General features: G+C 38.1%; 1 protein-coding gene across 2 annotated transcripts; it reads left to right on the top strand.

The window, feature by feature from the left end:
• The first annotated feature begins 19,669 nt into the window (after positions 1-19,669).
• On the top strand, positions 19,670-45,865 carry LOC107788517 (aldehyde oxidase 4-like). Of its 2 annotated transcripts, none has more exons than XM_016610195.2 (10): positions 19,670-19,931; positions 36,943-38,625; positions 40,713-40,978; positions 41,111-41,320; positions 41,458-41,676; positions 42,303-43,268; positions 43,538-43,633; positions 43,843-43,941; positions 44,862-45,051; positions 45,431-45,865. In XM_016610195.2, exons 1-10 carry the CDS (start codon positions 19,781-19,783, stop codon positions 45,652-45,654), a joined length of 4,104 nt encoding a protein of 1,367 aa, XP_016465681.2. In that variant the 5' UTR covers positions 19,670-19,780; the 3' UTR covers positions 45,655-45,865. The 2 variants fall into 2 exon arrangements, with proteins under 2 accessions (XP_016465681.2, XP_075093251.1); XM_075237150.1 differs by lacking the exon at positions 19,670-19,931 and adding an exon at positions 35,546-35,829.
• Positions 45,866-72,089: the final 26,224 nt, after the last annotated feature.

Genomic DNA, 72,089 nt, shown 5'->3' on the forward strand with positions numbered 1-72,089 from the left:
ATTTTACTATTTGATCGAAACAAAGGAGTTGTATTGAGGGTAGCCTCGTAATGGATCAGACCCGAGCTCGAAGATGAGGAATCGAGTCCAAATATCAAAATGTCCATCGAGACTGAGACCAGCAGCAATTGAGACTAAGTATGACAGACTTCAAGTGAAATGCAATAACAGAAAGGCGAGATATCCGTAGTCGGTCGGAGATCACGACGGATATCTTAGAGCAGATCAAATCAAGGGCGGTTATTTGTTTCAATCATGGAATTTACTTTCATAATTAGAATTGTACCGCAATTAGGATTCCTCTAGTATATAAAGAGGGGTCCCCATCATTTGTAAACACCTTACATTCATACAGAAAAGCAATACACTATATCTCTATTGTTCATCAATTTATTATTCTTTGACTATTCTTACTTTACTACTCTCGAGGATTCATCAACTCGAGGACACTATCCAGATATCGGTTTGTTTTATATTCTTGTCAATTTTATCACTTATCTCTAAATTAATAAATTAGTATTAAGTGAAATCACTTATCCTTAAAACTACATTACAAGTTTAATTGATACTCGATTTTTAGGGTAAATAGTTTGGCGCCCACCGTGGGCTAAGGACAATATTTGTTGCTTAATATTTTAACCTTCATAACACACACTATGTTTACGCTTGTTCTTGTGAGTATTTTTTATTTCAGGAATCAACATGTCAAACTCTCAAGTAGTACCCACTCACACTGATACCGGCCTTGGTCTTCATGGTGAAAATGAGCACATAGTCGCCTCGGGAAACGGAATACCTCCAATCAATCCCGATACACCACAGGCCATGAATCTGGTTGATGTAAATTCTCATGTCGTGGAGATTTAGGCGCTTATCCTAAAAATAGCATCCGTAGAGACGCCCGAGCAGCCGATCAGAACACAAAAATGGTGAAGAAGGCGGAATTAACCTTCGAATGATATTTGACATGCTACAAACTCAGCAGGTCGCGATAGCGCAACTTCAAAATCAGAATCGAGCCCCAAGCATAATCAAACTCGATACATCACAGGAAGTTGCTCATAGGGTCGAACCCATGCAGGAAAAATTGAACGATAATGGATCAGGAACTGATCCCGCCATCATGAAAATGGTCGAGGAGCTCACCAAACGGATAAAATCAGGTGAAAGAAAATTGAGGCTAATGACAAAAAGATAGAAACGTACAACTAACGAGTTGACCAAATACTGGGGCACCCCCAATCCTAAAGGGTTTGGATTCAAAAAAGTTCGTGCAGAATCCTTTTCCTCAAAGTGCGGTTCCAAAGACCATTCCTAAGAAGTTTCGTATGCCAAACATCCCCAAGTACAATGGTACCACCGATCCTAATGAACACATCACTTCGTACACATGCGGAATAAAGGGAAATGACTTAGAAGCTGATGAGATTGAATCTGTTTTGTTGAAAAAATTTGGAGAAACTTTATCAAAAGGGGAAATGAAATGGTACCACAATTTGCCGCCCAATTCCATCAATTCTTTCGTCATGCTCACTAATTCATTCGTAAAGGCGCACGCCGGAGCAATAAAGGCCGCAACTAGGAAGTCGGACCTCTTCAAAGTGAGACAAAAGGACAACGGAATGCTAAGGGAGTTCATAACTCAATTTCAGATGCAACGCATGGACTTACCCCCGATTACAGATGATTGGGCTGTCCAAGCCTTTACTCAGGATTTGAACGAGCGAAATTTGATAACATCACGTCAAGTAAAGCAGAATTTGATTGAATATCCAGTAGTGACCTGGGTCGATGTGGATAATTGGTACCAATCGAAGATTAGGGTCGAGGATGATTAGTTGGGAGCTCCATCCGGTTCTGTTTACCCAAACATGTCCAAAGGCAGGATTCAAAGGGACATCGACAGAGAGCCCCTATAGAACAGAGATCGATACCAACCATATAGCACAAATCGAAGGGATAACGGACTGAGACGTAATCTAGTTCGAAATGATTGAAGGAATGATCGAGGTCAAAATTCTAGAGGGATTATGAGTAAGAATGGTTTTGATAAACACGTTGAGCCTAAGGATGCACCGCGATTATCAGAATATAACTTCAACATCGATGCTTCAGGTATTATGTCAGCCATTGGACGGATCAAGGATACTAGATGGCCCAGACCCTTGCAAACTGACCCAGCTCAAAGGAATCCGAATAAATGTGCAAGTACTATGGAACCCATGGTCACAGAACCGAGGACTGCAGATAATTAAGGGAGGAGGTAGCTCGTTTATTCTACGAAGGTCATCTCCGAGAGTTCTTGAGTGTTTGAGCAAAGAATCACTTCAGCGACAGGGATGCAAATAGGAAAAATGAACAGGAGGAACCATAGCACGTGATTCATATGATCGTCGGTGGGGTTGATATCCCTTAGGGTCCAACATTTAAATGCACCAAAGTCACAATCACAAGGGAGAAGCATACCCAGGACTACTTACCAGAAGATACCTTATCCTTCAATGATGAGAATATAGAAGGGATCGAACAACCTCACAACGACGCACGATTAATATCTATCCTTAAGAATAAAATTCAAGTTAAACGTGTGTTGGTTAATCCAGGTAGCTCGACGAGCATTGTTCGATCCAGGGTCGTGGAGCAACTCGGCCTTCAGATCAAATTGTGCCTGCATCTCGAGTGCTCAATGCTTTTGGCATGGCGAGTGAAACCACTAAAGGGGAAATCATATTGCCAGTGAACGTGGCCAGAACTATCCAGGAAATGAAGTTCCACGTGATCGGAGGAAATATAAGGTACAATGCGCTGCTCGAAAGACCTTGGATCTATAATATGAGGGCAGTACCTTCAACGCTTCATCAAGTTTTGAAATTCCCAACACTGGAGGGAGTCAAAATGGTTTATGGAGAACAACCAGCAGCTAAAGAGATGTTTGGAATCGATGAGGTGATACCAGTGTCGGCTCTCACATCAACAAAGGGACCAGAATCAAAGGAAAAGTAGAAGGTCAAATAGCAACCATAGTCACCGGCTTCGACCAGATCAGAACTGCAGGAAATGATCGAGGACTATGACTGCATGATACCTCGAACCTTCTTAACCCCCGATGACTCTGATGCAACGAAATTAACGATCGAAGAGCTGGAACACGCCATACTGGTCGAGCACCTGCCCGATCGAAAGGTATACCTAGGCACGGGGTTAACCCCCGAGCTTAGGGAAAAACTCATTAAATTACTTATTAAAAATATGGATTGTTTTGCTTGGTTCCACCTTGACATGACAGGGATCCCACCGGAGATCACTACTCACCGATTGAGCTTGGACCCAAAGTTCAAACCAGTAAAGCAAAGGAGGAGGCCACTGTTCAAGGCAAAGCATGTATTTATCAAGGACCAGGTAACCAAACTTCTCAAAATAGGATCCATCCCGGAAGTAAAATATCCCGAATGGTTAGCAAACATAGTTGTAGTCCCCAAGAAGGGGAATAAACTTAGAATGTGTGTAGATTACAAAGACTTAAACAAAGCATGCCCTAAGGACTCTTTTCCACTACCGAATATCGATCACATGATCGTTGCCATGACCGGCCACGAGATCCTCAGCTTTCTCAATGCCTACTCTAGGTACAACCAAATACAAATGAACCCGGAGGATTAGGAAAAGACCTCATTTATCACTAAGTACGATACTTATTGCTATAATGTAATGTCGTTTGGGCTAAAAATGCCGGTGCTACTTATCAATGCCTAGTAAACCGTATGTTCAAAGAACAAATAAGTAAATCAATGGAGGTCTATATTGATGACATGCTAGATAAGTCTCTGCGCGCAGAGGACCATTTGACACATTTTCAGGAAATTTTTGACATATTGAGAGTTTGAGACAGTACAACATGAAGCTCAACCCCGAGAAATGTGCATTCGGGGTTGGTTCAGGCAAGTTCTTTGGCTTTATGTTATCAAATCTGGGAATTGAGATCAACCCTAATAAAATCAAGGCAATCAAAGACATCACAATTGTGGATAGCGTTAAGGTCGTACAAAGGCTAACATGATGGATAGCTTCTTTAGGTCGCTTCATCTCTAGATCTTCTGATCGAAGCCACAAGTTCTTCTCACTTCTCAAAAAGAAGAACAATTTTACTTGGACCTCGAAATGCCAACAGGCATTGGAAGAATTAAAGTGGTACCTTTCGAGCCCACAATTACTTCATACCTCGAAAGCGGGTGAGCAACTCTACTTATATTTGGCAGTCTCGGAGGTCATGGTAAGTGGTGTCTTCATTCGAGAAGAACAAGGTACTCAATTTCCTATTTACTGTGTTAGTCGAACTTTAGGTGAAGCAGAGACCCGGTACCCATACTTGGAAAAATTAGCGCTTGCTCTAATAAGCACCTCTAAGAAATTAAAACCATATTTTCAATGTCACCCAATCTTGTGTTGTAACCACTTATCCCCTTCGTAACATTTTGCACAAGCTCGAGCTCTTGGGCTGACTGGCCAAATGGGCCGTCGAAATCAGCAAGTACGATATCGAGTATCAACCCCAAACGGCCATCAAGTCTCAAATCTTAGCAGACTTCGTGGCCGACTTCATACTAGACCTCGTGCCCGAGGTCGAAAAGGAGCTATTGCTAAAATCGAGCACATCCTCGGTGGTGTAGACCGTTTTCACAAATGGTGCTTCGAATGTGAAGGGGCTTGGGCTAGGCGTCGTTTTGAAGCCACCCAAAGGCAATACAATTAGACAATCTATCAAAACCCCTAAGTTGACTAACAATGAGGCCGAGTATGAGGCCATGATTGTAGGTCTCGAGCTGGATAAAAGTTTGGGAGTTGAGGTCATCGAGGCCAAGTGTGATTCCTAGCTTATGGTTAACCAGGTCAATAAAACCTTCAAAGTCCGAGAAGATCGAATGCAAATGTACTTGGATAAATTGCAGGTGACCTTACACCGGTTCATAGAATGGACCCTACAACATGTACCTCGATAACAGAATGGTGAGGCTGACGCCCTTGCAAACTTAGGGTCATCAGTCGAAGATGATGAAATTAGCTTGAGGACTGTAGTATAGCTTTCAAAATTGGTGGTCGAAGAAGGCCACGCCAAAATAAACTCCACAAGACTAACGTAGGATTGGAGAAACAAATATATCGATTATCTGAAGAACAGGAAACTTCCCTCGGACTCTAAGGAATCGAGGACTCTTCGAACGAAAGTTGCACGATATACATTGGCCGAAGATGGAACATTATACAGAAGGATGTTCAATGGGCCGTTGGCAATATGCTTGGGTCCGGGAGACACCAACTACGTCCTACGAGAAATTCACAAGGGCACTTGTGGGAACTATTCCAACGCCGAATCATTGGTTCACAAAGTCATCAGAGCAAGATATTATTGGGATAGTATGGAAAAAGATACTAAGGAGTTCGTTCAAAAATGTGACAAATTCCAAAGGCATGCACCGATGATCCACCAACCCCAAAAGCAACTTCATTCAGTCTTATCCCCATGGACATTCATAAAATGGGGGATGGACATCATTGGTCCTCTACTATTGGCCCCAGGTAAAGCTAAGTTCATTTTATTTATGACTGACTATTTCTCTAAATGGGTTGAAGTATAGGCTTTCGAGAAAGTCAGAGAGAAAGAAGTTATAGACTTCATCTAGGATCACATCGTCTGCCGATTCGGGATACCCACTGAGATAGTGTGAAATAATGAAAATAATTTATCGGCAGCAAAGTAACAAAGTTCCTCGAAGATCACAAAATAAAAAGGATATTATCGACGTTGTGTCATCCTAGTTGGAACGGACAGGCCGAATCAACGAACAAGACCATCATCAAAACTTAAAGAAAAGGTTGAACGATGCTAAGGGGAAATGGGGATAAATTTTGCTCGAAGTCCTTTGGGCATACCGGACAACGACAAAATCCAGTACGGGGGCAACGCCATTCTCCTTTGTATATGGCACCAAAGCTTCGATCCTGGTCGAAGTCGGGGAACCAAGCGTCAGGTTTTGATACACAACGGAAGAATCAAATTACGATGGTATGAGAATAAGCCTCGAATTGTTAGACAAAAAATGGGAAGCCGCTCTCATTCGAATGGCCGCCCAGAAATAGCGAATCGAAAGATATTATAATCAAAGGGCCAATCTTCAACACTTCAAAATAAGGGACTTAGTTCTAAGGAAAGTCACCCTCAATACTCGAGACCCAAACGAAGGGAAACTCGGCCCAAATTAGGAAGGGCCATATCAGGTCCTAGGAAAGGATCTTACAAACTTGGCATAATGGAGGGCGAACAATTGCCAAACAATTGGAACATACCACTCCTCAAACGATATTATTGCTGAGGTATGATAACAACTAGGTCGGGAATCCAAATTAGAGTAAGAATTTGAGAAGTAAATGCGGAAGCAATAACAACAAGGAATTGAACAAATAGAATTAAAGAGACGAAAATAAAGGATATGAGACGAATTCAAGGAAAGAATTCCAAGAACTTCCAAGAACGTAAGTTCTATAGCCTTGACAAGATCAAAGTAACAACGTCTTGATTTATGAAAGAAATCAAACGCCTTTACTTAAAAAGCAAATCAAAACAATAGATTCGGATCTTGACCACTTTACGAGTAACTTGAGACAACAATTAATAACTAGTATTAATCGCCTTCTAAGAATACCACAAAGGAATCAAAGATATCATAAAAGAGAAGTAATCATACTACCTTAAACTAAGAACTAGTAAAGTTTGAAAGATAAATCTCAAAGCACAAGTAACAAAGGTTCAAAAGAACTCTCAAAGTATGATATACTTAATCAATAAATGTTGTGTCTTATGAATGAGAAGAACTCCTTATTTATAGGAGTTAAAAGCACTAAAAATAATGTAGGGGGTTGCTAAAAAGTCATCTAAATTAGGTAGGGGGCTGCTAGGGGTCACAATAGCCATCAAACTTAGGTAGGTGGCTCCTAAGGGGTAACAAAAGCCATCAAAATTAAGTGGGGGCGGCCAAATCCTTTTGGGGCAGATTTGGGCCTTAAAACTTTTAGTTTGGGCCATTGGTTTGGACTCCAATTGGGCTCCTTTTGAAACACCCCCTTTTGGACCTCTTTTAAGGTCATTTTGAGCCTTGTTGGTGGACTTCAAGGGCTGATTTGGTAACCCAATCTTCCTCCTCTTGGACTTCAATTTGGACTACCAAATAATTGTAAAACTTGGACAATTCATCTCCTTTGAGCTTGAGCTCTTCCTCTACAATTAAAAGCTTCTTTATTTGCCATTGAAGTCTAGCAACCTTAGCTTGCAACTCTTTAGCTTGAGATCTTGTAAATGGCCTTGGAGCTTCCAAAACTCTATCATCTCTATCATTGTCCTTAACTATATCCTTGTTCTTGATGCTATCATTCCCCCCTTCTTGAAAAGAATTCGTCCTCGAATTCGATCCTACATCAAACAAAGATAAGTCAGCAACATTAAATGTGGCACTTACTTGGAACTCACCAGGAAGGTCCAACTTGTAAGCATTGTCTCCAATCCTTTCAAGGACTTGAAATGGGCCATCTCCTCTAGGATGCAACTTTGACTTCCTTTTGGAAGGAAATCTCTCCTTTCTAAAGTGAACCCAAACTAAATCTCCAGGTTCAAAAATAACTTGCTTTCGTCCCTTATTCTTTCTCAAGGTAGTTTGCTCATTTTTCTTCTCAATTGCAAGCCTTGTTTGTTCATGAATTTTTTTCATCATCTCAGCCTTTGTCCTACCATCAAGATTAGCAATATCATTAGTTTGTAATGGTAATAAATCAAGGGGAGTGAAGGGATTAAAACCATAAACAACCTCAAAAGGAGACATACCTGTAGAAGAATGAATTGTTCTATTGTAAGCAAATTCAATCATAGGTAAGTGATCTTCCCATGAAGTTAATTTACCTTTCAAAACAGCCCTCAACATGTTTCCTAAGGTTCTATTAACTACTTCAGTTTGTCCATCAGTTTATGGGTGACAAGAAGTAGAAAACAACAATTTAGTACCTAACTTCCCCCAAAACACACGCCAAAAGTGGCTCAAAAACTTAGCATCCCTATCACTAACAATAGTTCTAGGTATACCATGAAATTTGACAACCTCTTTTACAAAAAGATCAGCAACATGTGAGGCATCATTAGTCTTTAAACAAGGAATAAAATGAGCCATTTTGGAGAACCTATCTACCACAACAAATATACTATCCTTACCATATCTTGTTCTAGGCAAACCTAACACAAAATCCATGGAAATATCAATCCAAGGCGAAGTAGGAACAGGTAATGGCGTGTAAAGACCATGTGGTAACACTTTAGATTTAGCTTGTTTACATTCCAAACACTGTGCGCACATTCTTTCAACATCTTTTCTCATTCCAGGCCAAAAGAAATTTTCGGTCAGTATGTCTAGTGTCTTTGGGACTCCAAAGTGTCCCATAAGCCCTCCACAATGTGCTTCCCTTACAAATACTTCACGTAAAGAGCAATTAGGAATACACAACTTATTTTCCTTAAAGAGAAAGCCATCTTGGAGGTTAAACCTCTCAAAAGGACTCAACTTACAATCTGCAAAAATTTTGCCAAAATCAACATCATTAGCATAAAGTCCCTTGATTTGATCAAAACCCATTAATTTAGAAGTCAGGGTAGAAACTAAGACATACCTCCTTGAAAGTGCATCAGCAACAACATTTTCTTTCCCTTGTTTGTAAGAAATTACATAAGGAAACGTTTCAATGAATTCAACCCACTTAGCATGCCTTCTACTAAGCTTACCTTGACTCTTCAAGTATTTCAAGGATTCATGATCAGTTTTAATGACAAACTCTCTTGGCCACAAGTAATGTTGCCATGTGGCTAAAGCCCTTACCAAAGCATATAACTCTTTGTCATAAGTGGAATAGTTCAATGTGGCTCCACTTAACTTTTCACTAAAGTAGGCAATAGGTTTAGAATCTTGCATCAAAACAGCACCTATTCCTTTGCCCGAAGCATCACATTCAATTTCAAAAGATTTAGAAAAATCAGGCAATTGTAACAATGGAGCAGAACATAACTTTTCTTTCAACAAGTGAAAAGCATCATCTTGTTCTTTTCCCCATTTAAAAATCTTATCCTTTTTAATAATTTCAGTTAAAGGAGAAGCAATGGTACTAAAGTCTCTCACAAACCTCCTATAAAAACTAGCAAGTCCATGAAAACTCCTAACTTCAGTTACACTCTTAGGTTTAGGCCATTCTTTTATTGCTTTGATTTTCTCTTCATCAACCTCAACTCCTTTAGAACTAACTACAAAACCAAAGAAAATCACACGATCCACATAAAAAGTACACTTTTTAAGATTAGCAAATAAACATTATTTTCTAAGAACTTCAAAAACTTGTTTTAGGTGTCCTACATGCTCTTCTAAAGTGTTAGAAAAGACCAAGATATCATCGAAGTACACCACAACAAATTTTCCATGAAAATCCTTAAAAACATGATTCATTAATCTCATGAAAGTACTAGGTGCATTAGTCAAGCCGAAAGGCATAACTAACCACTCATAAAGCCCATATTTGGTCTTAAAAGCAGTTTTCCATTCATCTCCAGGATTCATTCGAATCTGATGGTAACCACTTTTTAGATCACTTTTAGAAAAGATTTTGGATCCATGTAATTGATCCAACATGTCATCAAGACGAGGAATAGGGTGGCGTTACTTTACCGTAATCTTGTTGATTGCTCTACAATCCACGCACATCCTCTAAGTTCCATCCTTTTTTGGTACCAATAGGACGGGAACCGAGCAAGGACTCATGCTCTCTCTCACAAAACCTTTCTCAAGCAACTCCTCAACTTGCCTTTGAAGTTCTTTTGTCTCTTCTGGATTACTCCTATAGGCTGGCCTATTTGGGATTTGTGATCCAGGTACAAAATCAATTTGATGCTCAATGCCACGTAAAGGTGGCAATCCATTAGGAATATCTTCTGGAAAGACATCTTCAAAATCCTGCAAAAGAGAAGAAATACTACTTGGCAAAGAAGAAGTTAGCAACTCAGAATTAATCAAAGTCTCTTTGTAAGTAAGTAGTATTATGGGCAGCCCCTCTTTTCTTGCATTTAAACACTCTTTGGTTTTTATATAAAAACTCTCTTTTTTTCTTTCCTTAACCTCTTTCCTCTCACCAAGACTGTCTATTTTTTCATTCAAACCTGTTTTTATCTCTTCTCTCAAATTGCTGCCCTCTCTCTCTTTCTCTCGGCCATCTCTCTTTTTTTCTAATTCTTGGCCTTCTTTCTTTTCTTTTTCCTCAAGCTCACTTTTTATCTCTCCCCTTGGTTTTCCCATTGTTTCTCTTAATCTCTTTTGATCTTCAAACACTTGAGAAGGAGATAAAGGTGCAAGAGTAAATTTCCTGCCATTTAGTTCAAGAGAATATCTATTCTTTCTTCCATCATGAAAAACATTCCTGTCATACTGCCAAGGACGACCCAGTAAGATATGACAAGCTTGCATAGGTATTATGTCACAAAGAATATCATCCTTATATCTACCAACATTAAATGAAATCATGCACTGTTTGTTTACCTTTAGTTCACCACTATCATTTAACCATTGGAGTCTATATGGAGTAGGGTGTTTCATGCATGCAAGTCCCAATTTTTCCACAAAGTATGAACTCACCACATTAGCACAACTACCACTATCAATGATCATAGAGCAAGTTTTTCCCTTTATCCCACACCTAGTATGGAATATATTCTCCCTTTGTTCTTCACTATTGCTTGCCAAATTGATAGTCATAATCCTTCTAACTACCCCAATCATGCCCTCATTAGGTAGTTCTACATCATCTTCATCACTCACATCTCCCTCTTCTTCTCCCTCACCTTTTTCACTCTCATATCCTCCATCTTCTCTAAGAATGATGTTTCTTCTACTTGGACATTCATGCATCATATGTCCCCTTCCTTTACATTTATGACATTGAATAGAACTAGAAGGTGTAAAAGGTTTAGGGTTAAAGGTTTTACCTCCCTCTTTGTTCTCAAATTTACCTTTACCCTTGTCTTCTTGAGGTCTAGAAGAACTCTTCATTTCATTATATGGCCATGGCTTCTTGGAGATGGTGCTTGTCCGACCTTTCCACGAGCTAGTCTGCTTTCTTTTATTTTGATTTTCTATCTTTACAGACAAATCAACTAACTCATCTATTGTTACATATTGCTGTAATTCTACTACATCAGCTATTTCCTTATTTAAACCATTTAAAAACCTAGCCATTGTAGCCTCTTCTTCCTCTGTACAATTAGCTTGGATCATAGCCATATCCATAGCCTTAAAGTACTCATCCACAGACATAGACCCTTGCTTCAATGTTTGAAGACGTTGTTGTAGCTCTCTTTGAAAGTGTGATGGCACGAATCTCTTCCTCATCACCCTCTTCATCTCAGCCCAAGTAGCAACTGGTGCTTGTCCTTCTTGCAATCTGTCCCTAGCAAGCTTTTTCCACCAAATAGCAGCATAGTCAGAAAACTCAACAACAGCAAGTTTAACTTTCTTACCCTCAGAGTAGTTATGACAATCAAAGATGGCTTCAACCTTTCTCTCCCAATCAAGGTACAAGTCTGGGTCCCTTGCTCCCTTGAATGATGGCATCTTCATCTTTATACTACTTATATTATCATCTTCTACTCTACCTCTTTGTCCCCTCCTATCTCTTCCCACCCTATCAAAATCAATATCATTAAAATCATCTATAGGGTTTTCTTGATTTACAATGGGAGCATGGGGTACATTTCTCCTAGCTTGGGGTCTAACATTATTTTCCCTCCTAAGTTCAACTATTGTATCATTTTGATCAGCAATGGTATCCCTCATCTCTTGGAGTTGCAAATTCAACCTTTCAAATTGTTGATGCATAGCTTGCAAGGTAAAATCATTTCTTGCTTTGATTTCAGCTTCTTGGAGAACCCTTCGTTCATCATCACTACCTGTACGCGACATCTTTAAAAAAAGTGTAAATTGTATCACAAAACTTAGCTCTCTTTTTTTTTTCTCGGAATAACCTTTGAACAAAATACTTTATAGATTTATAATTAAACCCAACTCGTATGAAATTCTTAGTAGTAAAATTCAGATTTTTGGGGAACTAATGAAAGAAAAACCAAATCCTAGAACTATTAGGCTCGGTTGAAACATGACGCGAACAAAAAGGAAAGGATTATATGTTTAGATTAGAAAGAGTAAGAAAATCTAGGATCCCCTCTTCTTGTTTCCTTTGTTAATTTTTGGTAACAAATTAGATACAAAAGAAATATCCCGGAGAGCACGCAATTCTATTTTTTGTTCTAAAAACTGATTTTCGTTTTTTTTAATTTTTCTTTTCTTTTCTTTTCTTTGCTCTTGGTATTCAAGAAATTCTAAGACTTACCAAGAACGAAATCTTGATAAAAACCGCTCTGATACCACTTGATACCAACTAGGTCGGGAATCCAAATTAGAGTAAGAATTTGAGAAGTAAATGCGGAAGCAATAACAACAAGGAATTGAACAAATAGAATTAAAGAGACGAAAATAAAGGATATGGGACGAATTCAAGGAAAGAATTCCAAGAACTTCCAAGAACGTAAGTTCTATAACCTTGACAAGATCAAAGTAACAACGTCTTGATTTATGGAAGAAATCAAACGCCTTTACTTAAAAAGCAAATCAAAACAATAGATTCGGATCTTGACCACTTTACGAGTAACTTGAGACAACAATTAATAACTAGTATTAATCGCCTTCTAAGAATACCACAAAGGAATCAAAGATATCATAAAAGAGAAGTAATCTTACTACCTTGAACTAAGAACTAGTAAAGGTTGAAAGATAAATCTCAAAGCACAAGTAACAAAGGTTCAAAAGAACTCTCAAAGTATGATATACTTAATCAATAAATGTTGTGTCTTATGAATGAGAAGAACTCCTTATTTATAGGAGTTAAAAGCACTTAAAATAATGTAGGGGGTTGCTAAAAAGTCATCTAAATTAGGTAGGGGGCTGCTAGGGGTCACAATAGCCATCAAACTTAGGTAGGTGGCTCCTAAGTGGTAACAAAAGCCATCAAAATTAAGTGGGGGCGGCCAAATCCTTTTGGGGCAGATTTGGGCCTTAAAACTATTAGTTTGGGCCATTGGTTTGGACTCCAATTGGGCTCCTTTTGAAACACCCCCTTTTGGACCTCTTTTAAGGTCATTTTGAGCCTTGTTGGTGGACTTCAAGGGCTGATTTGGTAACCCAATCTTCCTCCTCTTGGACTTCAATTTGGACTACCAAATAATTGTAAAACTTGGACAATTCATCTCCTTTGAGCTTGAGCTCTTCCTCTACAATTAAAAGCTTCTTTATTTGCCATTGAAGTCTAGCAACCTTAGCTTGCAACTCTTTAGCTTGAGATCTTGTAAATGGCCTTGGAGCTTCCAAAACTCTATCATCTCTAACATTGTCCTTAACTATATCCTTGTTCTTGATGCTATCAAGGTATGACTTTCTCCCTTTTCATTTGTATTTGATACTAGCTTATTGCATATGTTCGATCGAAGACGTCGAGAAGCTCTTCAACACGAAGACCTTAGTTTTTAAAGCACGTGTTGCACTCTTTTTCCCTTAGATCAGTTTTTATCCCAAATGGGCTTTTTCGACGAGGTTTTTAACGAGGCAACAATTATATGTGCTACCTGGGGACAATTTAATAGTATCCAAGGATTCTTTACAATCAGCCTCGAATACTAGGGGCATCACCCTCGAATGTTATGTCTTTAAGGAAGATGCTTCGTGTCAACAAGGTCTCGATAGAAATTTTTTGTAAAGGACCAAACAGTCAAACGAACTGTTCCATGTAGATTGCCCCATCCCTAATGACAAAATATGTACGCATGAATTATCTATTGAAAGAACTACTTTTTCCTTATCAGATGTTCCATGCCTTAGTGAAATTTGTACTTTAAAATTTTGTACTTACGATATTTTACAGAAACCGGCTTAAGAGACAATCACAACTAAAGCTCGAGCAATTAACTACGTACTCGGGGACTGTTGTCCGGAAATTGACACGTTCAAATTATTAAACTTCAAAATCTTAAGACCCTAAAAAGGCAATCCTCGACTTTATGGACCATAGCCATCCCACATGGGGACTAATACTTCGAACAAGTTTGAAGTATAATCGATAAACAAGCCCAATAGGTAAATATAAAGTTAAAGGATATGGCCAAACTAACACCGTTCGGAGACGTCCAAATTCCGTAATCAAATAGGCCTTCAAATATTTTCATAAAACCGGTTTAAAAAAGGGCTACCCTTGGCAAATTTACATAGGGTTTCGATCAAGTCGACCCTCGAAAACCTTAATAGGTACCAAATTGAACAAACTTTTGCTAAGGCATAATAAAGTTTCTTGACAACACTAAATCCTAATGGGTACAGATTTATCTCATGCTAAGGCATAACAAATTAAACTTTTAAGCCGAAAAAGGGAAAAAGACACTATTTCGAGGCCATATCGGCTCGATTAAAGAGCCTAAGGGCCATTACATTATTAAGCTCGAGGACTCGCTCTCGCTTAACCACTTAACCAAAACCCAAGGGTTTTTACCATTCCGAGTTCGAGCAAAGTGCCCACTCGATTATAGAAATTATAGCAATCTGATTTCAACAAAATTTTCACGGGGCAACGAAGTGAGTTAAATTCCTCACAAGGCCTAAAGTATATCGGAATTATCATAAGGAGAAAGCAAAATAAAGTTTTCACAAAGCACAAATCAGAGACAAATCGGAAAGAAAAAGGATCTTTCATATATACGAAAGTATTTACAAAGATCACTTAGGGTCTTACACAAAAATCCAAAAAGAAGAAAAAAGTTCTAAGTGCCTAATATTCCCCGGGAGCTTCATCTTTATCTTCTCCACTCTCGGACCTGCTCGCACTCCCGAAATCATCATCATTAGAGAGCAAAGCTTCGGCTTCAGTTTCTAGCAATTTCGCATTCACGATATTAGCCGTGAGGTCAAAGCCACGAGCATGAATCTCCTCGAGAGTCAATCTCCAAGATTGGCGATTAGCATGATCGGCAACGCAGGATAATCGAACCTCAGCAGCATCGAAAATTCCGGCTTCAGCATCTGCTCGGTACACGGCCATGACCGCCTCTGCCTCGGCCTTCATTTTTTCCACCTCACATGTGGCTTTTGCAAGCTCAACAGTCAACTGAGCCTCGAGCTCTTCAATTTTCTTGGCTCGGGCCAAGCTCTTCTCCTTCACACTTTGGAGTTGACGTTCAACCGAAAATAGCTGAGCTCGATCCATATCATTCTCCGAGGCGAGGCGGTCCATGTTTTTCTTCCACCCTAAAGTCTCTGCCTCTTTTATCTATGCCTCCTCATGAAGCATCTCAATATTTTTGGCCTTTTAGCGAACCTGTAGGATCTAAGTGTTATTCGCCAATATCAAATTGATATGTCAAGCTCCCAAAAATTTACATTACCTACTCGATGAGATCGGTCTGATCTTTATGAGCTCTTGCCAATTCAGCTCGGAGGTCCCTGATCTCCTCTTCTTTTTGCACATAGAGGAGTTTGAGGGCATTTCTCTCTTTTGTAAGCCTTTTGAGATCGGCCTTACATCGGTTCAACTCAGCTTGAGATTTGGAAAACGCTTCCCGATGAAGCGTCACAACATATGGAGAAAGGAAGGAAATTAGACAAAAGGAAATAAAAACAAATATAAACCTAATAACCGGAGCTGAAATTTACCTGGTTCAGGAGTCTCTAAGCTTCATCGAAAATGATCAATGCATCCAGATCGGAAACATCATCGACCCCCATGCACTCCCAAAAAATATCACTTCCTTCATGGGTTGTTCCCACATCGGGGGTCTCCATATCCCGGGCCTCCCGAATTTACCCCGTAGAAAACAAAGGGAGGGGAGGCAAATCATCAATATTGATTACCCCAAGCATGACATTTGGGGCGCTCTCTCTTTCCCGAAGGGCCTTGGAACCGAACCCTTCAGGCACACCCGCCGATTATTCATCATAGCGGACAGGCACGCTCGCCGATTATTCATCATGGCGGGAGACATCTTCAGCTTCTGATGATTCGGGGACTGCGCTTGGGGCATCTTCCAAACCCTCCTCATCCTGATGCTGAATGTCTTCGATTATAGCCAGCTTAGCGGCTTTTAGGACCTCGGCGCTCTTCTTTCGAGCCACTAGTTTGAAGGTGCCATCCTTTTCTCCCTCCCCTTCATCTCATAGTTTTTGGGCTACGGTAACAGACAGAAGGGTAGAGTCATTCTTTGACTTGCGAGCCTTGCTCTTCTTAGACTTCGGAGTATCTAAAGGCGAGGCCATTCTCCTCTTCTTATCCTTAACCGATTCGGAGACTCCTCTTCCCCAAGCGGGGCCAACCTCATTTCAGCAACATCCCCGAGACCTGCATAAGAGGGAATCAAGTATAAATAAAAATAAATGTTTCGGAAAAAAGCATTAGAAGCGTATAGGATAAGCTTACCATGATTCTTGGCCTCCCATCGGCCCCTTGCTAAATCGCGCCACGAGCGCTCAGCATATGCGAAAGTCGAAGCCAACTTCTGAACCCAACTTTTGAGGTACGAAATTGCATTGGGAAACCAGGGAACTGCTACATCATAAGAAAAGACATTGGTGAGAAAAGATGTGGGTGAAGGAAGATAAAAGAAACAAAGCAACCAACATAAGATGTTGATGGGTTTGCTTACGCTTCATGTTCCATTCCTCGGGGAATGGCATTTTCTCGGCTGGGATTATATCGGAGGTCATCACTCGGACAAACCGACCCATCCATCCCCGTTCCTTTCCTCGTATGTACTCGAGAACAACACCTTTGTGGCTCGGCGATGGAGACTTATTAATTTGCCCCGATAAAGATGGGGCTACACAGTCTCATGAGGCGGTCGAGGGTAAATGGCATCCTTTCGACCTTGCTCACGAAGAATCGAAGCAAGATAACAATGCGCTAAAATGAGGGGTGTATTTGGCCAAGAGTTATTTGTTATTGGCAGTAGAAGTTGATAATAATGAGATCAACGGGACCCTGTATGAAAGGTAAGTGTAAACACTTAAAAACTCTTCCATGTAAGTAGTAATATCCTCCTCGGGGGTAGGAATCACCACCTATGTATTTTCCCAATGGCAGTCCTTTTTCACCTGCTCGAGATCGCCTTCGGTTATCGAGCATATATACCTCGACATGGACTCACATCGGCCAGGACCGAAGAGGGTTTTTTAATTTTGAAATCAAAAGTAAGGTCGCATGACCCGGGAATGCACTCTTCGATGCGTGGCTCCACAGGCATTTTATCACTGGTTGACCGCGATAAAAAGGCTTTTTCCTTTTGGGGAACGATTTTAGATGTTTTCGTCATTTCTATGTGGGTTCAGAGAAAAGAAGAAGATGAAGTTTGTTGTTTTAAGAGAGGATTGGCAAACATGATGTAAATAATTTGCAGAATTAAGGAACTTGAAGGAAGTAGGAGTGCTTTGAAGATTAGAAGAGATTTTGGAAGTAGAGTTTGGCAAAATTGTGAAGATGGTCTATTTATAATGTTTGCCATGACGGTTCAAGGCACTAGTGGCCGACCATCAACTGACACTAATTAATGATCTTGAGAACAGTGCAAACGCGATGCTTCAATCACCTTCGTCGCTTACATCACAAGGGTGACATCATAATTGATCGAGGTGCTAAATCGAAGGCTCAGTTCGTTTCTTCTCATTACATTCTAAGAAACGAGGGGACTATTTATATACGGTCAAAATCAGGCGCTATTTGATCGAAACAAAGGAGCTGTATCGGGGGTAACCTCGTAATGGATCAGACCCGAGCTCGAAGACGAGGCATCGAGTCCAAAGATCGAAGTGTCCGTCGAGACCGAGGCCAGCAACAATCGAGACTAAGTATGACCGACTTCGAGTGAAATACAATAATAGAAAGGCGAGATATTCATAATCGGTCGGAGATCAAGGCGGAAATCTCGGAGCAGATCAAACCAAGGGCGGTTATTTGTATCAACCATGGGATTTACTTCCGTAATTAGAATTGTACCACAATTAGGATTCCTCTAGTATATAAAGAGGGGTCCCCATGATTTGTAAACACCTTACATTCATACAGAAAAGCAATACAATATATCTCTATTGTTCATCAATTTATTGTTATTTGATTGTTCTTACTTTACTCTTCTTGAGGGTTCATCAGCTCGAGGACACTGTTCCGATATTGGTTTGTTTTATATTCTTGTCAATTTCAGCACTTATCTCTAAATTAATTAATTTGTATTAAGTGAAATCACGTATCCTTAAAATCACATTACAAGTTTAATTGTTACTCGATTTTTAGGGTAAACAGTAAGAATACATATAAATTAACAATAGTTAGGAGATAAATGAATATATGAAACACAGGTCTTGGAATCATTGATTTTATGTATATACTTGGTGCAAATAAATTTTTACCGTAGCACAATACCTAAATTTGAGGAGGTTGTTATAATTTAACCCACTCTAGTTATTTATTTATTTATTTATTTATTTATTTATTTATTTATTTATGTATTTCTATTTTCATTTAATGGAAAAGGTAAGATATAGGTTAAGATAAACTTATGATAGCAAATTTAAGCTAAAGATTTTCCTCATCTCTCTCTCTAGCTGAAAATTAAAGGAAAAGGATGTGTTTAAATTATTGAACTAGTTTTTCAACTCAATAATACTTTTAAAACATTTTTTCACTATCGGATATTGGTGGTAAGTAAGCACAATACGACTTCAGTTTGACAACCATTTTCAACTTGATACTCCATCACTTTTCTACTCCATCACTTTTCGGGCTTAATCTTGTGTATTTTTCAAGCTAATAGAAAAGAATGTAAGCTATCATAATTTTCAAGTATTGGTAAAATGTATTTCAAACTACTTTAGTTATGTCTTTAGACCTCACAACTTGTTTGCATATTTTTGAATCACATTTAGCTCTAAATATTTTTTTTATCCATCTATTAGAAACATATTGTCTCGACTAATCCATATGTGGGCGCAAGGCTTGTTTAGGGGAAAAATCACTCCTAGTAGGAATTTCACCATACAAAAAATATATATTTTGTCGGTTATTATCTTTGAAAACGGCTATATATATATTTCTAAAAAATTATTGGGTAACACCCTATGCTTGATGCTAACGTTTTACCCTATGCTTCTCCATAACTTTTCTTTTTTTATACAATTAGGGTGATTAATATATAACACTTCCGCTTTTTAAGTTTTACTTTTTCGATAGTTACAATCTTACCGAAAAAGAGTTTCTAAATTAAGAAAAATAAAGTAGACAATTACTCCTTTGTTTAGGAATTTCAAATTAGTAAGCCAAAAACTCTTTCTGTTGTCAAACTTCCAATAACTTAGTAAAGAAAGCCGTGTTTAACTTGTACAAGAAAGAGAGAAATAGAAAGGTATAGATAAACAAACTTATGGAAAAAAGATTACCTAATACGAGGCTCTTACAAGAATTTCATAGCTTTCCTCTTGCGGAAACTAATTAAAGTCTCATCACACTTTATAAATTATCTGAAGATTGTGCATGCATTTTTGAAAGAAAATTGAATATCCAATTTAAATTTATAGGATTGGTGTTTCTGCTTAGGAACAAAGTGAAGCATAATAGTAATAACTTTATATTAATGGAGGGGTCATCAGAGAGAAATGGGAACTTGGTTTTTGCAGTTAATGGGGAGAGGATTGAGTTAACTTCTGTTGATCCTTCTACTACTTTGCTTCAGTATTTGCGCTATCATGCTTGTTTCAAGAGTCCAAAGCTTGGCTGTGGCGAAGGTAATTTTCCTTCCCTTACCTCTGTCTATTAGTAAAAGGAAAGTCTTGGAGCAACGATAAAGTTGTTTCCATGTGACCTATATGTCATGGGGTTCGAGCACGCATGAGATCAACTACTGATACTTGTATTAGGGTAGATCATTTACATCATACATATAAGTGCGGTATTTCCTCGGACCCGCGGGATACTTCGTGCATTGGGCTCCCACATTTGTGTATTAGTAATAAAGTTCAAGTAATATACATTGTCGCACCATCAGGTAAATTATTTACAGTGACATTTTTATACTAGTATTTTGTTGTTTTCCCATATTTTCGGATAGTCCATAAAACTTGTTTAAACTATTATTTATGTACTAATAGTTTTCGGGGTTCAAAAAATGAAGGTAACGTTTTTCTACTGATACAGTGTACCGGCTTGTATATATTATACATAAGTCTTATCTAAAATTGACTTTTGAGTGATCTGATTATATATATACCGTCGATGAGTAAATTTAAATTTTAAAAAATATTTTATCCTCTCAAGTTTAAGGCTTCGTGCAGATCAATTTATCACGTGAGAGATAAATTGCTGAAGCAAATGCATTCTGTTTGTGTTTAATGGTCATGGATATTGGATTGGCAGATTTGGAGTGTATTTCTTTTGCGCTTTGGTCAATTGCTCATACAATCCAAACTGATTAAAGTGCAATTTTGTATTTTTTCTGCTTGAATTATATTACTAATTTTGGCTCTAACTTTTCCACATTTATATAGTCTTTTGTCAACTTGCTCTAATTGAGCACACATTCACTCGATTCACACATGCACAACAAACTTCAATCTGTGGTATAGAATTCCAGAAGAAACAAGAAGAGAGAGGAGAAAAGCTAATCTTCATTTTCTGTTATCTACAGTAGTGTAGATAACCGACTTAGTCTCTTTTATAGACTAAGTTGGTTATCCTTCTTTGTTGCACCTCTAAGTTCTTCTATTTACACTTTAGTCCTACTAACTAATTAACAACTAGTTTTTTATTTCCACATTCACCCTCAAGCTGGAGGGTGAAAAATATTGAACACTCCCAGCTTGGATATCAAGATTTTGTGCTGCTCAGCTCCCAGTCTTTTTGTCATCACATCTGCGAGCTGTTCTTTAGTGGAAATATATTGAGGTGTGATCAATCCATCCTTAATTTTTTCTCTCACAAAATTATGGCAGTCAATCTCTATATGCTTCGTTCTCTCATGATAAACTAGATTAGCTGCTATTTGCATAGGTGCTTTGCTGTCACAATGTAGTATTACTGGTTCCTTCACAGTTAAGCCCAACTACGTTAGTAATCCTACCCACCACACCAATTCTGAAGTTATTGATGCCATGCTTCTATATTCTGCCTCAATAGAACTCCTGCTCATAGTTGGCTGCTTCTTGGATTTCCATAAGATCAGTGAGTCTCGTAGTTTTATCACATATCTAGTTACAAACCTCCTTGTGTTTGGGTAAGCTGCCTAATTTGCATCACAATAGGCTGTAATATCTTCCAATGATCCTCTCTTCAATAATATCCACATTCCTGGTGAACCTTTAATGTACCTCACAACTCGTACTGCATCATCTAAATGTGATTGCTTTGGATGCTGCATGAATTGACTTAGAACTTGAACTGTAAACATATGTCTGGTCTAGTAATAGTGAGGTAAATGAGTTTCCCTATTAGTTTCTGATAGCTTACAATGTCTTGCAACTCTTCATCTCCTTTAGTTACTGCATGTTTATCATATTCAACAGTTGTTAACTTTAGGTTTTGTTCCAATGGTGAGCTAACTGGTTTTGCCCCACTTAGCCCAACTTCTAAAATTAGCTGAAGAGAATACTTCCTTTGATTAAGTATGACTCATGTTGCTGACCTCATGAGCTCAATTCCCAGGAAATATCTAAGTTCACCTAGATCCTTCAACTGGAAATGTTTGTGTAGGGTTTATTTTGCTTCTTCCACCAATGTATTGTTGCTGCCAATAATTAACAGATCATCTCCATACACAAGGATGATCACCAGTTCTGCATTTGTCTTCTTTGCGAATAGGGAATGATCATAGGCACTTTGAGAATATCCTGCACCTATCAGTGCATCAGGCAATTTTATGTTCCACTATTTTGATGCATGTTTGAGACCATAAAGAGACTTAAGTATTTTGCAAACCTTATACTCCCCCTGCCTATGGAATCCCTAAGGCAAGTCTATGTAAACCTCCTCATACAAATCACCTTGTAAGAAGGCATTGTTTACATCCATTTGAGATAGAACCCATCCTATAGAGACTGTTAGGTTTATCTTAGTTCTAACTGTTACCATCTGGGCAACAGGTGAAAAAGTTTCATGATAGTCTAACCCCTCCTGTTGTGTATATCCTTTTACAACAATCCAGTCTTTGAATCTATCTACTTCAGCATTGGCTTTGTATTTGATCTTGTATACCTACTTTGAGCCAATAGTTTGCATTCCTGGAGGCAAATCCATTATTTCCCAAGTCTTGTTTTCTTCAAGTGCCAAAATCTCTTGCTTCATTATTTCTATCCACATGTCATCTTGAGAAGCTTCCTGAAAAGACTTTGGTTCCATCTGAGCTGAGAATGACCCTAGATATAGGTGATCATAACTCACATAATTTGAAACTGAATAGAGGCTAGTTCCTTTTGGTTTGCATAAAGTCACATAATCTTTGTGTCATACTACTGGTTTTGTTTGTTCTTGTTGACTTTCTGCTCCCTGTAGGCTGTTGCACAACTAATCGTATTTGTTCAAGTGTGGCCTCTTCATGTTCTTGTTGTTGTGGTGTATCTTGTTCACTCTTGTTCACTGGTTCACTTGTTCCATGTTCCTCTATGTCATTTACGGTCTCATCTAGTGGCATATCTGGTGCTACAGAGAGGCTGGAATCAACTGCTTTAGTGTTGTGGATCTGATCATTTGGATTCTGAGAGGCTATCCCCAAATCGTCATCTGCTTCTGCTGCTGAAGTAGTCTAATTCCTTGCAGTTGTTGGGCAATCAGTGTCAGAAGTGAATAGATTCTCGGGTTAATTGGGAAGTGCCTTGAAAGGAAAGATATCATCCCTAAAGATCACATCCCTACTTACAAGAAATCTATTGGATTCCAGATCATATAGCCTATATCCCTTCTGTAACTCTGAATATCCAATGAATACTGATTTTATTGCCCTTGCTGCAAATTTGTCTTCTTTTGGCAGTGTGTTGGCATAACAACGACACCTAAATACTCTAAGATGATCTATTTTAGGTTGTTTGCCATAGATCTTTTCATATGGGGACTTTCCAATCAACATTGTTATGGGAAACTTATTGATTAAATAAACTGCAGTTTTGACACATTCTCCCCAAAATTTGGTAGGTATGTAGCTTTGATATTTCAATGCTCTTGCCACCTCCAATATGTGTCTATGTTTCCTTTCTATTACTCTATTTTGCTATGGAGTATGAGGGCACTAGTTTGGTGTACTACACCCAAGGATGATAGCAACTCATTGCAATTTTTATTGAAAAATTCTTTACCATTATCATTCTTAGCACTTTAATAGTAGCATTAAACTGATTCTTCACAAGAGAAAAGAAATCCTTCAACACTACTATTACTTCACATTTAGATTGAAGCAAACATATCCAAATATACCTACTATAGTCATCTACTATGGTTACAAAGTAATGATTCTTGTCATAAGTAGCTACTTTGTATTGTCACCACACATTTATGTGTACAAGTTGAAAAATGCAATCATATTGATGGTACTAGTAGGAAACTTCAGTCTGCTCTGCTTGACTAATGGACAAATCTCACAGTTTTTCTACACATCTTGATTCACTTTATTCTTTAAATCTGGCAAGCATTGTAATGAACCTGTGGATGCATGTCCCATCCTTTGGTGCCACAATGCTGCATTTATTTCTTCCTTCCTGATTGATCCAGCTACTATTTCATACTATTCACTTCTAATTATATATAACCCTTCATATTCTCTACTAATCCCTAGTACCTTGCCATTGTAAAGTCCCTGAAACACACAAAAACTAGGGTAGAAACAAGCTGAACAACATAAATCTCTAGTCAGCTTGGATACTAAAATGAGATTGAACTTAAAGTCATGCACATATAAAACATTCCTAATCTTCTGCCCTCCTAGTATTGTTGCATATCCTGTGTACTATTTATGACCTTCCTCCTATAGGTATTTGAACTCCACTACTGTTTCCTTTATTGAATCTTCTTAATTTTTCTAAAACTTCCTTGCTAAAGGTGATATGGTGTGATGCTCCTCAATCTGCTATCCAATCATATGATCGTGCATTAGATAATAGTGACTTTATGCTTGCCATGTTTGCTGAGCCTGTTGTATTGTTGGAACTTCCTTCCATAGATGACTTTGTCAACAGACTTACCAATGCTTGTACTGATCCTCAGTCATATAATTCCCTTGTGGTTGATTGTTCACTGACTCTTCCTTTTCTCCATTGACATTGTTAGCATAAGATTTGGCAGGAAGTTGACCTTTCTTCTTGCTTTTGAAGTTTGTTGGATACCCTATGATCTTGTAGCAATTTTCTTTCAAATGCCCTTTGTACCCACAGTGTTCACAGACAAGTCTTGGCTTCTTCCCTTTTAGAAATTGATTTTCTTTTCCTGCTAACATAGTCATTGGCTCCCTATTTGTGTCAACTACTCCTAATTCCCTTTGACTCTCCTCTTGCACTACAACTACATAGGCTTGGTTCACAGTAAGGACTGGCGTCTTTAGTAACACTGCACTTTTTACATGGCTATAACTCTCATTCAGCCCCATCAAGAATTATAAAAGCCTTTGCCTCACTAAATGATCTACATATGTGCGTGATTCTTCACATTCACATGAGGGAAATGATGCTAGGATGTCTAATTCATTCCATAAGTCTTTCAATTTTTAAAAGTAAGAGGTCACAAATTTTGTACCTTCCTTTAGGGTTGCAATGTCAGCAGAAATTTGATAAATTCTGGTCAGGTCATCTTTGTCAAACCTTTCCTTGAACTCGTCCCAAATTTTTCTCGCACTTGATGCGTACACGATGCTTGGCACCAACTCTGCCGCTACAGTGCTACTAAGCTATAAGACGATCACTGCATTACACCTTTCCCATTGAGCCGCTAATTCACCTCTGTATGAAGTTTTGAGACAGATTCCATCCACAAAACCTAACTTGTTCTTCACTAGGAGAGCTACTCTCATAGATCTACTCCACATGGCATAATTTTCTGACCCTGTGAGTTTGAGAGCTATCAACGCTGTTCCCGGTGAATCTGAATCCTTAAGGTATAATGGATGATTGTGAGGAAGCTGTCCAATTTCATCGACCGTCATTGTTATACCTCTGCAAGCTTCGGGCTTAGCTAAGTTCTTAAATTTAAGACGAATAACAACACAAATCAATCGATTTCTACTCTGATACCATGTCAACTTGTTCTAATTGAGCACGCACTCACTCGATTCACATATGCACAACAAACTTCAATCTGTGGTATAGAATTTCAAAAGAAAGAAGAAAAGAGATGAGAAGAGCTAATCTTCATTTTTTGTTATCTACAGTGATAACCGACTTAGTCTCTTTTACATACTAAGTTGGTTATCATTCTTTGTTGAACCTCTAAGTTCTTATATTTACACTTTAGTCCTACACATTAATTAACAACTGACTTCTTATTTCCACATCTTTTGACCCTTATTTTGCTTTACTTTAGCTTCTCATGGAACTAGAGGTGCAGTTACTGTACTTCCAGTTCATCTATGTAATAATCTAACCTAGCTTTTACAATTCAATAATATTTCCTTTCATTAGGAAAAAAAAAATTGCTAACTTTGAGTTAGAAAGCGATATCATATGAGAGTTGGAATACTTCGGGATCCCACTAATTAAACTTGAAACGTTTCATTTAATAAAGGAGAATACTTTGGGATCACTTAGTCTTAATTACCCCTATGCAGGAGCAGCTCAACAATGTCTGAGGCCTAAACCAAAGTCTTAATAAGAGGCCTTAACGTATATACTTTTTTTTTGAAAAATTAGACAAGTGAGGATGTGAAATGAAAAAAAATGAGAACTTGGTTTTATAAAGTACAAAAATTGAATATTGATTGCTTCACAACTGAATGGGAGAACACAGAAAACATACTTCTTCTATCCCAACTTATGTGACTCCTTTTTTTTAGTCAGCCCCTTTTTATATTTGGTAGCAATTCAACTTTAGGTTTTCCTTTTTACCTTTAATGAGATGATTTCTAGCCCACAAATTTTTATGATTTATTTTAGATTACAAGTTTCAGAATTCTTCCTTTATTTCATAAACTCCATGTACCCAGCCAAACACTTTCATATAAATTGGGACAAAGAGAGAATAATTTATATAAGAAAAATAAATAATAAGTTAGATTATTAGATATAGTTATGTGATTAACTAATGAATAGAAATATAATTAAGTAAAAACATAAAATAAGATTGATAGAAAAGTATTTTGGTTATATTAATTAGAAGAAGAAATTGAGTTTTTAAAAATTATATCGACAAAAGAAATAAAGTTATCAATACTAAGAAATAATTATATAAATAATACACTTTGGGGCCCTTAAAGTTTTGGGGCCTCACTTGCTTTAAGGTCTGGCCGCCCCCTATGAATTTGGTATTTTGATATCCTCAATCCTCCTAACCGATCTAACCTGATGGGGATGAAACATATGTGTCGTTGTGTGGTATTTTTTTATAGTAAAATATTTTTATTACCTTTTTAATTTGTCAACTTTTTTATCATTTTTTCCTAGCCTAATTTTTAAACAACTTAGCTGGATCTCCATTATTTGAACTGAATTTTTTATTTGGCAAAAAATAATGGTATTTCAGCCAATTTTCTTCTTTACAAATTTTGCTCAAATAGGAAGAAACACACAGTTTTTTTGGTGCAAAAAAACTATTTTATAGCATATTAAGGTGGAACATTACAAGTAGCAGGAGGCAGCAAACACAACATTTCAGGGGGACGACCTCGGGATGGATCGTGACAAAAATGGGGTGCTAGGGGTAAGCTAGTAGTTGTAGAAGCCGTTCCTAAAGGATAACAAAAAACCCCGACAGGGGTGCTAGTCGGACAGTTCAGTGGTAGATTCCTAACAAAAGAGGTTCCCATGCAGTCGTCTTCAAGCATCTTCTGTACAAAGTGCGGTGGTTGAGCAAAAACAGTGATGTTTGGGGAAGTCTCCATCTGCAATCCATGTTTAGCTAAAGAGTCTGCTACCTGGTTTTGTTCTCTGTACGTGTGTAGGATAATGGGGTCGTGCAACTGGGCGATCAAGGACCTGCAATCAAAGATAATGTTAGCATAAAGTGGATGGGAAGTATTAAGTAGAGGAATAATAGCCTTGGCATCTAACTTAACTTCAACGGGTGCATATCCGTGAGTGAAGGCCAATCTGAGGCCATGGTATAGTGCTAGTAGCTCAGCTTCCAAGCTTCCATGGATGAGTCGATGACCCGCGAAACCTCGAAGCCATTTTCCCGTGGGGTCACGAATGACTCCACCAATTCCCCCATGCATAGAGTGGTGGAAGGCGGATCCATCTATATTAAGTTTATAGTAACCTGGTCTATGAGGGTGCCACTTGACCTGCATAGGGATACGTGTAGACGTGCGAGAAGGGGGAAACGATATAGTAGAATTCCGCAGCCATACGAAGAATAAGTGATGCGGAGGGGGTTAAGGGTGGGAGAGAAACAGTTTCCCATTACGGGCCAGCCAAATATGCCATAGGGCGAAAGGGATAAGAATGTCGTTGGGGATATGTAGGCAATTCGGCGTAGTAGTATGCAAAAGGAAATGTTTAAGCCATATGAGCGGGGTGTCAACAGTGGTGTGGAGGGCCATAATGGCTGGTAGCATGGATAAAGCTGACCAAAGGTGGACTGCAACTAGGCAGTGGAGGAATAAATGAGTGATTGTTTCAGGGCGTGGGTGTGGCAGAGGGCGCAAGTGTCATTAGCTAGAAAGCCTAGGTAGTGGTAATGGCTAGCAGTAGGGAGACATTTGTGGCTAAGCAACCAGAGAAAATGTTTGATTTTTGGCGGGAGTTGGAGTTTTCAAAGACAAGTAAAAGACGGTCCGGAGTAGTTAGGTAGTAAGCGTTGATAGAGGAATTTTGTGGTGAAAGGAAGAAAACACACAGTTGAAACAAATTCATTTCATCTAAAGGAGAAAATTAAAAATATATATATATATATTTGAAGCTCCATTATTTTGGATAAAACCTTTTTATTTAGCTAATCTAAAATTATTTTAGAGCAAACTTGCTACTAATTAATACTAGTCAATTCATAATCTAGAAAATTAAGATTTATGACATTTGATGGACTTTACTTCTATCCAGCTTTTTTCTCTTAGTCAAGTAACTCTCATCACCTCGGCCTTCAGTCGCTTTCCAGTAACCTTGAGTATTTTCTTATTATTAAGTACAATATTCAATGCTTAATTTTTTCATAAAAAGATCTTCAATATTATACTACTGCGGAAGATGTATCTTAACTTTTTAGTACATTAGTGCCATTTTCTACAAGTTTAATTTCCTAGGTTGTTAATAATTAACCTAGGAAATACCTCTTGCAGAAATGCAGGGTAAAGCTACATACAATAAACTCTTGTGGTCCGATTCTTCTTTGAACCTCGCGTATAACGGGGGCTTCGTGCACTGGGCTGCCTTTTTTCTATTGTTATAATTAACTATGAATGATAAGCACGTGTTTAATACGCCATATATCATGGTTAACGATTACTTACTCTCCCATTTATTAACAATTGACAAGTATCACAAGTTTCGTGCATAGAACACTATTTGATTGATTTGAAAAGTAAAATAAAAATAAAAATAAGAAGAGCTAAAACTCCATTAGAATCCATTAAAGCTTGCTAATGCTTGAGCTCAAAAATTCGGGTTTTCAAAATTGGATTTATTTCGAGTAGATATTTTTGGAATAATTGTGTACATTTTAATGAGTTTGAATCTCAATTTTGGGATGATTTGGTGGAGTTTTGAGGTGGTCTTAATTTAAAATTCGAAGCGGAAGATGAAATGTGTATCTCGTGTATCATTTGTATATCACATATGTATCAAATATGTATGCATTCCTTGTATATCCATGTATACTTGTGTGTGAGATACATTTTAGATACACTCTAAACCAGTTTAAATATCCTTCAATCTTCCTCAAAGTTTAATTGCCTCATTTATGTGTTTTTGACAACTCCAACTATACTCATTAAGAAAAATCTTTTTTCTTTGTCTAGGTTTTTTTAAAATATTATTATAGTTGATAACGAATTTTGATCCAAATTAATTTAAATCACCTCCAATCTCCCTCAAATTTTGTATATTGCATATTTGTGTATTTTCAATAAATTTCAATCATACCCGTTGGAGAAAACAATGCCTAATTTTTTTAAATGTTGTATAGTATTAGTAGCCTTTTATGCCTTTTTGATGGCATGACTTAAATGCATAATGACAGAAAAATAGCACGGGTTAGCCAGTTTTCGGATCGGTCATTCAAAAAAGCTAGCGTTTGCAAAGTCATTAAAAAATAGCCACTATTTTGCTGCAACAGGGATCGGTCCAGCATAATATACTTGTTTACCTCGAAATATGAGTAACAATTAAATTTGATTTGTGGTTTTAAAGATATGTGATTTAGTTCAATACCAACTAATAATCAAGAAAATGAAGTAGAAATGAAAGAGACAAGTGAATCAAACCAATGTTACTCAGCAGTGGTGACCTCGAACTTAGTGACCTCGAGGTAGGCTTAGAACAATAAGAACAATTAAGTAAGAAAAATAAAGTACGAACAGTAGAGCCAAAAGATGATTTTGATGAACGGTAGGCAAAAAGTAGAGAGTATATTCTTTCTTCAATGATTAGATGATGTTACAAAATGATTGGGGTCCCCTTTATATAATAGGGGAACCCTAAATAAGATATATTTCTATTTACAGTAAGGAATATTCTTGATATATTTGTCTAACTGGCTAGTATGGAATCGTACAATCATATTCCGGGATTTGCGCCATGATCTTGGGCACGTGGTAGTAATCTAGCTTATTCTATTACAAATCTATAACAATACTATTCCGGGGTCGAGCATATTTGGCTTCGGTATGCCTCGTACTCCTATCTCCGGGCATTGCATTCTGTCTTCGAGCTCGAGTCTGGTCCATCGGGCTCGAACTCGACCTCGCCCTCGAGCCCACAGAATTGGGTAGCCCCGATTTCTACCGTATACAGATAGTCCCCGCATTTCTTAGAGTATAACGATAAGAAACGAATTGAGTCCTTGATCTTTATCTCAATTTGCCACGACATCATCATCGTGTCGTAAGCGACTGAGGAAATAAGAGCTTGGAAGTTGGCCTTTCTCGAGAAAAACTTCGAGAACTTTTAGCGAGTCCGGCGGCGGGAAAGGTTATGAGGGCGAAGACACTTTTATCGATAAGGACCGTGTCGTTTGGGTTTCGTGCTCTTAGTAATTTTTTGCTTTTGAGACTGATCGACCCTTGCGAGGAACTCTTGATCATGACCTATAGCTCTTGTAAAAAGGTTTATACAAAGCCTTTTTCCATCCATGGCTTCTGAATCTGCTACCCTTTTGTGCGGGTCAAAGCGCCTTATCATAAAATTCCTTTTGAATGTTCAAAGTTTGAGATGGTAATGACCGATAATAAGTTCTTCCCTCGAACGTTTCTGATCAATGGTCCCCGAATGACCATTCGAACTTGAGTATGAGTAGCTCTTAGGATCAACAGTCGATAAGGTAAGGTAGCCCTTGGGCTTGGTAGTTGAGTAAGTGCACGCTCGAACTTGAAATGTAAAATATCCCTTAGGCCTTATGGCCAAGTGAGGACATGCTCGAACTTGAGATGGGGTGGCCCTTGGGCTCAAAATATAGTCCCCGAGTGAGAATTTTCTCAAACTCGGGTAGCCCTTGGGCTTAGTAGTCAAGTGAGTACTTGCTCGAACTCGAAATGAAGTTAGCCCATAGGGTTTATGGATAGTCCCCGAGTGAGAGTTTGCTCGAACTCGGGTTAAGATAGCCCTTGGGCTTTTATGATCGAGTGAGGACTTGCTCAAACTCGAAATAGAGTTAGCCCTTAGGCTTCATATATAGTCCCCAAGTGAGAATTTTCTCGAACTCGGGTAGCCCTTGGGCTTAGTAGTCGAGTGAATACTTGCTCGAACTCAAAATGAAAATAGCCCTTAGGCTTTATAGTCGAGTGAGGATTTGCTCGAACTCGGGCTCTTTTAGATCTGCCCTTAGGCTCTTTTAGATCGACCCTTAGGCTCTTTAAGTTGGGCCAATTCGGCCACTAAGACGACCATAATTTTTCCCTTTTTTCGGTTAAAAGACTTTAGTGAAAATTTCTTTATGACTTAGCATGTATTTTTTGTACCCGCTAGGTTTTTTGAGGGTTCAATCGATCAGAACCCATTCGTATTAATGCCTCTTGAGGCTTTATCAAAGGTTGATGTTATCGAAACCTTTAAATTATTCGAGGGCTGATTTTATCAAAGCCCTTTTTGCTTTTGCCGAGGGTAGCCGAGTTTAATCGGTTTTTCAAAGTATTTGAAGGCCTTTAATTTATGTCGGACGTCTCCGAGCCGTATTATTTTGGCCGTAGCCTTTTACATGACTGTAGTCTTTAATATGGTCGTAGCCTTTTAATATGGTCGTAGCCTTCAGGTATGTCTCTTGGACTTGTTTCCTGATAGCCTTTCGAACTTGCCCGAAAGGTTAGTCTCTGAGTATGATAGCCTTGTCCTGTATATCGGGGGATGCCTCTTTGAGGTCTTATGATTTCGAACTTGGATAGCTCGAGTAGGTAATCCCCGAGTGTTTGAGGTATGCTCGCACTAGGCTTAAGATAGCCCTTGGGCTTTTATGATCGAGTGAGGATTTGCTCGAACTCGAAGTAAAGCTAGCCCTTAGGCTTCGTAGATAGTCCCGGAATAAAAGTTTTCTCGAACTCGGGTTAAGATAGCCCTTGGGCTTTTGTATTTGTTACGAATTTCGAACACCCCGTTCCGCATTAATTTGGCCTTAGACTTTTTAGTTTAGAACTTGCCCTTTGGGCTTATCTTCCTTTTTACTTCGAGCTTGACCGAAGAATCAGTCCCCGAGTGGGGTGGCCGTGGCCAGTAAAATCGAGGATTGCCTTTAAGGTCTTATGGTCCCGAAATGTTAGTAGTTTGAACCTCCGTTGTGATCGGACCTTAAGCCTATTTACATAATAAAGCAAGAGTACAAAATAGAAATTTTTTCTAGAAGCATGAGATATCGACAAGGAAATATACTTCTCTCAATAGGCGATTATACATACACGCATGTTTGATGTTAGGGCTCGAGTAACCTATATGGGCATAGCTCTTCTGACCGTTTGACCCTTACAACATTTTCCTATCGAGGCCCCATTGTCATGAAATAATTTCCTTGCAACAAAGCAGACATTCGAGGGTAATGCCTCCCACATCTCGAGGCTTATCTCAGGGAACCTCGGATACCGTTGAACTACCCTAAGTCAGTACGAACAATAATTGCCTCGTTAAAACCCTTGTCGAAAAAACCCATTTGGGATAAAAACCGGTCTAAGTGAAAAAGGGTGCAATGCATACTTTAAGATTCAAAGCTTCGTGCCGATCCTTGTTGATAGCCTACAAGTGTTAGTTGGAAAAATAGAGAGAATCGGGATAGGATCGTACCTTTATTAGAATTTTGGATATTTAATGTGATCTTCCTCGGCATCTGGCCCTCATGAGTTTTGACCTCGACCATTTCTCCTCTCATTTTGTGTGAAGCTTCGCCCAGACCCGCTGCCTCTATAGTCTCCGTTGTACGGTTGATATCGATCTCTATTCGACCTCGACTCTCGGTCGACGTCCCCTTTGATCCTACCCATGGGCCTGCTAGGATAAATGGACCGTTAAGGAGTCCCCAATTGATCATCTTCGGCTCTAATCTTCGACTGGTACCGATTATGTACGTCGGCCCAAGTGACAGCCCGGTACTCGAGCAAACTTTGCTTCAACTGATGTGAAGCTATAGAACTCCGAGTGTTGAGACCTTGAGTGAAAGTTTGAACGGCCCAGTCATCGGTGACCAAAGGCAAATCCATTCTCTTTGCTTGGAACCGAGATACGAATTCCCTAAGCATCTCATTTTCTTTCTGCCTTACCTTGAAAAGGTGTGACTTCCTCGTTGCAATTCTAATGGCTCCGGTGTGTGCTTTCATAAAAGGATCTGCAAGCATAGAAAACGAATCAATAGAATTAGGGGGTAAGTTATGATGCCTTATCAAGGCACCCTTGGATAGCGTCTCCCCGAACTTCTTCAGCAGTACGAATTCGATTTCGTCATCTTCCAAGTCGTTTCCTTTGATGGAGCACGTATATGAGGTGACGTATTCATTCAGATCGGTCGTCCCGTTATACTTGGGAATCTCGGGGATATGGAACTTCTTGGGAATTGGCTTTGGAGACGCACTAGGGGGAAGGGTCTTTGCACGAACTATTTAGAATCTAGTCCTTCTAAGATCGGGGGTACCCCCGGTATTTGATCAACACGGGAGTTATAAGTCTTCATTTTTTTGTTATTATCCTCGATCTTCTTCTCCCCGGACTCAATTCTCTTGGTGAGTTCCTCGAGCATTCTTATAATTGTGGGGTCAGTTCCCGAGCCATTACCGTTTGATCCATCTGGCACCGGCTCAGTACATCGAGTGTTCCTTGGTTCGACCACACTTGGAGTTTTATTCTGACTTTGAAGTTGAACGATGACAATCTGTTGAGCTTGTAGTATCTCGAATATTACTTGGAGGTTGATTCCCCTGTCTTCTATACCCTGTGTTCCCTGGCCACCATATCTGACTTCACTACGTACACTTCCCCCGGGGTCTACGCCTAAATCTACATTTAAAGCAATGTCTGAACTAACATCGATTAGTTCTACATTTGGCACTTCTCCATGGTTAATCGGTGGTACACCGGCTCCCAGAGCAGCTACATTTTTGTTTTTCCCATGAAATCCAAGACCGTCATCGCCGTGCACGAGAGCGTTTTGTGAGTTTGACATGTTTTAACCTGAAAACAAAGAATCTTTGACAAGAACAAGTGTAAAAATAACGTGTGTTATCAGAATCAGTACTGAAATAACCACTATCATCTTTGCCCCACGGTGGGCGCCAAACTGTTTAGCTCGAAAATACGAGTAACAATTAAATTTGATTTGTGATTTTAAAGATATATGATTTAGTTCAATACCAACTAATAATCAAGAAATATAAAGTAGAAATGAAAGAGACAAGTGAATCAAACCAATGTTACTTAGCAGTGGTGACCTCGAGCTTAGTGACCTCGAGGTGGGCTTAGAACAGTAAGAAAAGTAAAGTATGAACAGTAGAGCCAAAGGATGATTCTGATGAACGGTAGGCAAAAAGTAGAGATAGTCCCGATCGGGCTCTAACTCGCCCTCGCCCTCGAGCCCACAGAATTGGGTAGCCCCGATTTCTACCGTATACAGATAGTCCCCGTGTTTCTTAGAGTATAACGACATGAAACGAATTGAGTCATTGATCTTTATCCCGATTTGCCACGATATCATCATCGTGACGTAAGCGACTAAGAAAACGAGATCTTGGAAGTTGGCCTTTCTCGAGGAAAACTCCGAGAACTTTTAGTGAGTCCGACGGCGGGAAACGTTCTGAGGGCGAAGACACTTCTGGCGATAAGGTCCGTGTCGTTTGGGTTTCGTGCCCTTAGTAATTTTTTGCTTTTGAGACTTATCGGCCCTTGCGAGGAACTCTTGATCGTGACCTATAGCTCTTGTAAAAAAGGTTTATACAAAGCCTTTTTCCGTCCATGGCTTCTGAATGTGTTACCCTTTTGTGCGGGTCAAAGCGCCTTATCATAAAATTCCTTTTGAATGTCCAAACTTTGAGATGGTAATGTCCGATAATAAGTTCTGCCCTCGAACGTTTCTGGTCAATGGTCCCCGAATGATCATTCGAATTTGAGTATGGGTAGCTCTTAGTCTCAATAGTCGATGTGGTAAGATAGCCCTTGGGCTTGATAGTTGAGTGAGTGCACGCTCGAACTTGAAATGAAAAATAGCCCTTAGGCCTTATGGCCAAGTGAGGACATGCTCGAACTTGAGATGAGGTGGCCCTTGGGCTCGAAAGATAGTCCCCGAGTGAGAATTTTCTCGAACTCGGGTAGCCCTTGGGCTCGAAAGATAGCCAGTATATTATGCCGGAGTATTTCCCGGATTTTGAAGAGTGTTTTTATTCAAATTTATTTTTACATGAAAATGGCTAAATTTCGATTACTTTTGAAACTATGACTATTTTTGAATGACTATTTGTAAATCTGGCTATTTTTGAATTTCTCCCATAATTATTGGCAAGTCGTGTCTATTTGTGCCTATTCCTGTAATTTTCTCTTATTTGTTTGTGTTGTTGGTCCTCTCTCTTCCGTTTAGTCTTGAGGCATATTTGATAAAAAAATATAGCGGCATGGTCAGTCCCCTTTCCCTGTTTGTTCAAGGGAAAAAGTCTAAATCGATGGACTCGAACTATTAACTATTGTTTACTTTTGCCCTTCGTCATTGGCAACAAAAATGCACAATCACTCTTGCCATTTCAATTTCTGCTGCTTCTATAAACTTTTTCGACCAATGCGGACATATAGAAAGTTCCCCCATTATCAATTTATCGGAGGTGGCGGGGGAAAGGGACGCCTGGGATTTGAAGTTCCTTGAACAGGAAACAAAGACCGGGATTAAAAACAGGTGAGTTTGAGTTAATGAGTTTGAAATCTGTTTAAATGTGGGGTTGCTAGGTTTTGTCTTTTTCTCTTTCTATTCATTTACAGTAATTGAGTGTTCAAACACCGTCCTAACTTAGATTTTAATGTTTATTCGAGTCTTGGAAGAAAATACTAACCTAATAATTAAATGACTTATTTGATAAAGAAAAGCCCACATTTTGATTAGTTAAATTAATTTAAACTTTTCAAAATTTATGAAAAGTTGTATGGACTCCTAAAATGAATAGCAGAGGTGAAGTGAAGAAAATATCATTTAATAGTTAGTGCGACATTAAGAACTTGTTAGTCGCTCTTATTCAATTTGCATCAATTCAGTAAATGCATGACCTTTTGCCTTTGTATTAATTGTTGTCACTTAATCATGATGAATTAATGTGTTTTCCTACATCAAATTATAACTTAACCATAGTAAATCAATGTGGTTTGATACAAACAGGTGCAGGTAAGTTTTTTCCATGTTGCCATTTTGACAGCTAGATCAAAGTTCAGTTCGCTAAAAGATAGGCTTCATAATCATACATCAAAGTATTTAAAGAAATCTGGAATAAAAGTACTGATAGTTATAATTATTATTATTAGTTCTTTTTTAAAGTTAGAGCTTGAAGTAGTCGCACTAAAGAAAAGCTCATGGAATCACATTTAACTAAAGGTAACAGAAGGAGGATAATACTTATAATTGCTTTTTAGCTTTCTAAATGGGTTCATAATGTTCTTGGAATGTAGAGAGGAGGAAAATACTTACCTACTAGAGGAGTATATTTTGTTTGGTTTCTTTCCTACTCCTTATGATTTATGGGAATGAAAAGGATATAGTGAATGAAGTTTTCCATTATATGGATTATTGACACATTTGGTTAACTAATTAAATGTTTGTATCACAAATTGTGATTTTTATATTTAATTTTATTTTGTATAATATTGGATTGCAATGATCTTAAATGGAGTGACATGGTCATAGAGGATTAGTATAGCCGGCCCTAACTTTCTTGAAATTGAAGAGTAGTTGTTTTTGTGACAAATTGAGATTTCGGTCAGGATAAGGCTCAACAAGGTTCATAATTTTTTGTGATTGCAGGTGGTTGTGGAGCTTGTGTTGTTCTAGTCTCAAGGTATGATCCCAAGCTAAACAGAGTTGACGATTTTAGTGTGAGTTCATGCCTTACACTTCTTTGTAGTTTAAATGGTTGTGCAATTACTACAAGTGATGGCCTTGGTAACACCAAAGATGGGTTTCACCCAATTCACCAAAGATTTGCTGGTTTCCATGCTTCTCAATGTGGCTTTTGCACTCCTGGAATGTGCATGTCATTATTCTCAGCTCTTGTCAATGCTGATAAAGGGAACCATCAAGATTCTCCACAAGGATTTTCCAACCTAACTTCATTTGAAGCTGAAAAATCCATACAAGGGAACCTTTGTCGCTGCACTGGATACCGGCCCATTGCTGATGTCTGCAAGAGTTTTGCTTCTGATGTTGATATAGAGGATTTGGGACTCAATACCTTTTGGCAAAATGGAGATACCAGGGAAACAAAAGTAAGTAAATTGCCTCCCTATGATCCAAGTAAGAATCTTGTTACATATCCTGAATTCTTGGAAGGTGAATCCATCACACGTTTGGACCCCACAAGGTATTCTTGGTTCAGTCCTGTTTCTATAGAGGAGCTACAGAGCTTGTTGAAATTCAGCGTGGCTGAAAATGTTGGGAGCGTTAAAATAGTTGTTGGCAATACCGGCACTGGTTATTACAAGGAAACACAGCGATATGACCAATACATCGATCTGAGGTATATTCCTGAACTTTCGATCCTCAATAGGGATCGCAAAGGAATTGAGATTGGAGCAACTGTGACCATCTCTAAACTTATTTCATTCCTGAATGAGGGAACCAAAGCCAACTTGGGTTCATATGGAAAGATGGTGTCCCAAAAGTTGGCTCAACACTTGGAAAAGGTTGCTAACCCGTTTGTTAGAAACACTGCTAGTGTTGGGGGAAATTTGGTTATGGCACAGAAATATGGATTTCCTTCTGATATCTCTACATTATTTCTAGGAATGGATGCGACAGTTAGTATATTGACCATTCGTGGACAAGAAAAACTTAAATGGGAGGAGCTGTTATCGAGGCCAGCGCTAGACTCAAGGACTGTGCTTCTATGTGTATGGATCCCATTTAAAAGGAATGGGAATTTTCTTCAAAATTTTTCAAAGTATTTGTTTGTAACATATAGAGCTGCACCACGACCTCTTGGAAGTGCATTGGCATATGTAAATGCTGCTTTCTTAGCTGATGTTTCTCCACGCAGGAACGGGGTTGTGATACATTCTCTCAGGTTGGCTTTTGGCGCTTTTGGCACAAGACATGCAATAAGGGCCAAAACAGCAGAGAAATATTTAACTGGGAAAATATTGAACATCAAAATTCTGTATGAAGCAATTAAATTTGTCAAACTAGATGTTGTCCCTGAACCTGGGATTTCATACCCTGAGTATAGGTCAAGCTTGGCTGTCAGTTTCCTATTCAAGTTTTTTAATCCCTTGACGGATGTAGATTCCGTATTTTCTAGCGGTTTATTCGAGGGAATTGGTGAAACCTTTGTAGAGGAGGGTTCCAAAAGTACTAATGATGATGGTGATACTAGCCAAGGAAAAATACAGACAATACTATCATCCGCTGAGCAGGTTGTGGAATCAAGTACCGAGTATTATCCAGTGGGTGAACCAATGCAAAAGTATGGAGCTGCCATGCAAGCCTCTGGTTTGTTCTCTCTCTCTCTGTATGTGTATAGTTCATCTTGTGCATTTTAAGCCCAATTATCAATTACTGTATTATCCTCTGTTCCTACTTCCCTGGCTTTGACAATGTTTAAGTTTGGAGATGTAGTGGTTATGACAAAGGCCTAGAGTATTAGAATCGTTACATTTTCTCATGCACTAGAAATAGTTGAATACTTTTCTTATTCTCTATATTTGAGATGTTTGGGACTGAGGCATAGTAGTAGTTGTTGTATATTCTAGGCAAAATACATACTTAACCCATCAACCTTGTAGCGAAATTCCTGTTACACATCTCTCATTCACGAGAAATCTTTTACACACTCAACCTTTCAAAAGTGTGTCTAAGACACACTACTTTTGACCAGGTAGCACTCACGTGTTTACGCACAAAAAACACGCGTGAAGCCCATAAAAATCCCATATTTTGTCTCCCCTCCCCACAGGAACCCCTCCGCTGGTCTTCTTCCTCAGACCACTCTCCCCCTCATCTTCTTTCCCACGTAAATTTTTTGAAAGAACATAAAATTTTCAGATCTAAAAATTGAGTGCTTTTTGTTAGTGTATTATCCAAATATTGTGAAAATTATTTATTTGTGATAGATTTAAAAGCTTTAACAATAGTATTGAAGGTTTGGTAAAAAAAATCTAGAATTCATCATTGTTGGGGTATTGAAAAAGCTTGAAAATTTAATTGGGTCTTGTTGATTATTTGGGGGTTGAACTCAATTTGTTGCTCGGTTTTTTTCGGTTAGTTGTTTAGATTGTATGGTTAAATTTTGGTGATGTTGGAAAATTTCTCACAAACAACCATGGTGGCGGCAACAATGGTGCTTAAGATAGAAAATGGGAAGATGGGGTTTAATTGTAATTTCTAATGTTTCTTTTTCCTTTCTAAAGTCAATGACATACGTCACGATTCTATTAGGGCGTGACTTTCTCGTTATCTGAAAAATTGGTCAAGCACAAAAGTGGTGTGTCTTAGACACACTTTTGAAAGGTTGAGTGGGTAAAAAGTTTCCCGTGAACGAGAAATGTGTAGCAGAGATTTCGCTGCAAGATAGATGGGTAAACTATGTATTTTGCCTATATTCTACAATACAAATCAATAGAAATCTGTATTTTGAGATGGTGCCAAGTCTCTGATAATAACACGACGTTAATGACCAATGTCTATGGATAGATGGCTTTAAGTTTCTCCAATAAATGAAAATGTTGCTGGCACGTCCTTGACACGTACAAACTAAAAAAAAGGGAAGCTTCCTGTCTCTTTGTTTCTTCATAAATGTCCATTGTATTCCATTCTACAATCATTGAGCATATTGTTCTCAAATTTGAAAACTAACGCTAAATGACTATCTCCAATATTCCGGATGGAATCTAGAAGAACTTGTTCAAAGTAAATCTTCAAAAGGATAAAGGAAATATGTTATTATGTCTCTGGTATTTGCATAAAACTACTGTTAGTTAATGTTAGTGTTCGTTGGCCTTAGGTACAACTATAACGCTGCATGGAGACATTCTTTGGTACTAATACATATTCATCAGAACTTGTTTCTGGTTATTAATGTCATCATTTCTCTGTCCTTTATTTACTTTCATATTTGAAACACGGCTTAAACTGCTATGTTTCGAGATGACTGTTATTTTCTTGATCAGCAGTTGTTCTCATTGTTTCTCTTTTTTCTAGTGCCCCATCTGCGTTGTTGTCCTTTTACATTCTTTTGTTAATATACGGCTTGGTTTTTTGTAAAATTTAGAGACTTAGTTGTTATTACACCTACTTAGGTCTAATGTTTGCCACGTGTCTTTTAGTCAGATTAGAGACTTGTAGGTCAGTGCAGGGATACATGTGAAATCTAGAGATGATCTTTGGAGGAAAACTTATCTAGTATTGGAATGACGTTACCCCGAAGAGAGTAGTAATGAATATAGAGGATTTATATATCTGAACCCAACAAGTTCAGACTTGACGTATAGCCGATGATTGATATGTGTTTTGCATATTTTTCAGTTGAATTTTGTCTTAGATATAACTTTAATTTTGTTGGCTAACATTGTTCTTTTCAGGTGAAGCTGTTTATGTAGATGACATTCCATCACCACCAAACTGCCTACATGGAGCATTTATCTATAGTACAAAACCATTAGCAAGGGTAAAGAGCATTAGTCTCCAGCTTGAGTCTAATTCATTAGCAGATAGAGTTATTGCCATTTTTACATTTAAAGATATCCCAAGTGAAGGGGAAAATATAGGAGTTCTGAGCCAGTTTGGTCCTGAAACTCTATTTGCAGAGGATCATGTCCAATATGCTGGCGACCGAATTGCTCTTGTGGTAAGCCATCATTTCAATGTTCTATCTGCAGGATTGGTTTTATGCAGATGCAGTGTTAATTATTCATATACTTGGTACAGAAAACTTTGAACTAGTTTATTAAGCATGTTCAGTTTTGTGATGGAATGACAGATTGCTAACAGCCAGAGGTCTGCTGATGTGGCTGCTAGAAAAGCCATTGTTGAATATGATCCAGAAAATGTAGGTTCCCCGATATTAACTGTTGAGGAGGCTGTCGAGAACTCAAGTTATCTTCAAGGGCCCGTGTTTCTGAACACAAAGCCGGTTGGTGATTTCTCGAAAGGAATGTCTGAAGCTGACCACAAGATTCTCTCTGCTGAGGTACTTTGATTAATTATCCACTTCTACATTTTTTCTTCCTGAATATTGGTCCATGCCTTTTTGAATATAGTATATTCAATTTGTAAATGCATGCTAACTGTTCAAAAGTTTAATTATTTGGTAATAATCAATCACAGTTGAGACTTCCATCAGAATACTATTTTTATATGGAGCCACAGACTAGCTTAGCAGTTCCGGATGAGGACAATACCATGGTTGTTTATGCTTCTACTCAGTTCCCCGAGTATACGCATAGTTTGATTGCTCGTTGTCTTGGTGTTCCTGAGCATAACATCAGCGTGAAAACAAGAAGGGCAGGAGGTGGCTTCGGCGGCAAGGCAATAAGATCAATGCCAGTGAGTATCTATTATTAAACGAAAAAGAACCGAAGCTTGGTTTTAATTAAATAAGTCTTGAAACATTATCAGTGGTTTTTCCTGAAGTAGTATTGTGTTCCTTAATTCTTTGCTAAAAGGAAAAAGAGAAAGTTCTATAGGGAAAAGACTATTTTTAATTGCAGGCAACGACAAGTTTTTTTATAAAAAATTGTTTGATATTATTTCTACAGATATGTTATTCTTTTGAATAGAATGTCATAAAATGTAGCAGTGATTTGCAGAACGAATTAGGAAGTAATTTCCTCAGAACCAGAGACCCATTTTGCCAGGCATTACTAAAAGGGGACATGACTCCATTGTTCTAAAAGTTCACTCCCAATTTGCTTTTTCATTATTCTGTTTCCACCTTTCATAAAATAGCTTGACCAAAGTAGTTCATCTTCCTTTTTTGACTATTTCCTTTTTACTTTTCTTAATGCCGATTATAATTATTAATTTTTAATATGTTTTACCGTCACACATGTTTAATGAAATGACATTGATTAGCCTTAGAATTGTAATAGCAGATTGAAAGAGTGCCCTTTTTGCTTTTTCTTGCTACTACAATGCTCTGATTATATTTTGCATTTTGTGTGATACTTTAGGTTTCCGCAGCCTGTGCACTTGCAGCATACAAGTTACGACGCCCTGTCAAGATATACGTCAACAGAAATACCGACATGGTAATAACAGGAGGAAGACACCCCCTGAAAGTGACATACAGTGTTGGATTCAAGTCAAATGGGAAGATCACAGCCTTACATGCTGATATCTTGGTAAATGGAGGGATATCAGAAGATATAACCCCTATCATAGCATCACATATAATTGCAGCACTCAAGAAATACAATTGGGGTGCCTTTTCATTTGACATAAAGAATTGCAAGACAAACCTTACCAGCAAATCATCTATGCGGGCACTTGGTGATGTCCAAGGATCTTATATTGCAGATGCTATAATGGAACATGTAGCAAGTGTACTGGAAATGGAGGTGGACTCTGTCATTAGCAAAAATATTCACACTTATGAAAGCCTTAAATTATTCTATGAGGATAGTGCAGGCGAATCAGGAGAATATACTTTGCCTAGTATCATGGATCAAGTGGCCACATCCTCGAGATTTGTCGATAGAAGAAAGATGATAGATGAATTTAACCAGAAAAACACGTGGAAGAAAAGAGGTATTTCTCGATTGCCAATTGTGCATGAAGTTAGGCAACATGCAACCCCTGCAAAAGTAAGCATTCTGCGGGATGGATCAATAGTTTGTGAAGTTGGAGGAGTTGAAATCGGCCAAGGGCTATGGACAAAGGTTAAACAGGTGATTGCCTATGCTCTTGGTTCAATTGAAAGTAGTTGGAGTGAAGAACTTGTGGAGAAGGTACGAATCATAGAAATAAACACCTTAAGGTTAGTGCAAACAGGGTTTACTGCTGAAAGCACTAAATCTGAATCAAGCTGTGAAGCGGCTAGACTTTGCTGTAATATCCTGGTGGAAAGACTGACTCCTCTGAAGAAAAAACTGCAAGAACAAAATGGTTCTGTTGATTGGACCACACTGATTGGCCAGGTTTTTCTTCTCTTTCTAATTAAAGTTCCAGCTTCCAAAGATGATGAAAACTTTAAACAGTAATAATTTCTGGAATAGACCAGCTCAATTCTGGTCCTGTCTATCACTCTTGGAATATTTGTCTGTTGTATGCTACTTTTGAAAATCATGATGAATTGGTTAAAGAGAATTACTCAATGAGTAGCTTGGGAACTATTTGTTATACATCGTCTTGCAAATGTCGAATATTTTAATGGTTCAAATTCTTAAAACGGCCTCCTTCTTTGCAGGCAGAAGCTCAATCAATAAATCTACAGGCAAATGAATATTTTGTTCCAGGATCAAGTTCTGGGCAGTATTTAAACTATGGTGCTGCTGTTAGCGAGGTAAAGCTTGTTTCTTTACTTATTTTTCTGATCAATGTGTTTGCATGATTCACTGCTTCAGATCTCTTCAAGGATTACATTTGTTCTCAATATTCATGAGTTTAAAAGAATGGCAGGACATTTCACCTCTTGGAGCTTTTAGCAACCAAGTAACCAGCTGTAACACTTACTTATGGCAAACTAACGATAAAGATGCTGATTTCTTGCAGGTTGAGATAGATGTTTTGACTGGACAACATAGAATATTGCAGTCAGATATTATATATGACTGTGGTCAGAGCTTGAATCCAGCTATTGACTTGGGACAGGTTCATCTTTTACAAGATTATTCTACCTTTTCTCTAGATATTAGCATTTATAATGAAAAAAGTGTGTCCATAACAAAGTTGTTATATGCTTTTAAGCTGCTTTTCTCTAGATTTCATATTCTTAGGACAATATGTGGTTTAGGAGTGTCAAATGGGCGGGTTGGCCTGATTTTGGGCGGGTCAAAATGGGCTGAGTCAATAAATGAGCGGGCCAATGACCCGCCCAAAAGTTGCTTCGGCTGAGATGGGCAGGACCAAAATGGGCTAAATTTTGGGTCATAGCCTAACCCACCCAACTTTTATCAAGCTTAATGTGTGCTGTTTTCATATGAGTTGTTTAATTACCAAAATAATACTATTTTTCTTTTGTTGTGGTCATATATAACATATCAAACAAAAAAGAATTATTTTAAAGATATTTTAGCAAACTTGCGCATGGATCAATTTGGGCTAAAAATCAGTCTAACTTTAGATGGGCTAGGTCAAGATTGGCTGAGTTCAGCAATGGGCGGGTCAATGAGGGGCCCAACCTTGGGTGGGTTGAATGAGTTTGGGCTTAAATTGCCACCCCTAATTTGGTTTAAGTTGAAAAAAAATAATACTAGTATTTTTGAGTGTTGCAGTTGCAAAAGAGTACTTCGAAAGTTGTGTTTGGGCATGAATGTCACGTGGGAAAAAAGTTAATGTTTTGTGAGTGAAATCATTAACTTCACTTGAAATATTTCTCAAACAAAATTTTCAATGTTCACCAGTACTGATGGCCAAACCGTTTTGCAAATACTGAACTTAAGTATTTGCTAATAATGAAATAATATGTATGGTCTTATTCCTTCTTGCCAGACTATGTGCTTAGAATTAACATTCTAATGCATCGCCAATACTACTTTCTTCTGTCTCTTATTTTATTTTTATTTTTGCAGATTGAAGGGGCTTTTGTAAAAGGAATTGGATATTTTATGCTTGAAGAATATCTTACAAATGAAGATGGATTAATGGTTTCAAATAGCACTTGGACATACCATATCCCGACAATTGACACCATACCAGAAAGGCTCAACATTCGTGTGCTAAACAGTGGAGATCACAAAAACCGTATTCTCTCATCTAAAGGTACAATTCTTTCTTCATTTCATCTTCTTTGCTTATTATACTGACTGCATCAGTGACTTATGAGGGATTTCTTCAACTCATTCTCCACTTGGTATAGCAGAGAAAGTTATCAACTATTTTGTGGATTATGGTCCGAATCAGCATTGCAACAGCCAACGTATAATTTCTGAATATTAGGTGAAAGAATATGTAAATGCTGATGATTAGAGTTGGAGAAAATTTCATAAGGACTTAAGACACTCGAAAACAAAAAGAACAAAATTTCCTGGATTTTGAGAAACTTAATCAACTTGAAGAATTTCTTGATAGCGCTTGAAATACTAAAGTAAACAGTCCGCTTTACATGGATTGTTGAACCTAACATGATTACTTTTTTCAGCTTCTGGTGAACCACCATTACTTCTAGCAGCTACAGTCCATTGTGCAACAAGAGCAGCCATTAAAGAAGCTAGAAAACAGCTTAAAAGTTGGGGCAAGCTTGACGAGTCCGATTCAGAATTCTATCTGGACGTTCCTGCCATAATGCCTGTTGTGAAGACAACTTGTGGCCTGGACTATGGGGAGAAATACTTGGAAACTTTGATCAGCAAACGATCCGCCTAAATGCCCCATTACCATGCATCTGAAAGGTGTCCGTGTCCTGAAGTTTAAAAGTTCAAAGAAGCTTTGTTAATTTCACACTTGTAGCTGCTTATGAGATTGCATTAGAGTACAATTTACAATACAAGAGTTACTCTTGAGTTAGTATATGAAAGCAGAACTGTATACACGGTTATTTCAAATTTAAAGCTAAATTATCATATCTTGGTTATCCTTAAATTACCAGATGCCCTTGCGAGATCAGTAAACAACCTTTTTGGAAGTGACTTTGTGAAGACATCTGCAACCTGATTGTTTGTGGATTGGTTTGCAAAAATTTGATTTCTATCAACTTGATCTTGAACTAAATGGAAGTCTATTGCAACGTGTTTCATCCTGTTGTGGAAGATATGATTTTGTCTTGAGACAGATTGCTCCAATTAATGTTGTCACATAGCACCTAGAGTTTGGTATTTCTCGATGAATTACTGACTACAATTAGTGTTGAAGACCAACTCTCCGGTAGGGATAATAACAGAATTAGCGCCCTGACTTTGTCATCAAATATTATGTCAACAGAATTCAACAAAGTTAAAATCACATTAAATCCATTAATATGTTTTATATAAGCTCCACCTTTTGTCATCTTAACAATTGACGCATCGATATTCATTTAGAACATATAGCTTTTCACACATATTTGATAATTCCGTAATCAGGCATGTGATTAGAGATGACAATGTGGCAGGGCAGTTGCGGTGCGGGTTTAGCCTTAACCCACAAGACTTCAACCCGCCCTGCATAGTAAAATTTTCTGTTTTCAACCCGTCCCCACAAAGCAAAATTTCCCCTTTTTCCTTTTTAAGAAATAAATGAACTAGCACAAGTTTTAATTTCTTTTCTTCTCCAGATTCTTAAATCCTTCCTATGATAGGACTCAACTCTTTATTTATTTGAAGGTAAATTTTCTTTTGTCTTATGATACAGCAGTCAGCATGATTCTTCTTCTCCTTTTTTCTACTTTCAGTGGACTTCTTTTTATACGAAGGAAACCAAACAAAAACTTGTGCTGACAAATTACAAATTTGTGTCATATAGTGCTAACTCATAAATCTGAATGCTGCACCTTTTACAACTAAGATATACTATTTTTTATTTATTTTCTTATTATAAAGATCTTCGATTTTCTCGGTATCAAAATACTTTATAGGTTAAAGTCTTTCAGTATCTTTGTTTTTTTTTGAATAAGATAAATCTATGATATAGTGCACTAGTATAACTTTGACTATTAATAACACATTATGACTGAAAAAAATTTAAATAGTGTAATTATGGGTTAATGATATAAAGAAATCTTTACTTAAAAAGATTTTAAAATAAATGAGTACAATTAAACAAGAAAATGCTTTGCAAGTTGTAACTGAAAAGTAAAAGCAGAAAAATAGAAGTAAGATGAATAATTGCTTTGTACATACTACAGTCCGGAGGAAACCCGTCGAAACCCGCCCCGCCCCGCCCTGCACCTACACCGTCCCATTGTCATCCCTACTAATGATAGTCTTCTCGTTAATAATGTTGTATGTTGCATTTTGTGTCAGCATCAACTGAATCACACCAAAAGCTTAACAATTTAATAGATCTCATTCCTCTTTAGTCATATTCTCCGATTTTATCCAGTCAGGGTTTTATGCAACTTTTTCTAGCACATGTAATCCTTTATTTATGTAACTTTTTCTAATACGTGTAGTCCTCTATCTGCATCTTTTAGAATCCAAAGTATTCGCGATTGAACTTGTCAATAATAACATTCTCTTCTTTTGACGCCATTTCGTCAAAGAAATTCTCCTATGTGAATAGTAACCATGAAAAGTATTATATGTATGAACAATATCTCAACCATATAAGATAATCAACATTCACTATTATTGGTGAACAATACTTTTAATATTATTAAATAATATTTTCACTATTAAACAATACTTTCACTATTTTGATAGTGTTAGTTTTGATTAACAATAGTATTGAACTTTCCTTATAAATAATACGCTGCAATGATATCCTTTGTCTACCAAAATCACATTACTAGGGCTCTGATACTAGTGTGACATTATTTCAATATTTTTGTATACAAATGGCTACATAAATAGTTATGTAGCTTGATCTCCTTGATGCTATGGTCAAGTGTGTAGAGCACCTACCAAATGTCTCTTTGCATGAAAAGTTTTTGATAAGTAGAAGAACACTTGTCACTTTCTTACACAATTCTTATAACTATAAATACCCACTTCCTATACCATCCAAAGATACACTAATAAATATTTTGTTCTCTCATGATTGCTAATGATTAGTAATCATCACTACAAGCCTTCTCATTTTCAATTACGCCTAGCCTTTTTTTGTCTCCAATTTCTTTTATTACTTTTGTCTTTTCTTTATCCTTATTTCAAACTTGTTGGTATTATTTAATTTTGTTGATTCCTGTATCCTCTAAATAAATAGAGGTAGTCTTGTTTAATCCTGAAAAAATATTTCACATTGCTGGAATAGTTTCTTAGGACAATGCCAATCACGACTCAAGTCAATTCGTGTTTTTCTGCTCACAAATAATATTATTACACTATTGTTGTTATTTTTTTCATGCTATTTTCCGACAATTTAAGAAGGCCAGATACATGTACGGACCCTTACAACACTTGAACTTAACTTTGTTCCAATTGAACACAAAACTATATTAATAACCATACTTATTAGGCACAACTAGCTCATAACTCGGCAGATTTTATATTAAGTGAAGCGCGTGTTATTAAGCGCAACCGACGTGGAAAGCTAACTAATTAAAAGACGCCAACTATTTTCATACGCCTCATCAAATTTTAAATTAGTCACCCCATTTAAATTAAAAGACCCGTTCATTATTTCACTCACTTTTTCTCCCCGTTAACCCCAATTGAAGAATGACGATTAGAGGTTCGAACAATCTCATAAATTCCATCAATTTCCTTTGATTCTTACTGTATTTCCAGTTTATTCTCTTCGATTTATCACTGAAATCATCTCTTGTTTCGTATGCTGTATGTTCTATGGTTATTTACGGTTGATTTGCGGAAGTTATCAATTGGGATTTGAAGATTCGAGTTGTTTTTTTTGGGGAAGACTGTCAACGACTAATGTTATTGGATTGTTTATGACTCAAGATGTATTATTTTTCCCTTTATGTAGCGTGCATTGATCAATTTTAGGGTTTTCAAAATTCTCTGTAAAGTTAGGATTTTTTTGGGGTTTCCTTTGAAATATTCTGTCAGCTTTTGGTGCTATATTTTTGGGGGTTTCTTTGAGGGAATCTTATGGATGGTTATATTATAACACACTTTCACTATAGGGGTGCATTTACCAATGATGGGGATCTATCATATATCGGTTAAAAGGAACCCGACATAGTTTTTCTTATTGATAAAGATCATTTTTAATGATGGAACTGCTATTTTATACTAAAACGTTAGGGTATCCCACTGTGAAAGGATTTTAGTATAGAACCTCACTAAGTGATGACTTTTCAAGGTTGAATCTAATTCACATCTGTTAGACATTGTAAAAGACTTAATACATTGTGATTTTTTGGATTTGTATGTGCTGCATGTGGTTAATGAGCCAGAGGTGGTTGAAACTGTAGGCTAGGCAGCTTTACTAACTGGGCCAGAAGTAGGGTGAGACAAATAATATTTCAAGTGGTGCTAGAACAACAAATGATGGTGATATTAATACTCAAAGTACTACTGAGAAAGACCTAGGTAGTGAGAATGAAAACTTAGCAAATATTAATATAGAGGTAGATGAAGGATTAACTAAAGAAAATGAAAGGGTTGATGTTGATATAATTGATGAGAGTAATCAACTTGCTTAGGAAAATGTGGATGGGTCTGAAATAGATCTGGATAATAGCTCTAACTCACAAGAAGATGATATTCCTAAAGAAGATAATTCAGAGGTTAATGAAGAGTTGAGATATGTTAGAAAATAAAGAAGGAGTAAATAAAGAGTAAGGTCCAAAGAAAAAATACTGTTGCAAATAATGAAATACCTTTAGGAGAAGCTGGAATTTATAGAGGCTTTGAAGACATTGAAAGGAACAAGGTTGCTAGATATATAGGAAGGTTAGGGGGTGATGATCAGTTTATTGATAGTTCAGAGGTAGATATTGATGACAACAGAGATGAGTTAGATCCTGAAGCTGTTAGGGGTGTTGATCTACCTGCTAGAAGAAAGAGTAGTAACCTGAGGTATGATGATGATTGTGTGGTGGCTATATTTGAAGTTGAGATGATATTTGAGAATGTTGAGGAATTTAGAAAGGTTGTGTCAAAGTATGCTATTCAATACAAAGTCTAGTTGAAACTAAAACCTAATGAAAAGGAAAGAGTGAGGAAAACATGCAAAGAAAAGAGATGTAACTGGTTGTTGTATGCTGCACTTAGCAGAAATTCAGGTGACTTTATGGTGAAAAATTATCACTGTCACGACCTAATTCTCGTGATGGCACCCAACGCCGTTGCTAGGCAAGCCAATACTGAACAATCTAGTGATTTTCCGTTTTTAATAAGTTTGCTACGTAAATAACTTTCCTCATTTTAAAAGATTTAGGAAATGACAGATGTAAAATAATTAAACGAAAGCAACTGAGTGCAAATCGTAATCATAAAAATGAACCCAAAATCATAAGTCTACTAGTGTATGCCAAGACCTGGTGTCACAAGTATATGAGCATTCTAGTAGAATATATAAAAGAATACTGGTCTACTGTCTAAAATGAAATAGATAGAAAAATATGACAAAAGAAAGACTCCAGCTGCTGCAGAACGGCTCGGAAGGCAGCTCACCGTGAAGTCTTGAAGTGTAAGTCAAGCGTGCGTGCCAGACTGATATCCAGATGCACCTGCCTTAGATTTTGCATATTTAAGTGCAGAAGTGTAGCGTGAGTACATAAGCAACATGTACCTAGTAAGTATCTAGTCTAATCTCAAAGAAGTAGTGATGAGGGGTCGACTCCGACACTTACTAAGGGCCAATAATATAATAATATGAAATTCTAATTAAAGTATGATATATAGAAATGACAATAAAACTCAGAGTAAGAAATAAACGAACAATCCTTTCACCATTATCAAGAAACGAATCATTTCCCTCATTTAAAGCAAGTAATTTTTCAAGCCAATGAATTTACATCAAATATAAAGGGATTTCCAATTTTATTATTACGCACGAATTATACCGAGGACGTACGGTCTGATCCAAATATACATATACATAACTGTGTGCACTGTCGAGGGTCGAACAACATGGACCATAGATGCATCTATTAACCTTCCACGGCGAATGACCCGCTCCCATTAGAGTAGTGGAAAAGTCACCCCACTTGTGAAATATACTTGCAACACGGTTAAATATAAATTTATCAAGTTAATCATAATATCCCTCAATTATTTTCAAAATAAAGAAATTCAACCTGAAACCTTTGAAATCTTAAAATCCTAAATTAGCCATATTCGATATAATTAACAAATATAACCAGATAATGGTGTCCACAAAGCATGGTGTAAACCTAAAACTACCCGGACATAAGTAGGAATAGTAGCTACGTACGGACTCTCGTCACCTCGTGCATACGTAGACCCCACAAATAGCAGAACATATTAATTAAGTTCACATATGGGGTTATTTCCCTTTTACAAGGTTAGAAAAGAGACTTACTTCGCCTTAAAGCCCACTTTTCGGTCTAACGTTATGCTCAAATTCCCTATTCGATGCCAAACAACTCGAAACTAGTCAATTATTATATAAAATAATTAATACATATTCAAAAGTTTATATCCTAACTACTCAAGTGATTTCACAAGCCTATTTGAAGAATCCCTAAAATTCACCCCCAGGCCCACGTGCCCGTATTCCGAAAATTTTCGAAGAAAGTTGTTACCCATAACCTCATGAACTCAAATGTATGATCTTTACTAAATTCCATAACAAATTTCGTGGTTAAATCTCGTTTTTTATCAACACTTAGGTTTTCACCTAAACCCATGATTTTCACTAATTTACATGCTATAATCTACCCATAAACTATGTATTTAACACACATTATATAGAAATTACTTACCTCAAAGTGCTAGGTAAATACCTTCTCTAAGAGCTCCAAAAATCGCCCAACAATGGAAATAAATGAGCCAAAATGACTAAGTCCCATTTTTAAAAGAAACCTCACTACCTCTAGCGATTCCGCAACTGCGGTCGCAGGGCCGCACCTGCATCATCGCTTCTATGAAAGTTCCCAAGCAGGCTAGCTCCGATTTTGCGGACGGGGTACCGCTTTTGCTATTCTACTTCTGTAGGCGTGGGGCGCACATGCGGATCCTGGGCTGCCCTTCCTTGGCCACTTTTTCGGGGCCTTTCTCGCTTCTGTGAGCTCGCACCTGAGGCTGGCCAAACGCAGGGGCGATTATGATAGCAGCTGGGAGCTTCAGCTGTTGCTCCCAATTTCCAACTTGGTCCAAGCTTCATCCGATTGACATTCAGGGCTCCCAGGGCCCCGCTCAAAGATACAAATAAGTTTGAAATCATAAAACGGATTCGTTCGAACTCTCGGAACGCCCGAAACAATATTAAAACTAAGAATCACACCCCAAAACTAATTGAATCAGACTTATGAACTTCAAGTTCTTCAATTTACTCCCAATGCGCCAAAAAGTACTTAAACTACTCGGAATGACATCAAATTTTGCGTGGAACTCTTAAATGATATTATGGAACTATTCCTGATCTCGAAATCCCATTTGGACCTCAATATCACCAAAATATGCTCCTAATCAAATTTAAAGAACTTCTAAAACCTTCAAAGAACCAACTCTCACTATTAGGTGCCAAAACGCTCCTGGGTCATCCAAAACCCGGTTCGAATATATGCCCAAGTCCGATATCATCTTACAAAACTATTGGAATCGTCAAATCCTGATTCCGAGGTCGTTTACTCAAAATGTTGGCCAGAGTCAAACTAGCCTTTTAAGGCCAACTTAAGGAATCAAGTGTTCTGATTTCAACCCGAACCCTTTCAAATCCCGAACTCACCATCCCCTCAAGTCATAAAATAGTAAAAGCACGTCCGTGAAATGTTATTTAGGAGACCGGATTCTAGAAAGTAAAACGATCGGTCGGGTCATTCCAATCACCCTATGCACAAATGCAACGCTTCAAACAAGAACAAGTTGTGTACCTCTAAGTTTGTTGCAACTAAATTCAAGGATGAGATTACTAAACAACCTTATATGAAGATCTGGGAACTTCAGGAGCTATGTAGATATAAATTAGTCTTGTGTGTTGGTAGGACAATTTGTCATAGGGAAAAGAAAAAGCTTATGACAGAGTTTATATAGAAATTACTTACCTTAAAGTGCTAGGTAAAATACCTTCTCTAAGAGCTCCAAAAATCGCCCAACAATGGAATAAATGAGCCAAAATGACTAAGTACAATTTTAAAAGAAACCTCACTGCCTCTAGCGATTCCGCAACTGCGGTCGCAGGGTCGTACCTGCATCATTGCTTCTATGAAAGTTCCCAAGCAGGCTGGCTCCGCTTTTGCGGACGGGGTCCGGTTTCTACTATTCTGCTTCTGCAAAGCGTGGGGCGCACATGCGGATCCTGGGCTGCCCTTCCTTGGCCATGTTTTCGGGGCCTTTCTCGCTTCTGTGAGCTCGCACCTGAGGCTAGCCAAATGCAGGTGCGATTATGATAGTAGCTGGGAGCTTCAGCTGTTGCTCCCAATTTCTAACTTGGTCCGAGCTTCGTCCGATTGACATTCAGGGCTCTCATGGCCCCGTTCGAAGGTACCAATAAGTTTGAAATCATAAGACAGATTCGTTCAAACTCTCGGAATGCCCGAAACAACATTAAAACTAAGAATCACACCCCAAAACTAATTGATACAAACTTATGAACTTCAAGTTCTTCAATTTACTCCCAATGCGCCAAAATGTACTTAAACTACTCGGAATAACACAAATTTTGCGTGCAAGTCTTAAATGACATTATGGAACTATTCCTGATCTCGAAATCCCATTTGGACCTCAATATCACCAAAATCTGCTCCTAACCAAATTTAAAGAACTTCTAAAACCTTCAAAGAACCAACTCTCACTATTAGGTGCCAAAATGCTCCTGGATCATCCAAAATCCGGTTCGAATATACACCCAAGTCCGAAATTATCTTACAAAACTATTGGAATCATCAAATCCTGATTCCGAGGTCGTTTACTCAAAATGTTGACCAGAGTCAAACTTGGTCTTTTAAGGCCAACTTAAGGAATTAAGTGTTCTGATTTTAACCCGAACCCTTTCAAATCCCGAACTCACCATCCCCGCAAGTCATAAAATAGTAAAAGCACGTACGTGAAATGTTATTTAGGGGAACAGGATTCTAGAAAGTAAAATGACCGGCCGGGTCATTCCAATCACCCTGTGCACAAATGCAATGCTTCAAACAAAAACAAGTTGTGTACCTCTAAGTTTGTTGCAAATAAATTCAAGGATGAGATTACTACACAACCTTATATGAAGATCTGGGAACTTCAGGAGCTATGTAGATATAAATTAGTCTTGTATGTTGGTAGGACAATCTATCATAGGGAAAAGAAAAAGCTTATGACAGAGTTTATGGGTGACTGGAAACAAGAATTTGCTAGGTTGTGTGATCATGATGATCAAATCAAACTAACTAATCCTTGCAACTCATGTTGGGTAAGGACTGATAGAGAATCTGAGCCTGAAAAAACTTTGTTCGTTTATTTCTATGTGTTCTTTGATGCTTTGAGGAGGGGATGTTTAGAAGGATGTAGAAGAATAATTGATTTTGATGGCTTTTTTTAAATGGTACTTGTAAGGGTGAGTTGTTAGCTGCAGTTGGCAAGAATGGAAACCAACAAATATTTTCAATTGCTTGTGTTGTTGTAGACCAGGAGACCAAGCATATCTGGTCATTTTTCATTAATTACCTGATAGAAGATTTTCAATTAGGAAGTGGACAAGGGCTTACTATAATGTCAGATATGCAGAAGGTAATGAGATGTTTATTCTATCTTAAGTTTAACTGTTGTTTTGTATGTTATTCACTAAATATCTTATTCTTTTTTGTAGGGGCTTGTGCCAACTATACTTGAATTTATACCTGACTATGAGTACAATATGTGTGCAAGACACATCTGGTCCAACTTGCAGCAACACTAGAAAGGAGAGGAGAAAGTAATTTTGGAAATGTGCTAAATCAAGTTATGAAGTGAAATTAAAAGAGGAGATGAGAAAATGTGATAAGCTTGGTAAGCATATTTGTGAAGACTTGTTAAAATATAGAAAAGAAACATGGTGTAGGGCATACTTTAAAGAGCATGCCAAGTGTGACATTGTTGAAAATAATATGTGTGAGACTTTTAACTCCTGGATTTTAGCTCCTACGCACAAATCAATTATCGTTATGTTGGAGGAAATTAGAAGAAAAATAATGACTAGAAATGTTGAAATGTTAAAATTTGCTGAAACCTAGATATCAAACATATCTATTATGGCTAGGTTGATATTAGAATATAGCAAAGAACTTTCCAAGAGATGCCAGTTTATGTGGAATAGTCAGTATGGATGTGAAATATATGGAGGTGTGGAAAGGTTTATTGTTGATCTGAGAAGGAAAACATGTACTTATAGATTATAGTAGCTTAGAGGCATTCCATGTTAACATATGCTATGTACATTATATAACCTAAACCAAGAGCCTGGAGATTATGTGGAGCATTTGTATAGGAAGGATACCTTCTTAAAGGCCTACCAACACTTTTTGCAACTAATTCCCACAAAGAATATGTGGCCTGAAACCACAAATTTAAAAATTGAGTCTCTTATTGCTTAACCAATGCCAGGCAGACCAAAGAGATGTAGAAAAAAGGCAAAAGATGAACCAAAGAAGAAGTATGGAAATCTTTCAAGAAAAGGGGTGAAAATGACTTATTCCAAATGTCATCAACAAGGCCATAACAGAAGAGTTTGTAAGGTAAGTAATTGTTGATTCTTTTCAACTTAGCAAACTGTATTTTTTGTATGCTGAATCCTTATAATTTTTCAATTTTTGTAGGATGGAATAAGCATGCCTTCACAGCAAAATAGAAGTTCTAGGCAACCTGCAAGTTCAATTCAACCACCTACAATACCTTCTTCTGTTTGTGCAAATAGTTCAAGAGTTAGAAGGGTTGAACCTCTAATTTCAAGCTAGCCTCTAAGTTCAAGTCAGTCTCTAAGTTCATGTCAGCCTACAAGTTCAAGCCAACATGCAGCTTCTAGCCAACCACCTTCTTCTCTTTGTGCAGATAATTTAAGAGTTAGAAGGGTTCAAGCATCTAAACGTTCAAGCCAACAACCACCATCACCTATTGGCTTCAATTCAACTTCAAAAAATCTTGAAACATGCAGGGAGAATAGGCAGGGAAGCAGGGGAAAAGGAATTTCTGGGCAGAAGAGGGGCAGGGGACCACCCGATGTTACTACAAGAGGACAAACGGGGCCTAACAATGTTGGATTTGGTCTCTATCAGGATAGCAGAACTGGAACTCAAATACTAAATGTAAGTTTATATGCACCATAATATCTTAATTATTCTAGTTTCACAAAGATATCAATGCCGATTTGGGAATATTTTTCAGCCAGTAACATCATTAGAAAAACTAGTAAATGCTGGTTCAAATGTCTTAAGTACAAATCCAACAAAGATTGACATTGGTTTTAAGCCTCGAGAATTGAGATGGAAGGGTAGAGATGCCATTACCACTCGCCAATTGCAGCAGATGAGGCACTCCAACAACAACCATTAGTTTGTTTTAGTTTTAGGCTTTTGTGTGGCAATGTAATTTGCAGCAGCAAACACATGTTATTGATTGCTTCTTATGTATTTTGATGCATTTAAGTACATTAATATGGTCGTGTTATGTGGATGATTAACATCATTTTGAAGCTCAATTTAGAGCTACTATAATCTAATTTGAATTTGTACCAAATTGTGATCAGTTCTCTTAAATGTTGCATTTGTTTTTGGCCAATATCACACGATGGCTATAGAAACAAGGCAGCAGTTGAACTAACAAGGCAGAAAATTTCTTACATACAAATTCAAACTTTGCCATTGAACTAATTCAAACAAAATTACATAACCTTATACTAGGCCAACCATTATACTAATTGAAACAAGTCTACAGCTTCCTTCTAAATAAAATGACACCAGACAATACAATCACCCTTACTAATACAAACCAACAAAAAGAACAGCCAACTACAACCACTAATTTGAACAAACACAACAAGTATCACTCCATAGCTATATCCATAAAATCAGCACCAACAAAGCTGTAAGAAGTACGATGGTCCATTTTTTTCTTGCCCGATCTCTCTCTAAAATCTTGACTTTTTTCAACAAACCACAAATAACCCTATTTTCTTGAGAAGAGAAGTCTTCATCATACCATCTAAAGTAATTGCATCCACCCCTTTTCTACAAATATAACCAAGGAACGGAAGATGAGAATTTAAGAAGAATCACCAAAATGAATAGATTAGAGCAAAATTACTATGAACTAAGCTCACCTTTCCAATTTTGCAACTGTAAAACCTTCGACCTGGGCTACGATCAGTCAATAATGTCTTAAAGTTTGCTAATTGATCGCGATTAGAGTACACAATATCAGTGGGAAGTGCCTTCGACTAATTCAACGAATTCGACATTAAAACTATTTTGACAAAGAAAAGAGACAAGAATTAGAAAGAAATTAAGAAGAATTACAAATAACGAAGAAGAATTGGAAAGAAATGAAGAAGAATTGGAAACGAAAAGATGTCTCTCGACCTAATTTGGAAGCAATTGGGGGAACTAAACGAAGGAGATTGGAAATAGGGTTTATATAAAATCGGGTGGGTGTAAATAGGTATATATTTATTTTGTTTAAAATATTACCATTAGAGTCCACTTGTAATAACATTCACGTGCTCAAATGTTGTGTAACCCACGTTATGTGCCAAGTCAGCTAGTTGTGTCTAATAAGTATGGTTATGAGCACAGTTTTGTGTTCAATTGGAACAAAGCTAAGTTCAAGTGTTCAGATTGGGATTTTTTGGCAACTTTAAGGGTCCGTACATGTATTTAGCCATTTAAAAAAATTATGGCAAGTAATACCACTACGGAATTTTTTGATGGTGCTACCAATTTTGGTATTGTCCTTGCTGCTATTATTTCAGTTTTCTTGCCAGATATCCATGATGTTTCAAATACATTATTGCATTCATAACTTTGGCAGACACTAATGTCACAATACAGGTATGTAAATAGACATGGTTACATATACAATGCTAATATTAAAACTTTCAATAAAAATGCATCTCAATGCAAGAGAAGAGTTGGGATAAATGGCAACCTCGCTAAGTCAAAATTAAATTTGACTAAAACGGATAATATAATTGTTGCGGTCATTTTTTAAATAAATAATATTTCAATGTGATAGACTCTGGTGCTACTAGGCACATTTGTGCAAACAAAAATAATTTTTTGTCTTAAACCAAGTTGAGGATGGAGAAGAAAGTATTTATCTTGTTGACTCAAGAATAACTTGTGTTCTTGGGAAAGGAAAAATTCTTCTCAAACTCACATCTAGTAAAAATCTAGCATTGAGTAATGTGTTGCATGTTTCTAATAACCAAAAATTTGGTTTCTGTGGTATTATTAAGAAAAGTTGGAGTGAAGGTTTCTTTCGAGAATGATGAGGTCGTATTGACCAAAAAATTAATATTTTTGTGGGCAATGGATATTACAACTATATCTTATTTGTGCTTAATATTTTTGATACTAGTAATAAAAATGCATCTTCTTCTATTTATATGGTTGAGTCAATTTCTTTATGGTATACTTGTCACGACCTAAAATCCAACTAGTCGTGATGACACCTAACCCCAACCCGCTAGGTAAGCCAATTAACAACTATACAATTTAATGAGATTTATTGAGACAAATGAATAATAAAATAATTAAACCTTTATACATTTTCCAAGGATGGTAGTACAAATCATGAGCTTTTAAGATTTAGACATTTACAAAGCCGGTATGAAATAAAATACATCTTTTTGAAATATATACGAACAAATTAAAATTCTACAACTACCAAGATCAAGAGGCAACTATGATCGGAACGCATATACATCTTCAAATTCAACTCCCGTCGTACACAACAACATCAACATCAAAAATCTGCATGCAAGGTATAAAAGTGTAGTATGAGTACAACCAATTCCATGTACTCAATAAGTAACAAACCAAACCTCAGGTTGAATGTAGAGACGAGCTGGAACAAAGGTCGGAGTCCAACACCAATAGCCAACAACAGTTCATAACAACATAATAAAAGTGATAAAAGAAGTAACTCAGAGATATAATGCTCAGCTTGTTCACAATTCTAGAAAATGGGCATGCTTTTCAAGTATATCAATGAAAATCCAAATCTTTTACTGAAACACCAAATATGAGTAAGTTTGTGATACTATGATTTTCCCAAAACTTTCAACGGGTAAATGTTTCATTTTCAAATGACATGAGAAAATACGTCTCTATGTCTACATGTCAATGTGTATATGAAGTCATAAATGACGCAATACCGTACAATATGAGAAAAATATATCTCTATGCCTATATGTCAAATGTGCATGTCGAATGCAATGCAACACTGTGATAAAACAATGTGCATACTCTCAGAGTAGCAATTCAACTCAGTCCTCCCGGTCACTCAGTACTTATAGCCACTCAGTCCTCACAGTCACTCAGTCCTCCCAATGCCTCAGCACTCGCTCTTGATGCTCACACTCACACTTGCCACTCGCACTCAGTAGGTACCTGCGCTCACTGTGGGTGTGCAGACTCCGGAGGGAAAGATCCAGCCCAAGCGCTATAATAAGCCAATCATGGTGTGAATCAATAATACCTGCCGCGGCGTGCAGCCCGATCCAATCATGAATCAATAATACCTGATGCGGCGTGCAACCCGATCCTATCAATATCCTCACAATCAGACATGGTTTCTAACATGGATTACAGCTCAATTACTCTAGCACGTAGAGATTTCATAGATACAAATAAGATTAGGTAACTATACAGTACCACAAATATAACCGAGTCACAATTCACATGGTGCACGCCCACACGCCCATAACCTAGCATGTGCGTCACCTTAACACCAAACACATATCATGTATATTCAGGAGTTCATACCCTCAACACCAAGTTAGAAGTGTTACTTGCTCGAACAAGCCAAATCCAATACCGAACAAGCCAAACAATACTCCAAAAATTCCATCCCACTCCGAATGGCTTGAAACTAGCCAAAAGAAACTCAAATACATCAAATAATGCCTAAAGAAATAATTCCAAATGATAAATGTCGAATCTTTAATCAAAATACCAAAGTCAACCATAAAGTCAAACTTGGGCTCGCACCTCAGAACTCGACAAAACTCACAAAATCCGATAACCCATTCAATTACGAGTTCAACCATACAAGTTTCATTCAAATCCGACTCCAAATGAATGTTGAAAACTCGAAATTTCACTCTATGAAACTTTAGATAAAATCCCAAATTTTTCTTTCTAAAATTCACAATCCAATTAACAAAAACGAAGATAGGTTCTCGAAATATAACCAAAACCAAGTAGAGAACACTTAGCCCAATCTATATGGTGAAAATCACTTCAAAAATCGCTTCAATCCGAGCTCCATAGCTCCAAATATATAAAAATGGCCAAAACCTCCAAATAGAGTACTTTAATGAATCGCAATCGCGAAGAATAAAATGCACAGCCCGTGAAAATGCCCTACGCGATCGCGAAACAAGCTTTACGATCGTGAAGCACAAATAAGCTCACCCTAAAAAAATCACTACACTAACGCGGCCCCAGGCTCGCGAACGCAATGAAGAAGCCATGATTTATGAAGATCTGCCAAGCTCAGCTCTACACTGCGAATGCGTGCACATCTGTACGAACGCGATGCTCAATCTGCCTCAACCTATGTGAATGCGGACTACCATTCATGAACGCGAAGAGGAAATACCTAGCTTCATTTTTTCCCTTACGCGATCACATCACACACTTCACGATTGCGAAGACCAATCGAGGCACCAGAAACCAGAACACACCAACAAGCAAACATGAAGGAAAAATGCTCCGATTCCACTCCGAAACTTACTAGAGCCCCTCGGGGCCCCATCCAAACATGCCAACAAATATCATAACATTACACGGACCTACTCGAGGCCTCAATTCATGCATAATATCATCAAAATGTGAATCACACCTCAAATCAAACTTAAATGAACTTTGAACTTTGAACTTCCAAAACTCGCGCTGAAACATATCAAATTAATTCGGAATGAACTCAAATTTTGTACACAAGTCCCAAATGATATAACAAAGCTATTAAAATTCCCGGAACAAATTTCCGAATCCAATATCTTCAACGTCGACTCTCACTCAAACATATGAACTTTTCAAACCTTTAAATTTTCAAACTTTCGCCAATTAGCGCCGAAACCTTCTAGAGATATCCAAATGTGAATCCGGGCATACGCCAGAGTCTATAATCACCATCCAGACAACGAAACCATCAAAACTCCAATCCGAGGTCAAATACTAAAAAGTCAAACTTAGTCAACTCTTCCAACTTTAAAGCTTCAATCATAAAATTCATTCTTCCAAATTAATTTCGAATAACCTGAAAACCAAAACCGACGATTTACACAAGTCATAATACATCATATGATGCTTCTCAAGACTTCAAATAGATGAAAGAAATGCAAATACTCAAAATGATCGGGTGATACATCCTCCCCCACTTAAACATACATTCGTCTTCGAACGTGCCAAGAGTCATTCCAAAGCCATCAAATCGCCGTGTAGCCTTACCATGCACATACCCGGGGGTGATGCCACCTCACGCTATTCCATATAGGCCCAAAAACATAACATAACTAAAGATCATTATTTCAACCTTAGCCCGTAAACCTCATAATCCAATTTCCAACATCCAAAATTTCTTACAAGACCCGAGTCTTGCACTTACATACTATATAAGTCTGAACAAGCTGTATCAAGCCATAACCAAAGCCCAAGAGGTAATCACATACTATACCACATAACTCAAATGCTCACATCAATGACTTCTGACCATAGTAGCTGCTAAATACAAACCCAATACTGGTAATAAACCTCATATCAAACAAAAACCTTGTTCTAAAATCTTCGTACACTGTCGATGATGAAAGAAACACGCAGAAACCTGTAACTATTTATCAGATCAACAGGCCATGTAGATCTCTCGCCTAACCAGAACCATCGCCCAAATTCGAAGTTGACTTCCGATATTACTTTCCAAACACACCGTAATCAAATTCGATAACTGTCACACCTCCTTTTTCTACCTACACCCCCGGAAGGGCTTGAAGGAAATTTTCCAATTAAAGGACAATCGGAACGGGATTTAATTATTAATTATTCAAAGTCGCCACTTGAGAGATTAATGGTGTCTCAAGTCACCGGTTGTATCCCGAACCGAGGAAACATATGACTCTGTTAACAGTCTGCAAACTAGAAATCCGAGTAAGGAATTCTGTTAACCCGGGAGACGGTGTTAGGCATTCCCGGGTTTCGTGGTTTTAGCACGGTCGCTTAACTGTTGTATTTGATTTTATCTGATTTTAATACATGCTAGCTTATGTGCCTTTTATTAATTTTACACCGCTTTTATTATAATTTTTTTTATAGAATTGCGACGTCATGAAAACGCGTTTCGAACCACGTCACAATCAATGCACCCGTAGTTATCAACACATTTCGACTTCGTCGAGATTTGGATTTGAGTCGCATCAATGCGCACCCGAATTTAGGAAAGCCTTTAATTAAAATCGTGCCTAAAGATTCTAACGTATTGTTATTTTGAGAAAGGTGGTGAAATTCGCTAAACAACCTTTCCCAATCTAAACAACGAAATAATTATGCTATTAATTACTTAAGGATCCTAATTGGTTAAGGCCAACAATTTTTTAAATTTGAATTTTGAATATTTGGGCAGAAATGCTGAGAAAATGGGCTTTAAGCCCATATGGTCCAAATCATGCCATTGCACATGCTGCAGGCACAGATCCTTAAATTGTTAGGCATCGGACATGAAGCAGACCCAAAATTTTAACTCGTTGACAGCAGTTATATAGCCCAAGGATCGAACCCTTGGGGAACCTCTTGAATTAATTGTGTTCTTAAGCCTTAATGCACCTATGCCCCAATCCAATTTGTCACTTAACCAAAAATCTGGGCTACCTATTAATATGCCAGGCCCAAAACTGGCCCAATACTAAGCTATTAAATGTACAATTCATATTAAACCCAACATTAAAAGCAGTCAGGGGTATCGAACGCCAAATCACTTACGACTTTGCAAATTTGAATTCAACAGACATGTGAAATTTAAGCACAACTGAAAGCTACGATTACATCAACATGAAATGTACGGCCTAAACAGTCCACAGTTTTGACTACCTACATGAATCTGCATATCCCAGTACCCACTTAATAATAAAAATGAACAAACTCATGCTTAATAATTCATCAGTCCAATTTATACAATCCAGGAGCAGTCTAGTACACAAATGTCATGAAATATTAAGTAAGCTAGCTGTTTTATACATTAAATCAAGCACAAACATGAGGAGTTCAGAGATCAACTTTAAACAGCATATTTACTTCACTTCCATAGACTTGAGAGCCACAAAACAAATACCTGGAAATTGAAATGTAAGTAGAGAGAAGGAAAGGAGTCAACTACTTGCAACAACAACAGAAGTAAACTCAGCAAGATATACCACAGGACAGGCTAGAAAATGCTTTTAAAAATCAGAAATACATGCAGCCTCCACAGATCAATTCAACACATACTTTAAATATACTCCTGACCCTCACAGCTGAAACCAAACACACATGCGATACTGCTAAACCCCAAAACCCAGCTGAAATCCAAAAAAAACTAATAATGAAACTATCAGATTATTTTTGATTGCTTCATCTTTTGATGTTTTGTTTTCTGAATAAACTTGGAATTAAAATGCCAGCAGAAATTGAAAGCAGGGAGGGGAGTTTTGATGGGATTTTTGAGCTTAGAGCTGGAAGGCAGAAGCCGAGAGAGGGACCCCCCTTTCCCAAGGCATTTCATGCTCTTTTATAGGCAACCCCAAAGAGAATAGATCAGATTCTGATTTTCCAATCAGTCCCTCCCTATTTTCAGTTTGGTCCCTCTATTCTTAACTTGCTAAACAAGTAAATGCCTTACAATTATTAAAATCTACACTTGTACCCCATTCTAGAAGGCCCTAGGGTATTCCTCTACCCATACAATACCTATACTGCCCTTCCATATATCTTGATATTACTATTCTTATCAGAACTACCCTTTTTCATACCCAGATTACCCCTGAAAGCCCCTCAAAGTTACTGAACCTAACCTCATCCTTAACAACTATAACCAATACCCTAATTTAAATCTACAACTAACTGAAATTAATTAATTAGCATTCAGAAACTAACTAATCAGACTGACCAAAACCAATTTATTCAATTATACCAACTCAATCAAGCTAAATGAAATTAAACTGAGCTTAAGCTAATATGATCAAAATTAAGTGAACTTAAACTAATTCTTAAACCATGAACTTACAATCATTCAAACAACTATCAAACTCAGAATCAACAGTAATTGACAGAACCTAAACTAATACAATTAAATCATAAAATCAATAGAAAAATTAATGAAACAAAAACTGTAAATAACACTTCAAACATGCGAGTAAAAGGAAGCAGTAAAAACTCATAGAGGCACAAGGGACTCCAGCTAGTCAGAAACGTCTGAATCCTTTCAGATTTTTGACGCGTAACATCCCTAACCATGTGTTCTTACAAGAGAACACATGGTTAAGGATACTACGATTCGAAATCAAAAGGATTTGGTTTTAGGGTTTGGCCAGAAATTCTTAGATCTAAGATTCGGGCCATTTCATAGTGATTTGAAGGAAAATAACCATGGATTAGTGTTGAGGAAGGGCCGGGGGTTGTGGGGTGTGATTTTGGACTGATTTAGATGAACTCGTCACTTGGCCGGAAAACTTTAAACTAAGATTCGACGAGTTCCGGCCTTGTTCGAGGTAAACCAGTGGGTGCAATGGAAAGAGGAGAGTGAGGGGGATCTGTGGTGTTAATCTCGGGGTGAACGACGTAGGTTGTGTTCACCGCCGGCGAGGGATTTAGGGGCGGCGCAGATTAGGGTTTGAGGAGAAGGGTGGGGTAAGGAAGACGAGGCAAATGGGGGTAGGGGGGAAGTTTCGGACACTTAAATACAGGTAACCTAGTTAGATCCGGACCGTTGGATTGATGAGATCCAACGGTCCTGATTCAGAGACCCCGAAACGACACCGTTTCGTTTAGAAGGGGGGGCAGACCGGGCAGGGATTTGGGCTGGACAATTTTGAAGCGTTTGGGCCTGAGAAATTTCTTTAATTTGGCCCAAATTTGGATCTTTTATTAAGACCCAATTTCTATTCTTATTTCCCTTTTTGTTTTCTTTTCCCATTTTTACAATTTTTTATAATTTTTCTAATTTTTATGGAAATATAAAACTAACATGAAATCCTAGCTATTTCAAAACAAAGATTGATTAATTACTAAAATTGTTCAAAAGCTATTTCATGACAAGTTCATAGTAAAAATCATTAAAATGCAAGAGTGGCTAATTTTTGTGATTTTCATGTTTTTTTTTAAACAATTAACCCTTAATTGATACTAAAACCTAAACGCAAAAGAAATGCATATTTATGTACTTTATAGAATTAACATGTGCAAATAGAATGCAACAATTATCAGAAAATGACGCCAAAATTGCACAGAATTGTAAAAAATAAAGGAAAATTATTTTGTTTGGGATTTTTGGAATAATCATATTTTAGGGCAAAAATCACGTGCTCACAGCTGCCCCTCTTTGCTCGGAAACACGAAGGGTTTTCGGGCAAAGATAAGTGAGCAAATACGAGCGATTTTTGCCCGTTTAAAAATTTCGTATGAAGCATTTTGAAAAGTTTGACCGCATCCTGCTTCGGAGGTTGCCTACATATCCTGGGCTAAACAGGAATCAGGTCAGTGTAGTTCGGGAGTGTCTGGTAGCTGGTACTACCAGGAACTGTGATTGTACTATGCTTGCTGTTGTTATTGCTGCCGTTACTGCTTGCTGACCTCCCTTATTACACCATGTCAAAGATAAAAGAGGCTAAATTAACTATGCTCTATGAATTATAAAAATCCTATCTAAATTCTTCAAACTTGCTCTTGTACTTCCTTGTTGCCTTGTTGTCTTGTTCTTTCTCGATAAAATCCACATTGCTATTCCCTTAGGTGGACTCCCAACTTCTGAAACTTGAACTGTATGTATTCCTCTATTATACAGGCGGACTCCTGACTTTTGAAACTGAACTGTATGTATTCCTTTGTTATACAGGCGGGCTCCTGACTTCTGAAACTTGAACTGTATGCCAATATTCTTCAGGCGGGCTCCTGTCTTCTGAAACTTGAACTGTATGCCTCTATTCCTCAGGCGGGCTCCTGTCTTCAAAATAAACAAAGAGATTGATTGAAAACTAAAATTGAATTATATCACCTCTGTTCTCCAGGTGGGCTCCTGATTTCGACTGCTAAAATATTTAACACCTCCATTTTCCAGGCGGGCTCCTGACTGTTGAACCTAAAATTGAAACTACTCCTCTATTATCCAGGCAGGCTCCTGATTGCTAAAATTAAATTGTATGTCTCTATTCTCCAGGCGGACTCCTGATTACCAAACTACATTGTATGTCTCTGTTTTTCAAGCAGACTCCTGATTATTAAAATTAAATTGTATGTCTCCATTCTTCAGGCGGACTCCTGATTACTAGATGAACAAAGAGATTGAAGGGAAGCTAAAAACTTGAATTGTATCACCTCCGTTATTCAGGCGGGCCCCTGACTACTTAAAAAAAAATCTGAATGATATGTCTCTATTTTCCAGGCAGACTCCTGACTTTCGGGTATATGAAATACATCCTATTATCCAGGAAGGTCCTGACAACTTACACTTATTCTAACCATGCCAACTTTGCAATCAAATTCCATTCCCCTTATGCATTTCAAGATTATCTTGTATTTAATCAAACCGCACTTTGCGATCGAACCTGATTACTGCTTGTTTTCCTTCTTGGAGAATTCCTTTTCAACGGCTAACTTTCTGCCCCTGTTACAATCAAAGAAAATTTCGTCAGTTTAAAATGGTGGTTAGTTGATGGCATACTTGCTGAAAAATCCTTCCCCTGCATTGCTTTGTGTTGACTGACTTCCACACACTGACCCTGAACCGCTTGACTTTCTGACCAACTTTTAAATTTCCCAACATCTGGCGACCTATATGTTTTACACTCCTGCTATTATTTCACTTTTCTGACCTTTTTGTTTGAGCTTTTGCCTTTCCCACGACATTCCCCAATCATTTCACCGATGAAACTGCCGTTAATTACCTGTATTCCACTTTACATCATGTTATTTTTGACATGCTCTGACCACGTAGTGCTTTACAATTCCGGAAGCTGGTAGTGATCTTTGAAGTCCCTTCTGCTTGCTTTGACCAAAACTAGCATTGGAATATCTCAGTTAGATAAAACCCTCAACAGAAAAATGAAATGCGACGATTTTTGAGTTAAGGATAAGAAGAATCCAAAACCAGATGACTGTTTTAAGAAGAGAAGGAAAAGAAACTTATCTGAGCGAGACAGCTGGTACCAATGGTCATGACATGCATTTTGGATTAATCGGCCCAATCCTTGTTTTCCTGCGGTACCTCGAAACATTTTTCCACCCACAGACCTTTTGCCATTTAACCATCTTTCAACTCACTTTCGCCTCAAGGTGCCCGCGAAGGTTTTCACCAATAAGACTCTCTCATTTATTTTTCTCTCAGCTCCCGTCGCCTTACGGTGCCCGTGAGGGTTTTCACCCATAAGACTCTCTCATTTTTATCTTTTGTTCTTCTCGCTTGAACCAAAGTGTTGCTACTGCCACGAATTACCGTCACCTGCTCGACTTGGCGTTTCCTAAAAATTGATCAGAAGGTCTTTATTTGGACCATAATGTAGGCTTTTGGATTGGGCTAGAAAGAAAGGCTCAAAACAATTCAAATGGGTTCAAATTACAACTTTCGGAATCCAACTTTCATAACAATCACGACTTATGCCCCAGTTTCTTGCTTGGGGATTTTTGGATTTCCATTTTGGTATGACTGAACCTCGGAGTAAGGCTGCCTACATACCTTTTCGGGATCAAGTCAAACGTAGTTCACTGTATTTAACTTTGTCGTTGTGTTTTTCCTTCTTTACTTTTCTTTTTTTTCCTTTTCTTTCTTTTCCTTTTCTTTTGTTTTTCTCCTCTTTCTTTTCCTTTTGCTTTTCTTTCTTTCCTTTTCTTCTTTTCTTTTCTTTTCTTTCTTTTCCCTTTCCTTTGTTTTTCTTTTCCTTTGTTTTTGTTTTTGTTTTTCTCTTCTTTCTTTTATGTTCGGTACCTGTATTCCCTGATAGTGCCGTTGATTCCGAAAGAGGGGTATGAAAAATAAGCAAGGCTCAAAAGGGGATAACAAGGGATAAGAGTGTTTGGATAGCAGGACAAAATGCCTTCATCATTTCAATATTTAAGATATGCCAAATAAAACAGATACATTCAGAAAATAAAGAAATCATACATAGTATCTCTTGACCGCATCAGAATTGATGGCCATTTCTATACATTTTCCTTCCACATCTGTCAAATACAACGCTCCGTTAGACAACACTTTGGTTATTACGAATGGTCCCTGCCAGTTTGGGGCAAACTTTCCTTTCGCTTCAGCCCAATGAGGCAAAATTCGCCTCAGTACTAATTGCCCGACTTCGAATTTCCTTGGACGTACTTTCTTGTTGTATGCTCTTGCCATTCTTCGTTGGTACAGTTGGCCATGACACACTGATGCCAATCTCTTCTCGTCAATCAAACTCAACTGCTTAAGACGGCTTTTCACCCATTCATCATCATCGATCTCAGGCTCTGCAATGATTCGCAGGGATAAGACTTCCACTTCTGCGGGTATCACTGCCTCGGTACCATATACCAGTGAGTAAGGAGTCGCCCCCACCGAGGTACGAATGGTGGTGCGATATCCTAACAATGCAAAAGGCAATTTCTCGTGCCACTGTCTAGATCCCTCAACCATCTTCCGGAGTATTTTCTTTATATTCTTATTGGCTGCTTCAACCGCACCATTTGCCTTGGGACGGTACGGAGTAGAATGCCTATGAGTAATCTTAAACTGCTCGCATGTCTCCTTCATCAAATGACTATTAAGATTAGCCCCATTATCTGTGATGATTACCTTTGGAATCCCAAACCGACAGATGATATTTGAATGCACGAAGTCGACTATAGCTTTCTTAGTCACAGACTTGAACGTCTTAGCTTCCACCCATTTGGTAAAATAATCTATAGCTACCAAGATAAACCTGTGCCCATTTGATGCTGCTGGATCAATTAGCCCAATAACATCCATACCCCACGCAACAAAAGGCCATGGTGCGGACATCGTATGCAATTCTGATGGTGGAGAATGAATCAAATCTCCATGTACTTGGCATTGATGACACTTACGCACAAAATTGATACAATCCCGCTCCATCGTGAGCCAATAATGACCCGCTCAGAGAATCTTTTTTGCTAGAACATACCCACCCATATGCGGTCCACAAACCCCGGAATGTACCTCAGTCATAATAGTTGTGGCCTGCCTTGCATCTATATATCTCAACAACCCGAGATCTGGAGTTCTTTTGTACATCACTCCTCCACTAAGGAAAAACCCGCTTGCCAATCGCCGAATCATTCTTTTCTGATCACCGGTGGCCTGTATTGGATATACTCCCGCTCTAATGTACTCTTTGATATCATGGAACCACGGCTCTCCATCGATTTCCTCTTCTATCACATTACAGTAAGCATGCTGATCACGGACCTGAATCTGTAATGGATCAACATAAGCCTTATCTGGATGGTGCAACATTGACGCCAAAGTTGCCAAAGCGTCAGCAACCTCATTATGAATCCTTGGAACCTGAATTCTATGACCTGAAAATGCTGGCAAAGCTCATGCAGACACTACCGATACGGTATAAGTTTCAAATCCCATGTTTCCCATTCTCCTTGAATCTGGTGTACCAGTAAGTCCGAGTCACCCATGACCAAGACTTCCTGTAAACCCATATCCCCAGCTAATCTCAATCCCAATATACACGCCTCATATTCTGCCATGTTGTTTGTACAATAGAAACGAAGCCGAGCCGTAACAGGGTAATGCTGACCTGTTTCCGAAATAAGTACTGCTCCTATTCCCACGCCTTTCATATTTGCAGCCCCATCAAAGAAAAGTTTCCATCCCGACTTCTCAGCTTGTTCCAATTCATCAATGTGCATCACCTCTTCATCAGGGAAATAGGTTTTCAAAGGCTCATAATCTTCATCGACGGGGTTCTCAGCCAAATGATCGGCTAATGCCTGTGCTTTCATGGCAGTCCGTGTCACATATATAATGTCGAACTCTGTAAGCAAGATCTGCCACTTTGCAAGCCTTCCTGTGGGCATGGGTTTCTGAAAAATATACTTCAATGGGTCCAAGCGAAATATAAGGTAAGTAGTGTAAGATGACAAATAATGTTTCAACTTCTGTGCCACCCAAGTTAGGGCGCAACATGTCCTTTCCAGATGAGTATACTTAACCTCGTAAGATGTGAACTTCTTGCTGAGATAGTAAATAGCCTGCTCCTTTTTGCCCGTAACATTGTGCTGCCCCAGTACACAGCCGAATGAACTGTCCACAATTGTTAGATATAAAATCAAAGGCCTCCCTGGTTCTGGCGGAACCAACACGGGTGGGTTTGACAAATACCCCTTTATCTTATCAAAAGCCTCCTGACATTCATCAGTCCAATTGACTGCGGCATCTTTCTTCAACAACTTGAAAATTGGTTCACACGTTGCCGTGAGTTGAGCAATGAACCTGCTGATATAGTTCAATCTTCCAACAAACTCATCACCTCGGTTTTGTTTCTTGGAGGCGGCAACTCCTGAATAGCTTTGATCTTCGATGGGTCTAATTCAATACCCCGCCGGCTGAGTATAAACCCCAACAACTTCCCGGATGGCACCCTGAAAGCACACTTTGCAGGATTGAGCTTAAGATTGTACCTGCGAAGCCTTTGAAAGAACTTTCTCAAATCTATGACATGGTCGGATTGCTGTCTAGACTTTACGATCACATCATCCACGTATACCTCGATTTCCTTATGTATCATATCATGGAAGATGGTTGTCATGGCCCTCATATAAGTTGCCCCAGCATTTTTCAAACCAAACAGCATGGCCCGATAACAATATGTTCCCCACGGTGTGATGAATGCCGTCTTTTCTGCATCTTCCTTATCCATTAGAATCTGATGATAACCCGCATAACAATCCACAAAAGAGCCAATATCATGTTTGGCACAATTGTCGATCAGTATATGGATGTTGGGCAACGGGAAATTATCTTTTGGACTTGCCTTGTTAAGGTCTCGATAATCGACGCACACCCTGGTCTTGCCATCTTTCTTTGGCACAGGCACGACATTAGCTAACCAAGTGGGGTACCGTGTAACCTGAATGACCTTTGCCTCGAACTGCTTGGTAATCTCTTCTTTGATCTTCACACTTATATTCGTTTTGAACTTTCTCAGCTTCTGCTTGATAGGAAGGAGTGCCGGATCAGTGGGTAATTTATGAACCACCAAATCGGTGCTTAGACCTGGCATATCATCATATGACCATGCGAAAACATCTTTGTACTCATGCAATACTTTAATTATCTCCTCCTTGAGTTGTGGCTCCAGATGAACACTTATTTTAGTTTCTCGCACATTGTCTCGGTCCCCTAGATTAACTTCTTCTGTGTCATTTAGGTTAGGTTTGGGTTTTTCTTCAAAATGACTTAATTCTTTACTGATTTCCTCATAAGCTTCATCATTGTTACAATCCACCCCATCATCACACTCGATCTCTTGTATTATTACTTCTGAGCTAGATTGGCTTTTAAAACTGGGCCGAAGATTCCCCATGCATGTCATATCATTGATATCAGCATAAAAAGAACTGTACAAAAAGAAAAGAAAAGAAAAATGGAAATTGAATTAGGGACGAAGAAAATTGCATTTCATTAAATGTAAGGACAACAAGGTTTTAA

The sequence above is a fragment of the Nicotiana tabacum genome, chromosome 18 (assembly GCF_000715075.1).
Source record: "Nicotiana tabacum cultivar K326 chromosome 18, ASM71507v2, whole genome shotgun sequence".
Lineage (NCBI taxonomy): Eukaryota > Viridiplantae > Streptophyta > Magnoliopsida > Solanales > Solanaceae > Nicotiana > Nicotiana tabacum.

What these genes read in the sequence shown, in the direction of transcription:
- LOC107788517 (XM_016610195.2), top strand. Translation starts at nt 19,781, where the DNA reads ATGGAGGGGTCATCAGAGAGAAATGGGAACTTGGTTTTTGCAGTTAAT. An exon ending in ACAAGATTCTCTCTGCTGAG is followed by an intron (nt 41,321 to 41,457) that starts GTACTTTGATTA and finishes AATCAATCACAG; the next exon opens with TTGAGACTTCCATCAGAATA. An exon ending in AGGCAATAAGATCAATGCCA is followed by an intron (nt 41,677 to 42,302) that starts GTGAGTATCTAT and finishes GTGATACTTTAG; the next exon opens with GTTTCCGCAGCCTGTGCACT.